The sequence below is a fragment of the Oncorhynchus mykiss genome, chromosome 3 (assembly GCF_013265735.2).
Source record: "Oncorhynchus mykiss isolate Arlee chromosome 3, USDA_OmykA_1.1, whole genome shotgun sequence".
In the NCBI taxonomy this organism is placed as follows: domain Eukaryota; kingdom Metazoa; phylum Chordata; class Actinopteri; order Salmoniformes; family Salmonidae; genus Oncorhynchus; species Oncorhynchus mykiss.
The window spans coordinates 21365681-21437769 of NC_048567.1; the positions used below are offsets into that span (position 1 = coordinate 21365681).

The 72089-nt window shown below is 42.0% G+C and overlaps 1 protein-coding gene, 1 long non-coding RNA gene and 1 pseudogene across 5 annotated transcripts; 1 reads left to right on the plus strand and 2 right to left on the minus strand.

Moving 5' to 3' along the window:
• Positions 1–10143: 10143 nt before the first annotated feature.
• Positions 10144–23125, minus strand: LOC110513307 (annotated as a pseudogene).
• Positions 23126–24736: 1611 nt separating this feature from the next.
• LOC110513285 (ankyrin repeat domain-containing protein 34A-like) lies at positions 24737–41517 on the plus strand. Of its 2 annotated transcripts, XM_021593210.2 has the most exons (3): positions 24737–25043; positions 26079–26154; positions 38174–41517. In XM_021593210.2, the coding sequence occupies exon 3, from the start codon at positions 38267–38269 to the stop codon at positions 39863–39865; it is 1599 nt and encodes a 532-aa protein (XP_021448885.1). In that variant the 5' UTR covers positions 24737–25043; positions 26079–26154; positions 38174–38266; the 3' UTR covers positions 39866–41517. The 2 variants fall into 2 exon arrangements, with proteins under 2 accessions (XP_021448885.1, XP_021448890.1); XM_021593215.2 differs by lacking the exon at positions 26079–26154.
• A 9013-nt stretch (positions 41518–50530) lies between these two features.
• On the minus strand, positions 50531–54598 carry LOC118946634. Of its 3 annotated transcripts, XR_005041510.1 has the most exons (4): positions 54176–54598; positions 53651–53854; positions 52349–52452; positions 50531–51094 (listed from the first exon to the last, which is right to left on the minus strand). It is a non-coding gene; the product is annotated as an uncharacterized LOC118946634 (long non-coding RNA). The 3 variants fall into 3 exon arrangements; XR_005041504.1 differs by lacking the exon at positions 52349–52452 and having other exon boundaries at positions 54176–54591; XR_005041498.1 differs by lacking the exon at positions 50531–51094 and having other exon boundaries at positions 51104–52452; positions 54176–54592.
• Between the last annotated feature and the right edge of the window lie 17491 nt (positions 54599–72089).

Consider the following 72089-nt stretch of genomic DNA (forward strand, 5'->3'; position numbering starts at 1 on the left):
TTGAACTTTCCTCGAGATTGTGACTGACGTCTCCCGTCGCGTACATGTTGCCCATTTGAACCACTGCTGAATCATAGCTGTACTGTGCAACACAATGAAAATCAGTTGCTCTGACAAAGAGAGTTTGTTGAAACGCTTTCATTTATGTCCTTTTAATCTCACATATACAGTATATTGTATCATTGTCCTTCAGTACTGTTGCAGTCTATATGGCCGGTTATCAACCGTACGTCCATTTTGTATTTTAAGTGGGATTGATTTATTCACTCACACTTCACACTTAGCATCTGCCCTCTATGATTTAAAGGTTTTGACTTGTTACAGTTATAGGACAGTGTGCATGCATTCTATCATACTTCTGTTTCAGCTACTGTTATAAAGAAGGTAACACATACACCCATCTATGCTCCTCACCTAAATGTGCTGGCCTAAAAGGGTAACCCATAGGTAACCCACCCCAAGATGTCCCAATAGCTACCTTGAAAGCAAATCCTGCAGCAAAGGAAATTAAGATAAGAAAGAGATGGTCAACAAACCCGCTAAATATGGGCTAATTGCCACAACTTCTTCCAAAGGTTAAACATGAACTTCGGGGAAAAAGAAACAGCTCTTCAAAGGCCCACCATTTCATTCAGGGTCCCTTTGCGAGAGTTGGGTTGATTTTGCTTTGACCTGACTTTGCTTTCGTACAATGCCCCTCACCCTCTTTTCAAGCACACGATTTACCCCTCACCCATGATATCACCTTTCTGTAATAATGAGCCATCCTCACTACCCTATTGGCCAATAGTGCCAGTCACGTAGTCTGTGGTTGGTGGATGTCTAATTTACATGAATTCAGTGTGTGATGATGATGACATGCCACGTGATTTAGAGATCAGGGCTTTTACTATTTTTTTTATTTTATCGATTTGGTACTATTTTCACAAGCATGTGGTAAAATTTCACAACTCTTAGTTGCATCCCGGAATCGCCTCTTCTCTGTTAACGTTGAGACTGGTGTTTTGCGGGTACTATTTAATGAAGCTGCCAGTTGAGGACATGTGAGGCGTCTGTTTGAGACACTAATGTACTTGTCCTCTTGCTCAGTTGTGCACCGCAGCCTCCCACTCCTCTTTCTATTCTGGTTAGAGACAGTTTGCTCTGTTCTGTGAAGGAAGTAGTACACAGCGTTGTACGAGAACTTCAGTTTCTTGGCAATTTCTCGCATGGAATAGCCTTCATTTCTCAGAACAAGAATAGACTGACGAGTTTCAGGAGAAAGGTCTTTGTTTCTGTCCGTTATGAGCCTGTAATCGATGCTCCAGATACTCAACTAGTCTAAAGAAGGACAGTTTTATTGCTTCTTTAATCAGAACAACAGTTTTCAGCTGTGCTACCATAATTGCAAAAGGGTTTTCTAATGATCAATTAGCCTTTTAAAATGATAAACTTGGCTTAGCTAACACAGCTAACACAGGAGTGATGGTTGCTGATGATGGTTCTCTGTACACCTACAGTACGTAGATATTCCATTCAAAATCAGACATTTCCAGCTACAATAGTCATTTACAACATTAACAATGTCTACACTGTATGTCTGATCAATTTACATTGTAGAATAATAGTGAAGACATCAAAACTATGAAATAACACACATGGAATCATGTACTAACCAAAAAAGTGTTCAACAAATCCAAATGTTTTTTAGATTTTAGATTATTCAAAATAGCCACCCTTTGCCTTGACAGCTTTGCACAATAGTACAAATAATATTAAAAATATTTTCTCTTAGAAAATTTGACATCTGAGTAATTTAGCAGAATGGACTGTGAAGCAACCACTTACCACAATCATTACAAGTCACAACATAATCAATGGAGCTATATACTGTAGATGAATAAAAGATACTGTCAACTATAATAGATTTGCAATATCACTTATAATGAAGTGATGCAATCCTCCCTGAATGACATATTACCGAATTGCAAAGCACATCTGTATTTGGTTGGTGATACATTACATTGTTCAGCTATGACATAATCCTCATTTAGTCATTTAGGACAAAAGGTTACACAAAGGTTGTTTCTCATAGCCATCCAGTTAGCGACTGATTGATGTAGTTGTTTGTTTAAAGTCACTAATATCTTGGGCTGGTAACATTTGAGAGTGACTATCTACCTATCCATGTTGGGGGTTGCCGACTATCCTGCACCAACCAGTCCTTCCTGAGCCCAGATTTACTCAGCTCTAATTCAACACCAGGGGAAAAACAGGTCGTATGATGAATGGTGGTACATCAGAATGGCTATGACCTAGGTGATATTTGTGAACAGCACTGAAAGATTTCATAATTCTGAGTTTAGTAAAGCAATAACTACAATGCAGTAATAGTGATATAAAGGATACAAAGCTCAACTGGGGATAAACACCCCCCGCCCCCCCTCTCCTGTCTTCGAGTTGGCACACTTTTCATTTTCACCCATGAACTGAACATGCACTCATCTCATGTTTTCAGGAATATTACAACCACTCACAGCCAATATTCTTCAAAAGTTGACCTCTAATGCCATTGGATGTGGCATAGTGAGAGTGTTCATGAGTACAGTCACTAGGACGTGTTCATTTTTGTGTGGGTGAGGGTGTATTCCCCACATCCTGGCTACTCTTCACACTGCTGCTGCATGCTGTACACATTTGGCAGTGACAGATGGCAGTGACCCTGTCGATGTTGCATACTCCTTTTATAACATCATTTTATGAGACAAAGTTTATAACTAACTCACCCCCCACAACATGATGTCCTCATAAAATTAGTCAAGTTTAATTCACAATAAAACCTATTTGTTAAACATACTCTTCAGCTTACCCTGTTGTACATGGTCTTTCTATTATCGGGATAATGTCAACAGGGTTATTATATCAACAGCAGTTGTGCTGATAGTGGTGAAATGATATTGTTTGTCCTTTGTGGGGTTGATGAGAAGTGATTGCCTGGAAAACCCAAACGGTGAAAACAATACTTATACTAACCTTATATGAGTGTTTTGGTTTTTCGATTCTGTGACCTTGTGTATGAGAACATTCAAATAGCTCAAATCAACTTCATAAGAACCACCACAGGCTGACAGGGTTTGCCGTGACGTACCAACCTGTGGGTGTTGGCATAAACATCTACAAATACTGCCATAGCTTGCCAGGGTCTACTCTAAATGTATTGTAGTTGATCATCAGATGCCTGTGAATTTTCTTTATTTCTTGACAAGGACAATCTCACTCTACTCAAGCAAGCAAGAACTGCATGCTGAGGAGATTGAATAACCGTACCTATCATTCGAATGTTATGAGCGGAATACTTTATTTGTCACTATCATTCTGTACCAATGTTGTGTTGTAATTACTGAACTACAGCATTTGGGGCAGGGTCATGACCCCAAGCAGTGAAACTGAGACACTCAGTATATATGCCATATTTAACAGGTCAGTGAAGTCCCAATGTACTAGTCATGAGCTCATATAACACACAGTTTGGGCCATGGAACTGTGGCTCTAGCGTCTGTCTCATATGGGCAACACATTCTTTACACGGCACATTCACCATCCCCACTAAGGATTTAAAGAATATGTTGAATGTACAACAGACAAGTGGGGTGTTTGATAATAGCACTGGAGGCGATGGCTGCCGTTTTACGGTCCGCTATCCAATTGTGCTATTGTGTGTGTTTTTCTCGTGTTATTTGTAACTTATTTTGTACATAATGTTTCTGCCACCGTCTCTAATGATGTAAAAGAGCTTCTAGATATCAGGAAAGTGATTACTCACCCCGTACCGGAAGAATATTTTTTGTTTAACGAGTCGGACGCAAAGGATTTACTTCAGACACCCGACAAGGCCCTCATCCCAATCATTCGGCAGGAGAAAGAGACAGAGATATCGGGGACGTAGGTCTGGGTGCCTTGTAATGATCCGACCTCGAGTGGGTAATCTGCCTTTACCATCGGTCCTATTAGCCAATGTACAATCATTGGATAATAAAATAGACGAACTACAAGCACGTACAGTACTGTGCAAAAGTTTTAGGCCGATGTGAAAAAATGCTGTAAAGTAAGAACGCTTTTAAACAAAATAGACATATTAATAGATCATATTTATCAACGAATGAAATGCAAAGTGAGTGAACAGAAGAAATATCTAAATCAAATCCATATTTGGTGTGACCACCCATTGCTTTCAAAACAGCATAAATTCTTCTAGGTACACTTGCACAAGGTCAGGGATTTTGTAGGTATATAGTCAGGTGTATGATTAAACAATTATACCAAACAGGTGCTAATGATCATCAATTCAATATATAGGTTGAAACACAATCATTAACTGAAATGGAAACAGCTTTGTAGGAGGAAAAAAATTGAGTGAGGAACAAACTCAGCTCACAAGGTTGCTGAAGACAGTTTACTGTCAAAAGTCATACACCCTGGCAAGACTGAGCACAGCAACAAGACACAAGGTTGTTATACTGCATCAGCAAGGTCTCTCCCAGACAGAAATGTCAAGGCAGACAGGGGTTTCCAGATGTGCTGTCCAAACTCTTTTGAAGAAGCACAAAGAAATGGGCAATGTTGAGGACCGTAGATGCAGTGGTCGGCCAAGGAAATTTACTGCAGCAGATGAGAGACACATCATGCTTACTTCCCTTCGCAATCGGAAGAAGTCCAGCAGTGCCATCAGCTCAGAATTATCAGAAAACAGTGGGACCCTGGTACACCCATCTATTGTCCGGAGAAGTCTGGTCAGAAGTTGCCTTCATGGAAGACTTGCGCCCAAAAAGCCATACCTCCGACGTGAAACAAGGCCAAGCGACTCAACTATGTACGAAAACAGGTGCAGAAAAATGACAGCAGGTGCTCTGGACTGATGAGTCAAAATTTGAATTATTTGGCTGTAGCAGAAGGCAGTTTGTTCACCGAAGGGCTGGAGAGCGGTACACGATTGAGCGTCTGCAGGCAACAGTGAACCATAGTGAAGGTTCCTTGCAAGTTTGGGGCTGCATTTCAGGAAATGGAGTTGGGGTGACGGTATGGCCCCCACATCTGATCTCAACATCATTGAGTCTGTCTGGGATTACATGAAGCGAGAGAAGCACCTGAGGTTCCTAAATCCACAGAAGAACTGTGGTTAGTTCTCCAAGATGTTTGGGCCAACCTACCTGCCGAGTTCCTTCAAAAACCGAGTTGTGGCTGAACAACGACATGAATAACATACAGCTGGCGGGTTTTACAATTTTTGGGAAGGATAGAACAGCTGCCTCTGGTAAAACAAGGGGTGGTGGTATTTATAAACAACAGCTAGTGCACGAAATCTAAGGAAGTCTCGAGGTTTTGCTCTCCTGAGGTAGAGTATCTCATGATAAGCTGTAGACCACACTATTTACCACCACAAACTGATGCTGGCACTAAGACCGCACTCAATGAGCTGCATATGGCCATAAGCTGTGAGACCCCTAAGACAACGCTACAGGGAGACAGGACGGACAGCTGATCGTCCTCACAGTGGCAGACCACGTGTAACAACACCTGTACAGGATCGGTACATCCGAACAGCACACCTGTGGGACAGGTACAGGATGGCAACAACAACTGCCCGAGTTACACCAGGAACACACAATCCCTCCATCATTATTCAGACTGTCCGCAATAGGCTGAGAGAGACTGGACTGAGGGCTTGTAGGCCTGTTGTAAGGCAGGTCCTCACCAGACATCACCGGCAACAACGTTGCCTATGGGCACAAACCCACCGTCGCTGGACCAGACAGGACTGGCAAAAAGTGCTCTTCACTGACGAGTCGTAGTTTTGTCTCACCAGGGTTGATGGTCGGATTCGCGTTTATTGTCGAGGCCTGTACTCTGGAGTGGGATCGATTTGGAGGTGGAGGTTCCGTCATGGTCTGGGGCAGTGTGTCACAGCATCATCGGACTGAGCTTGTTGTCATTGCAGGCAATCTCAACGCTGTGCGTTACGGGGAAGACATCCTCCTCCGTCATGTGGTACCGTTCCTGCAGGCTCATCCTGACATGACCCTCCAGCATGACAATGCCACCAGCCATACAGGAATATCAGTGTTCTGCCAGCAAAGAGCCCGCATTTCAATCCCATTGAGCACGCCTGGGACCTGTTGGATCGGAGGGTGAGGACTGGGGCCATTCCTCACAGAAATGTCTCGGAACTTGCAGGTTCCTTGATGGAAGAGTGGGGTAACATCTCACAGCAAGTACTGGCAAATCTGGTGCAGTCCATGAGGAGATGCACTGCAGTACTTAATGATTTTGACCCCCCCTCCCCCTTTGTTCAAGGACACAATATTCAATTTCTGTTAGTCACGTCTGTGGAACTTGTTCAGTTTATGTCTCAGTTGTTGAATCTTATGTTCATGCAAATTTTTACACATGTTAAGTTTGCTGAAAATAAACGCAGTTGACAGTGAGAGGACGTTTCTTTTTTAGCTGAGTTTATGTTAAATGGACTAGGCATCACCTATCATCTAGTTTGACTTGACTCATGATGATACTATGGTCAGGTAAAAAAAAAATCTGGGAATGATTGAGTAAAATCCAGGAAGAGCCACAGAGAACCTTTGAAATGGCTTCTGGAAAGTCCTGATAAGTGTCTAAAAGTCAAGGGTACTGTCAATCACCCCAGATGCATTTATACTGTAACCTTTTTATCCCCCCTCTTCCCTGGACTCTCCTTTTCATCAGCTCTGGTTTCAGCCCATGTTCAGTGGCAGTGAGTAATCTGCCACAGTACTTAGCCTCAGCTCGGTTTCTTGGAATGAATTGCGCAGACTATCTATTCCAGGCAGACCTCTCAGAAATAAGTAGCTTTGACAAGAGGGTTTTCTGTAACCATCATTTGGGAGGTTTTACTTCACACTCCTCCTGCTCTCCATTTCTGTTGACCTACTTGGAACTTGTTTTTTGTAAGGGTCCTCAAATCGCCCTCCCTCAGGCGTTAGTGATGTAAACCAATTCAAGCCATAACTTGATCTGAACACCCCCGTCTGAATGGCATTGTGCTGTCACAATAGCGCTTTCATCAGAAGCACCCTTCAGCCTTCACATCAAAGCAGCAGTCCTTTCTCAGAACCCACTCCTATGGCAGAGTGATCGCACAGTTGCTGCCGAGTGCTGACTCCTTGAGCCCAGTCAAGTAGGTTACAACATGTATCAAACTCCTTTGACGAAGCAGTCTGCAGGACAAAGGCCTCTTTGAGTAGGGTATCATGACTGTCATTTACCAAGTAGCTCCCGTCAGATTTCAAGAACGTGAATCATAAAAGCATGCTAAAGGCCAAATGGCACGACCCAAAACTCAAACGGGTCGTTAGATAAAGAGACTGATTACATACCCTTTGCTCAGATGGGAATCAACCAACACAACTCTCAATTATATTTAATTGGATAGACAGCTTGTCTCAGTCACAAAATCATATGGATTTGTGCTTCTGAATGAGTACTCCTGTAGAGAAGGATTATATTAGTCCCAGCTCCTTGGAGGACAGGCAGCACAGTCGCCACACATCACTTATCATTTTACCCCTCTATGGGATAGGCAGGATTTGGTGAGTGAGACGTTCAACAGCAGATCACATAACACCTTGCCTGGGCTCAACATTCTAGAGTTGCACCCTAGACACAAAACATTTGACTTGAATAATCATAATACATCAAACTTGATAAGTAAATTATGCCACTGTAATGTCATGCAAATGCCATTGGAATACCTTTCTTATTTCAATGCCTTGGTATTGGCACTGAGCAGGAGACAGGGGACCTAAGCTTCTGTGTAACAAACTTGATATGAACATTATCGGTTGTGAAATGAACACAGAAAGAAGGCCTGTACCGTGATGCACACTATTCATAGAGGAGTACCTGAAATTACTATAAAATAGCATATGCCATGAGAGAGGCATGTGGCATTGATAGAGACAATGCAGATGTTGGTTGAGGACAGTGGCAGGAAGCTACTGGAAGAGCCCACCACCTGGTCCTGCCGTGTAACAGTAAAGGTCAAATAGGGAGACGAGGCCCTGCCTTAACCACTGCCACACGGATGATGTCCAGGGTCCAGTAGATTTACAGTGAAGGCATAAAACCTCAAATGTTATTATGATGACTAATTGGGAGTCATGAAAGAAGAAGAATACTCTTACTGCACATTGAGCCTCTGTTCTGGCATAGTGAAGCAAGTTCATGACTGTCCAAAGCTTAGTTTAAGCTTAGCACTTAATAGTGCAGTAACCAGTCTGAAAACAGACATTTGACTTTTAGAAAGCTGAGCACAGTACACAGAATCATAGTGTGTGTGTGTGTGTGTGAGAGAGAAATTTACTGCACAGAGACGACAACGTGCTTCAGGCTTCTCTACAGCAGGGAGACTCCATACTAAGTATTTACACAACAAAAACTCACATATGCCATCATCAGAAGCATAACATTTCCATGCCCCCCTAGAAATGATATACAACCCAACTAACAGTAGCACAGCAAAGAAGTATCTACCCCAAACTCCAAGTATAGCGACCCAGATCAACAAAGTTTAAAATAGACTTACATGCAGATGCTAAGTTATACACTCACCGGACAGTTTATTAGGGTGACCACCCCGTTCACGAAAATGGATCGCTCCTACAGACAGTGAGATAAGTGGCCGTGGCCTGTCATATAAAGCAGGCATCAAGGCATTCAGTTACTGTTCGAACGTTAGAATGGGCAAAAAGAGTTACCTATGTGACTTTCAACGTGGAATGATCGTCGGTGGCAGGCAGGCGCGCCGAGCCCAGTATCTATGAAAACGGCCACCCTCCTGGGCTTTTCACGCATGACAATGTCTAGGGTTTACCGAGAATGGTACGACAAACAAAAAAACATCCAGTCAGCAGCAGTCCTGTGGGTGAAAACAGCTTGTTGATGAGAGAGGTCGGAGGAGAATGGCAAGAATCATGCAAGCTAACAGGCGGGCCAGACAAATAACGGCACAGTACAACAGTGGTGTGCAGAACGGCATCTCGGAACTCACAACTCGTCGATCCTCGTCATGGACGGGCTATTGCAGCAGACGACCACACCGGGTTCCACAGCTAAAATCAAGAAGAAGCGGTTCCAGTGGGCACGCAATCACCAACGCTGGACAATTGAGGAGTGGTAAAACAACAGTTTACTTGAGTGGCCTGCACAGTCCCCATTGTCAATCCAATAGAGCATCTTTGGGACGAGATGGAATGGACTTGTTGCCAGCATGAATGTACCGCAGTCCAAACTGTAGCAACTGTGTGAAGCCATTGCATCAGATTGGACCAACATCCCTGTGGAACGTTTCCGACACCTTGTAGAATTCCCCAAAGAATTCAGTCTGTTTTGGAGGCGAAGAGGGGTCCGACCCAGTACTAGATGGGTGTACCTAATAAACAGTGAGTGTATAACTACAGTACGCTTACAGTAAGGATAGCTGTAGCTATAAAGTGAAACCCTTAGAAACTGCTGGGTCAGTGCAAACCTTAGCAAGGTGTGTGTGTGTGTCCTCTTCACTTCCACGTCTTCTAAATGACTTGTATTGAATTAATAAACTGCACAATTTTTTGAGCATTTACAGCCTACTGCTTCTACCTTTTAGTGCATCACCCTGCACAGTGATACATGAAAATGTGTCTGAACATATCAGATTAGCAAGGTGCTCTCTTGAAGCAGACACTGCTGCATTAATTTGTCTGTGTTTCCAAGTCTGCTGACATGAAATCCAAAGCTTTCACATACCATAACAATCCATCACATGCACCTGTCTCTGCCCACCTGCCATTCCTGAATAAAAGAATGCTGCATATCTGTTGGAACACCAAGGTGGGGGAATGTACAGTATATATTTTGTGTACTATAAGTATATATATCAAAACTCAGGAGAGAATCTGCTCACTGTACATATACAAGCTTTGATTCTTGTCAGCAAATAGCATTCAGAAAATTGAAAATTAAGGTCAGAAAATATCAGTTGTTATGTAAATATGTGTATTGACTGAGCATGGCATATTGCTGATCATTTTGTGTGTGCTGCTTCAACTTTCAGCACTACACCACCTATTGGTGTGAAATAAGTATTATCATGCGGCATTTGGTGAACCAGTACAGCTTCTAGTTGGAAAACAGTTTGTGCAGCATAGAAAATAATACTGCCTGGTTTACAAATTAGCTGCCATTTATTCTTTCAGAATTTCAAGTGAAGTAAAATCCACTTTCATAACAAACAACATTGGGATTTTACATGGATATAAAAGTTTTACAAAGCACAACTTTTTAAAACTACATATAAACTACATAAAACAACATAACATTAAAATTGGTGTTAAACACCTTCCTTTTATATCTTCAAAGTTCTTTAACATTTCTATAATTGGATAAAAACCTAAGAAATTATACAATAATTGGTGAAACGGAGAAAAGATGTCTGCTTATGAAGAATGACGTACTTCTCTCTCCACAACACCACCACACTTAAGAGCCATTTAAAACTATTGCAGGTTTGAACTGTGCAACCTGCTTCTTCTGCTGAAATTATTTTTTAAGCCAGGAACTGACTGAATCCTGGGTTATTTTGAAGATTCATGTGTCGAGTTCAGATCATTTCAGGCCATGTATACAAGATGGACCTAAGAACAACAGCACATTCTCTCAGCTTTGGAGTGTCTCTCAGTTCTGGAGTGTCACATATATTTTCCCAGGACTCTTGGGTCCTGGGCATGCTCAATTCTCTGTCGTTGTTGTTTTTCAAAGTATCAGTAAACGGCCTCATCCATGTTGTCATCACTGTCCCCTCCAAACTCCTCTCCATTGTCAAAGTACGACATGATATAGTCGGTCTCCTGAGGGAACACAATCAGAGTGGGAAAAAAATGCTACGTATGAGCTCATTCCGACCTTGTGAAATGTGTTTGCAACGCTGACTTTCTGTTAAATCATGCATTAGTGTCACTGGAAAATGTATCAGGGAAATTGTCTTTAGTAAGGATATTCTCTCACTGAGGTTGTGGGGGCAGGGGACCATATTAAAAAAGTAAGAAAGAGCTTGGATATATAACAGTTTTGCATCCGTCCCTCTCCTTGCTCTAACCTGGGACCATCTGAATGAAGCGACAACGGTCACCCAGAAAGCATTGTTACCTGTCACTGCGGAGCAATGGAAACAACTACTTCAGGTCTCAGAGTGGGTGACGTCACCGATTGAACGCTACTAGCGCACAACGCTTACTAGCGAGCCATTTAACATTGGCTACAGATGCTTACCTCTTCAAACTCTTCTTCATCATATTCCTCCTCCCCATCTTGCTGCCCTTCCTCCTGCTTCTTCTTCTCCCCTTCCTCTTCATCTGAGGTCACTTCCTCCTCTAATGTCTAAAATATGACACAAATTAATACAAAATAAACTAAAAGAAAAGGAACATTGATAGTAAAATAACACACCAGGCTTACATTACGTTTGAGGTTTAACAGCAAGAAACATTTCCCTTCATCTAGTGTGCTGAGATTGAGTTGTGTTACATGCCTATAGATGTGGTGAAGAGGTCAATAGAATCCAGACTTTGGAGTTAATGTCTGATGTACTGGCTGAGTACCTACTATTCCCACCTCTAGTTTATGGATGATCTCCTCTTTGTCCACCCGGGTCTTTTTTCTGGGTTTGGGGTCCACAGTTGTCTCCACACTAAGAGAGGTGTCTGTAACAGACAAAAAGGGACAAAAGCCAATCATTAGTGAAAACCAACTCCCTCTATCTATTTCCCCCTCCTCTCCTTTCATTTAAAAGGCCATTCAACCAAAAGCTATATTTATCCCATAATAGAAAAGGGCAGATCATTTATGTATGTCAGGCAGTATTGTCATTGTCAGTAACCAGCAGTGACTTTATCTTATCCTTCTGTTCAAAAGATTGGCAAATTGATGCATTCATGTCTCTAGGGAGACACAAGCAGTCAGACACAGGGTTCTTCAGAAGACACCTCTGTCTTCAGCACTCCGCCCAGCCAGTAGGAAGGAGAAAAATAATGTGGGAGCAATATGCTATGAAAGAGACTGGTGATTCGCCAGCAATGTACATGTCAACAAGTCCTGCAGGAAGCAAACTAAACAGAACTCCAAAACGAATGGATTTGTTTTAAAAAATGTATTACAATAGTCTTCTGTGATTACATGGTGGGTGGGTTTTCATAGTGAATTACTCACAAAAATGTCCAGTCAGTCAATGTGAGGTATAAAACAACACTGTATCATCCACTTACTCTCTTTTAGGGCCTTCTTGACACGAATTCAAAGCTATTTTGGTAGCCTTTTCCTGTCTGTGGTTAAAAAACAAAAATAAAATAAAATCAATCAGTAGACACACAGGTGCTACAATACTGTTTTTACACAGCAATTACCTTGTCAAAATGAAGGAATGTTGGTTCACATCCGGTTTTCCCAATCAGCCTCTATTCAGCAGACTAATTGTGAGCGACAGCTCAATTTCTCCCATTTGACACACTTTGGGTCACCAGACAGTTTCAATCAGGACCATTCACACTCCATTGTGGCTGACTTCTCTGGGGTGGCGTAGCGAGTGATTTCATATTGCTTCAGGATTAGATCCTTGATTATATTAATCCCTGTTCAACAGTGTTATGCTGGTAATCAGATCGTACAATGCAATCCTTCTAATACATGTTCCGTAGTTTCTATCACCTTTCAGTTACATTTTTTGAACAGGAGGTATGATGCAGCTGACCCACCTGGATTCCACTCAATGGTGTTGTCAGACGGCTCACTGTTCTGATATTTATCAGAATACCGCTCCACATCTGGAAGTCAGACAAGAAGCTCATTCATTTCTTAAACATGGTACAAGAACAAACATGTTTTTGAAAAGAAAGCCTCTGTGTTACGGTGAGTGAATGAGGACCCAAAAGCGAACTAACTTAAACAGAGCTTCTTTAATAACCAAACATAGGTAGGCTCAGATAGACCGGCCGATTCCGACAGGACAGGACAAGGTTACAGCAAACATGACGATAGTCTGGCTCAGGCATGAAACACAACAAACAAGAATCCGACAAGGACAGGAACAAAAACAGAGAGAGATATAGGGGACTAATCAGAGGGAAAAAGGGAACAGGTGGGAAACGGGGTGACGAGGTAGTCAGGAGGAGACAAGGAACAGCTGGGGGAAAGCGGGGGAGAAAAGGTAACCAAATACGACCAGCAGAGGGAGACAGGGTGAAAGGAAAGGACAGAAAGACACAACATGACAATACATGACAGTACCCCCCCACTCACCGAGCGCCTCCTGGCGCACTCGAGGAGGAAACCTGGCGGCAACGGAGGAAATCCTCGATCAGCGCACGGTCCAGCACGTCCCGAGAGGGAACCCAACTCCTCTCCTCAGGACCGTACCCCTCCCAATCAACGAGGTACTGGTGACCACGGCCCCGAGGACGCATGTCCAAAATCCTGCGGACCCTGTAGATGGGTGCGCCCTCGACAAGGATGGGGGGGGGGGGGGGAAGACGAGCGGGGGCGCGAAGAACGGGCTTAATACAAGAGACATGGAAGACCGGGTGGACGCGACGAAGGTATCGCGGAAGAAGAAGTCGAACTGCGACAGGATTAATGACCCGAGAAATACGGAACGGACCAATGAACCGCGGGGTCAACTTGCGAGAAACCGTCTTAAGGGGAAGGTTCTGAGTGGAGAGCCAAACTCTCTGACCGCGACAATATCTAGGACTCTTAGTTCTACGCTTATTAGCAGCCCTCACAGTCTGCGTCCTATAACGGCAAAGTGCAGACCTGACCCTCTTCCAGGTGCGCTCGCAACGTTGGACAAAAGCCTGAGCGGAGGGGACGCTGGACTCGGCGAACTGAGATGAGAACAGCGGAGGCTGGTACCCGAGGCTACTCTGAAAAGGAGATAGCCCGGTCGCAGACGAAGGAAGCGAGTTGTGGGCGTATTCTGCCCAGGGGAGCTGTTCTGACCAAGACGCAGGGTTGCGAAAAGAAAGACTGCGTAAGATGCGACCAATAGTCTGATTGGCCCGTTCTGCTTGACCGTTAGACTGGGGGTGAAAGCCGGAAGAGAGACTGACGGAAGCCCCAATCAAACGGCAAAACTCCCTCCAAAATTGAGACGTAAATTGCGGACCTCTGTCCGAAACGACGTCTGACGGAAGGCCATGAATTCTGAAAACATTCTCGATGATGATTTGTGCCGTCTCTTTAGCAGAAGGAAGCTTAGCAAGGGGAATGAAATGAGCCGCCTTAGAGAACCTATCGACAACCGTAAGAATAACAGTCTTCCCCGCTGACGAAGGCAGTCCGGTGACAAAATCTAAGGCGATGTGAGACCACGGTCGAGAGGGAATGGGAAGCGGCCTGAGACGGCCGGCAGGAGGGGAGTTACCGGACTTAGTCTGCGCGCAGACCGAACAAGCAGCCACGAAACGACGCGTGTCATGCTCCCGGGTGGGCCACCAAAAACGCTGGCGAATGGAAGCAAGCGTACCCCGAACGCCAGGGTGGCCGGCTAACTTGGCAGAGTGAGCCCACTGAAGAACGGCCAGACGAGTAGGAACGGGAACGAAAAGAAGGTTCCTAGGACAAGCGCGCGGCGACGGAGTGTGAGTGAGCGCTTGCTTTACCTGCCTCTCAATTCCCCAGACAGTCAACCCGACAACACGCCCCTCAGGGAGAATCCCCTCGGGGTCAGTGGAGGCTACTGAAGAACTGAAGAGACGAGATAAAGCATCAGGCTTGGTGTTCTTAGAGCCCGGACGATAAGAAATCACGAACTCGAAACGAGCGAAAAACAGCGCCCAACGCGCCTGACGCGCATTAAGTCGTTTGGCAGAACGGATGTACTCAAGGTTCCTATGGTCAGTCCAAACGACAAAAGGAACGGTCGCCCCCTCCAACCACTGTCGCCATTCGCCTAGGGCTAACCGGATGGCGAGCAGTTCGCGGTTTCCCACATCATAGTTACGTTCCGACGGGGACAGGCGATGAGAAAAATACGCGCATGGGTGGACCTTGTCGTCAGAGAGGGAGCGCTGAGAAAGAATGGCTCCCACGCCCACCTCTGACGCGTCAACCTCGACAACGAACTGTCTAGAGACGTCAGGTGTAACAAGGATAGGAGCGGATGTAAAACGATTCTTGAGGAGATCAAAAGCTCCCTGGGCGGAAACGGACCACTTAAAGCACGTCTTGACAGAAGTAAGGGCTGTGAGAGGGGCTGCCACCTGACCGAAATTACGGATGAAACGACGATAGAAGTTCGCGAAGCCGAGAAAGCGCTGCAGCTCGACGCGTGACTTAGGGGCGGGCCAATCAATGACAGCTTGGACCTTAGCGGGATCCATCTTAATGCCTTCAGCGGAAATAACAGAACCGAGAAATGTGACGGAGGAGGCATGAAAAGTGCACTTCTCAGCCTTCACAAAAAGACAATTCTCTAAAAGGCGCTGGAGGACACGTCGAACGTGCTGAAGATGAATCTGGAGTGACGGTGAAAAAATCAGGATATCGTCAAGGTAAACGAAAACAAAGATGTTCAGCATGTCTCTCAGGACATCATTGACTAATGCCTGAAAGACAGCTGGAGCGTTAGCGAGGCCGAAAGGAAGAACCCGGTATTCAAAGTGCCCTAACGGAGTGTTAAACGCCGTCTTCCACTCGTCCCCCTCCCTGATGCGCACGAGATGGTAAGCGTTACGAAGGTCCAGCTTAGTGAAAAACCTGGCTCCCTGCAGGATCTCGAAGGCTGAAGACATAAGAGGAAGCGGATAACGATTCTTAACTGTTATGTCATTCAGCCCTCGATAATCTATGCAGGGGCGCAGAGACCCGTCCTTCTTCTTGACAAAAAAAAACCCCGCTCCGGCGGGAGAGGAGGAGGGGACTATGGTACCGGCGTCAAGAGCTACAGACAAATAATCCTCGAGAGCCTTACGTTCGGGAGCCGACAGAGAGTATAGTCTACCCCGGGGGGGAGTGGTTCCCGGAAGGAGATCAATACTACAATCATACGACCGGTGTGGAGGAAGAGAGGTGGCCCTGGACCGACAGAACACCGTGCGCAGATCGTGATATTCCTCCGGCACCCCTGTCAAATCACCAGGCTCCTCCTGTGAAGAAGAGACAGAGGAAACAGGAGGGATAGCAGACATTAAACATTTCACATGACAAGAGACGTTCCAGGAGAGGATAGAATTACTAGACCAATTAATGGAAGGATTATGACAAACTAGCCAGGGATGGCCCAAAACAACAGGTGTAAAAGGTGAACGAAAAATCAAAAAAGAAATGGTTTCGCTATGATTACCAGAAACAGTGAGGGTTAAAGGTAGCGTCTCACGCTGAATCCTGGGGAGAGGACTACCATCCAGGGCGAACAAGGCCGTGGACTCCCTTAACTGTCTGAGAGGAATGTCATGTTCCCGAGCCCAGGTCTCGTCCATGAAACAGCCCTCCGCCCCAGAGTCTATTAAGGCACTGCAGGAAGCTGACGAACCGGTCCAGCGTAGATGGACCGACAAGGTAGTGCAGGATCTTGAAGGAGAGACAGGAGTAGTAGCGCTCACCAGTAGCCCTCCGCTTACTGATGAGCTCTGGCTTTTACTGGACATGAAGTGACAAAATGACCAGCAGAACCGCAATAGAGACAGAGGCGGTTGGTGATTCTCCGTTCCCTCTCCTTAGTCGAGATGCGGATACCTCCCAGCTGCATAGGCTCAGCTCCCGAGCCGGCAGAGGAAGATGGTAGTGATGCGGAGAGGGGGGCAACGGAGAACGCGAGCTCCTTTCCACGAGCTCGGTGACGAAGATCAACCCGTCGCTCAATGCGAATAGCGAGTTCAATCAAGGAATCCACGCTGGAAGGAACCTCCCGGGAGAGAATCTCATCCTTTACCTCTGCGCGGAGACCCTCCAGAAGACGAGCGAGCAAAGCCGGCTCGTTCCAGCCACTGGAGGCAGCAAGAGTGCGAAACTCAATAGAGTAGTCTGTTATGGATCGATTGCCTTGACATAGGGAAGACAGGGCCCTGGAAGCCTCCTCCCCAAAAACAGATCGATCAAAAACCCGTATCATCTCCTCCTTAAAGTCCTGATACTGGTTAGTACACTCAGCCCTTGCCTCCCAGATTGCCGTGCCCCACTCACGAGCCCGTCCAGTAAGGAGAGATATGACGTAGGCGACACGAGCAGTGCTCCTGGCGTAAGTGTTGGGCTGGAGAGAAAACACAATATCACACTGGGTGAGGAACGAGCGGCATTCAGTGGGCTCCCCAGAGTAACACGGCGGGTTATTGATTCTGGGCTCCGGAGATTCGAAAGCCCTGGAAGTGGCCGGTGGATCGAGGCGGAGATGGTGAACCTGTTCTGTGAGGTTGGAGACTTGGGTGGCCAGGGTCTCAACGGCATGTCGAGCAGCAGACAATTCCTGCTCGTGTCTGCCTAGCATCGCTCCCTGGATCTCGACGGCTGAGTGGAGAGGATCCGAAGTCGCTGGGTCCATTCTTGGTCGGATTCTTCTGTTACGGTGAGTGAATGAGGACCCAAAAGCGAACTAACTTAAACAGAGCTTCTTTAATAACCAAACATAGGTAGGCTCAGATAGACCGGCCGATTCCGACAGGACAGGACAAGGTTACAGCAAACATGACAATAGTCTGGCTCAGGCATGAAACACAACAAACAAGAATCCGACAAGGACAGGAACAAAAACAGAGAGAGATATAGGGGACTAATCAGAGGGAAAAAGGGAACAGGTGGGAAACGGGGTGACGAGGTAGTCAGGAGGAGACAAGGAACAGCTGGGGGAAAGCGGGGGAGAAAAGGTAACCAAATACGACCAGCAGAGGGAGACAGGGTGAAAGGAAAGGACAGAAAGACACAACATGACAATACATGACACTCTGTGTATTATCACATCTGCCTCGTTTGCTGCTCCCAAATGTTCTTATCGAAGCATAATTGAATGCTTGATTGAATAATTGAACAATATTTCCACCCCTGATTTAGGTAATGTCAGCCAAACCTTGTATCACCTAAAACCTTGTATCATTTGAATAAAATAGCACCATTGGGAGCTGCTGACAGTGACAAGACATTGACTGTCTAATTTGTGCTACGTTTGGATGTCTGTAATTACTATTTTCATCGCTAACACACAGAAATGGTGTGTTCCCAGGCTTAGGTACCTGTCTTGGAGACAGCTGGACGGACATAAAATGGTAGGTTCTTCATGTTTCCCCTGAACTCCTGCTTCAGTGCCAACATCTACTCTGCTTCAGTGCCAACATGTACTCTGCTTCCTCTCCCATCACCAAAGGGACAGGCTTGTGTTCCACGGGCTACATGTGCACAAAAAACATCATACATATTAGTCCTTAAAACAACAACAAAAGGCTTCTTTGCTCCCAACCAAACACATATCTTACGGCCTCAATACATTTAAACATACAAATGTGTAGGCCCTGGATGTTGCTTAGACAAATAGAAAAATCTGAAAAAAAGACTATGAATAGCCTCTAAACAAAGCCAATATTTGACAACAATGAGATGCATCCAAAATGAAGAGAGACAGTTACAGGGTCAGTCACATCGCCTCATACTCACAGGGAACAGAGGTGTAGGCTGGAGAATTGAAGGGGGCAGGTTCTCCCCTTTCCCAATCCCAACTGCCTCGATACTGAAGCTCATGTACCCCTTGCCGCGACCTTGGCCGTGGCCCAGACCAGCCATGGAGTGAGCACACAGTGGGGGGGTTCACAGGTAAATCTGTCAAGGGAGAAAGAATGCAATGGGCAATGAGTAATAGCACTTCTATTTTCCCAAACTATTTGTGTAAAGCTATATAAGCCTACTTTTACTCCTGGCCCATATATTATCACCTATATGATTGCTGTTCACTGTAATTTGACAATAACCCTAACCCTATTAGCTCTAGCTAACGAGCAGTGAATAACAAAGGTCACATAGCCAGGGCTAAACAAGAACGGGTATAGCTACAACACAACAAGAGGACAAAAACGTTGTAAAGGGGAGCAATGGCTAACGCGTTAGGGAAAGAGGATACCTAGTCAGTTGCACAACTGAATGCATTCAACTGGAATGTGTCTTCCACATTTAACCCAACCTCCCTGAATCAGAGAGGTGTGAGGGGAGTTAAAGAGACAATCTGTGATTGCTACATCCATTTCAGACTGTTAAATTAGTGATATACACTACCGTTCAAAAGTTCGGGGTCACTTAGAAATGTCCTTGTTTTTGAAAGAAATGCAATACTTACAGTGCCTTGCGAAAGTATTCGGCCCCTTTGAACTTTGCGACCTTTTGCCACATTTCAGGCTTCAAACATAAAGATATAAAACTGTTTTTTTTGTGAAGAATCAACAACAAGTGGGACACAATCATGAAGTGGAACGACATTTATTGGATATTTCAAACTTTTTTAACAAATCAAAAACTGAAAAATTGGGCGTGCAAAATTATTCAGCCCCTTTACTTTCAGTGCAGCAAACTCTCTCCAGAAGTTCAGTGAGGATCTCTGAATGATCCAATGTTGACCTAAATGACTAATGATGATAAATACAATCCACCTGTGTGTAATCAAGTCTCCGTATAAATGCACCTGCACTGTGATAGTCTCAGAGGTCCGTCAAAAGCGCAGAGAGCATCATGAAGAACAAGGAACACACCAGGCAGGTCCGAGATACTGTTGTGAAGAAGTTTAAAGCCGGATTTGGATACAAAAAGATTTCCCAAGCTTTAAACATCCCAAGGAGCACTGTGCAAGCGATAATATTGAAATGGAAGGAGTATCAGACCACTGCAAATCTACCAAGACCTGGCCGTCCCTCTAAACTTTCAGCTCATACAAGGAGAAGACTGATCAGAGATGCAGCCAAGAGGCCCATGATCACTGGATGAACTGCAGAGATCTACAGCTGAGGTGGGAGACTCTGTCCATAGGACAACAATCAGTCGTATATTGCACAAATCTGGCCTTTATGGAAGAGTGGCAAGAAGAAAGCCATTTCTTAAAGATATCCATAAAAAGTGTTGTTTAAAGTTTGCCACAAGCCACCTGGGAGACACACCAAACATGTGGAAGAAGGTGCTCTGGTCAGATGAAACCAAAATTGAACTTTTTGGCAACAATGCAAAACGTTATGTTTGGCGTAAAAGCAACACACCATCCCCACTGTCAAACATGGTGGTGGCAGCATCATGGTTTGGGCCTGCTTTTCTTCAGCAGGGACAGTTGATTGTTAAAATTGATGGGAAGATGGATGGAGCCAAATACAGGACCATTCTGGAAGAAAACCTGATGGAGTCTGCAAAAGACCTGAGACTGGGACGGAGATTTGTCTTCCAACAAGACAATGATCCAAAACATAAAGCAAAATCTACATTGGAATGGTTCAAAAATAAACATATCCAGGTGTTAGAATGGCCAAGTCAAAGTCCAGACCTGAATCCAATCGAGAATCTGTGGAAAGAACTGAAAACTGCTGTTCACAAATGCTCTCCATCCAACCTCACTGAGCTCGAGCTGTTTTGCAAGGAGGAATGGGAAAAAATGTCAGTCTCTCGATGTGCAAAACTGATAGAGACATACCCCAAGCGACTTACAGCTGTAATCGCAGCAAAAGGTGGCGCTACAAAGTATTAACTTAAGGGGGCTGAATAATTTTGCACGCCCAATTTTTCAGTTTTTGATTTGTTAAAAAAGTTTGAAATATCCAATAAATGTCGTTCCACTTCATGATTGTGTCCCACTTGTTGTTGATTCTTCACAAAAAAAATACAGTTTTATATCTTTATGTTTGAAGCCTGAAATGTGGCAAAAGGTCGCAAAGTTCAAGGGGGCCGAATACTTTCGCAAGGCACTGTACATAGGTGTACAGAGGCCCATTATCAGCAACTATCACTCATGTGTTCCAATGGCACGTTGTGTTAGCGAATCCATGTTTATCATTTTAAAAGGCCAATTGATCATTAGAAAACCCTTTTGCAATTATGTTAGCACAGCTAAAAACTGTAGTTCTGATTAAATAAGCAACACAACTGGCCTTCCTTAGACTGATGAGTATTTGTAGCATCAGCATTTGTGGGTTCGATTACAGGCTCAAAATGCCCAGAAACAAAGTACTTTCTTCTGAAACTCATCAGTCTATTCTTGTTCCCGAGAAAAATTGCCAAGAAACTGAAGATCTCACACAACGCTGTGTACTACTCCGTTCACAGAACAGCACAAACTGTCCCTAACCAGAATAGAAAGAGGATTGGGAGGCCCTGGTGCACGACTGAGCAAGAGGACAAGTACATTAGAGTGTCTAGTTTGAGAAACAGAGGCCTCACAAGTCCTCAACACGCAGCTTCATTAAATAGTACCCGCAAAACACCAGTCTCAACGTCAACAGTGAAGAGGCAACTCCGGAATGCTGGCCTTCTAGGCAGAGTTCCTCTGTCCAGTGTCTGTGTTCTTTTGCCCATCTTAATCCTACATTTGTATTGGCCAGTCTGAGATATAGCTTTTTCTTTGCAACTCTGCCTAGAAGGCCAGCATCCCGGAGTTGCCTCTTCACTGTTGATGAATGTTATTTTAATGGACAAAAAATGTGCTTTTCTTTAAAAAAAACAGGGACATTTCTAAGTGACCCCAAACTTTTGAACGGTAGTGTATACCCACTGATTCTTGAAGAATGTAAGTATAAACGCCTCTTGAGCTAAGTTCAACTGTCATACCCCATCACAATCCAAATCATACACTTTTTTACTCCATTGTTTGTAAACAATGTAATAGTTGTCTACAGAGTGGAACTGTGGGCTGTCAACTACAGCCTATTCCTCTCTTCGGATTTGGTGGATACATCTTGTTATTTGAATAATTTTTAAAATATATTTGATGAAGGGTGTTGACCTCAACCACCTATATTCAATGGAGCGTGAGATGCTATGCTAGCTTTATGAATATGCATAGACCATCTCGAATTTCAACAGGGATGTGCATCACACTTTTATCAGTACACTCCTAACAACCTAAGCATTACAAAACTTATATTAGATTAAACAAGCCTCACGTATCAAAATATCAATTCATATTTATCTTGACTAAATTCAATATCTCATTTCCCCCCATTCAAAAACTCCTCACCTGCTTAATAATTAAGGATATGCTTAAGTGGACAGATTTTGAGCAGAAATAGGGCTCTCTGGTAACCAGGCTACCATTCGTACCAAATCAACGCCAGATGTTGCAGGAAGGCCAAGATCATCAGGGACCCCGTAGCCACGCCATGTTCTCCTTGCTTCAATCACTCAGACTCGGGCAGTACAGGAGCATCATGGCAAGAACTGGATGACTGGCCAATAGTTTCTACCCTCAGGCTGCTGAATAGCCACTACTAGTCAGCTACCTGCTATTTCAGCACTAGTCAGCTATATATTTCTATTAATATTTTTGTTTTTTAATTTCAATGTTATTGTTTTATTTCACTTTCCTGTATGTTGGAGCTCAGAGCCTAAGATTTTCACTGTAGCCTGCAATCACACCTGCAACCCTGCACATGTGACAATTAAACATCTCTGGATGGCGGGGACTCCGCTTTGTTGTTGTTTGAATCGCAGATTGCCCCTTTAACAGCTACCAGCAAGTTACCTATCTAGTTGTGTGCGGCTTACAAAGACTTGTTCCATCTTCTAGTGACGTCAGTGATATTAACTTGCTTGCACAGTAGCTACATGACAGCTGTAGCTAGTAAGAACTTGCTAGAAAACGACTAGCGCCTAACGTTACACTAGCTAGATAACGACGTTAGCTAGAGCTGTCAGATTTATCATGACAAAATATCGTTCACCCAGACAACGTGCTTACTAACTAACCATATCAACTTATTCATGACCTCCCACCTTCTGAGCCATAGCTAGCTACTAATCTTCAAGTATAAAATAAAATATAAAAACATGATCAAGCTAGCTGGTTTACAAATCCGCGGGCGACGTTATAGTTTACCAAACACTACGTTGTTTACATCTTACAGAACTCCGGCGACTTGGGGTCGACTACCCTAGGCTACACTGCCCCCTGCTGTATTGGAGTTGAATACATTCCAGAACCTCGAAAAAGAGATGCAGTATCTCCCCGAAAATTATGGTCACATACTTTTGTTTGCCATCTGAGAGATCAATATCTGTGTGTGCGTGTGTGTGTGCTGTACTATACTTTCATTTCGATGAGATGAATGTCATGGCTAAATTTCCTGGCTAAAATGTTATAATCCAATTAACATTATGGTTTGAGCCGCCAAGTAGGAACCTCCAAGGGGAGTGAGTGTGATACAACATAAAGTAGCCACATTTGTTCCCTGGTGTGGGAGCTGGTTTAGCATGCATTAGCTCAAAATACTTAATTTTGCTGACATTGTAAAGGTGGTTTATCTTGGTTTGCCTAGTGGTGTTTATTATTAATCATTGTTCTTGTTTCTATCTATTTAAGGAGGACAAATAAGCTTTTGACCAAGTCACACGAAGCCAACTACAATCTCAAAGCACTTGGTGATGTTTCCCCTCCCATTTGGGGGATCAGTGGATAGGAGCAACATCACTCTGATAGAACCTTACAGCTTTGTGTGTGTGTGTGTGTGTGTGTGTGTGTGTGTGTGTGTGTGTGTGTGTGTGTGCGCGTCTGTCTGTCTGTCTGTCTGTCTGTGTGTGCCTGTGTGCATGCAGCGTGTGTCTGTGAATTTGCCTGCAAGGATGTGTGCGTGCCTGCCTCCGTGAGTGTGTCACCGTGGGAACGTTTCTGTAGGAATCCAGCAAATCAGTTGCCATAGCAACTGCGTTCCATAATAGCAACAGTCGCTGAATAAGTATTTTATGCACTCAGGGAGTACACGTATTTCTTCTTCTCCATCTTTAATAATGCAAGATTCTTATTTATTTTGAGCTTTAAAGATGTCCTACCCTTATCTTTTTCAGATAAACCTTAATGTGTGTTTCAGTTTAATATACTATTTATAACACCAAGTGGGTGTTTGCATTGACTTTGCATTAAAACAATATCTAATCTATATTGCAGGTCACTAATTATGGGCTACCACCAAGGATAGGTGGGCTTCTTCCTTCCTCTGCAAATGTGCAATGACTGAACTCTTATGACCTTATTAAAGAACCAGGAACTCATATGGCAACAAGATGGGGCCCTGGTGCAGATTAGTTTTAGCTGTGATCACAAGTGGAAATAATCGATGTGCTTACTGCAGAGGTGCAAAATCCCTTACTACAGAAGTGTGAAAAGACATTGAGTTCTACAGAATTAGTCTATATAAATCTAAATTAAATCACATTTTATTGGTCACATACATATATTTAGCAGATGTTATTGCGGGTGTAGCGAAATCTATGCCAACCAAGCCATTGAGCATTGTATAAATTCTTTATTTTCCCTTGAGGTTACAGGACAGGAATAGTGTCAGAAGCACAAAACAGACAATATTGAGTCCATACTTACAGCGCAATCAGGTTTAAATATAGTCTATCCTTTGTTGATATTTCTTATAACAGGCTGTGTGGAAACTTGTAGGCCTATCAAGACACCAACGACATTGTATAGGCTACTGTTTGAGTGAACAACAGTCATATCGTTCCTGCACATGATGTCTATATACAGCAGCTCTCCCTCTCTCGTGTTTCTTTACCTGTCTGTCAAGCGCAGGGATCATCATAGCGCATCGTTTGGGCGCAACATATCCACAGCGTTCCTATTCACTCCCACCACGCGACCCACTCCCCACCCCTGCTGCGACGCTCCGCGTCTTCTAAACTAGTGGTCGCGGGAGAGATACAGGGGAAGAGGGGGAGGGGGAGAGAGGCTCGACGTTAACACAATATCTGGGGGATATTACAGAGACTAAAGTCTGGCTTTTATATCAGAAAAAACATATGCTAAATGGATCTGAATTAAACGCGTTTCATCCATGGTAAGGATTTATGTTTCCTCCTTAAATCGTGTTTGCAGCGCATGGTGATAGAAGGCTACATTTGCATATTGTAGATTACATAAATATTTGTTTCCATTAAATCATTTCCTATGAGTGGTTAATGCAATGACCAAATGGCTTGACAAAGCAATATCGACATTAACTGAGAACAGTGTTTAGTTAGTCCATGTGAAAAAAATAAACAAGTTGAATTTGATGAAAGACCAACAATAAAAAAAAAATGCAATTTAACTGAACTTATTCAGATTTTCCAGTTCATTGTTTCTTACCATATTTGAGTAAGAGGTAAGAGATGCTCTATAGCCTAAAATCCCGCAAAGCAACGAACACGATTCGTTTGGCAGTTGTAATCAGATGTGTTGAGCCTCACCATATGCAAAGACTAATCAATAAACTGCTACAAAAAGCAAATAGATTCAGCTGATTCAGAATTGCTGTCACTATTCTTTCCATATTATAAGCAGCACATTTATTGCCTGAGAGGCAACCCCTGTAACCTAAATCATGAACCAATCTGCATTGTCATGAAATTCTGTCACTTGGCTTATTGCGGTCCTATAAGATCAGCCGTATGATGGAATGTGGCAAAAAGAGAAGCAGACAGTCAGTTACATTTTATGTGTGTGAGAAAGGCAATAGATGCAGCAATGTAACTTAGGTCGTATTTTATTATCTCTGCTAATGCATAGGCAAGGCTACATTCAGTGTGGAGAAACATGTTTTATATCAACCGACTGTTGAAACGGCTGTTTCTTTTTACTGGCGCAGTTACTGTTTTTGGCCAATTGCCTGGAATAGTATAACTTCCCTGCTGGTTTAATATTAGAAGCAATACGTCAGAAAACCAATTGACGTAGTGATTGGTCACCGAAACAGGTTTTGAATTAGATTTTCTTGGAGCCGATATGATAACATAGGATGCTGTCTCGGTTTCATTCAATATTACCAACAACATCACTAACTTGAATTCAACAACATCACTAAGCATGAATTCATTTACATTACTTTTCTCAGTTCTAGGAAGGTTGGCGTCCGGCAGAACGACTGAATCAGCACCATGGACAGCGACCGTAGTTTGGAAAGGATTTAAGTCAGTTTCATGCAACATTTCACCGAAGAGTTTCGCTGAATCTTTTGCTATTAGGCTTGTATGATATTGTAGAATTGTATACATATACACTTGATTAAGGTTCTTGGAAACAATAATATGAAACGTTTGGAAACGATGTTTGCTTGTATTACGAATTTACATTCTATGCAGAAACTTCCCTTGTAATTCATGTTCCAGAGAATAATCATTATACTGCTGAATTATATATATATCTTTAAATGCATTTCACATAGAGATATTGATTAATAGCATATTACTGTAGCAATTACATGTATAGCTACTGAACTATGGGTTTTGTAAATGTTACAGAGAGCACTGCAGTATCTACTCAGAAACAGTAGGTTCACTAAGGGACAAGGGCATTAGACAACTATGACACGATGATGGCTTCTTACAGGCGTCCTATGGAGGAAAGGTTAGGTGTAGGTCACATCCACCCCCACAAACCTGGAATTATGAATAATCTGTCTAGAAGGCCAATTGAGGGCATTGCCAGTGCTGTATGCCATCACATCCATGTTTCTAACAGGAAGTGTGGCACATTCTGACATGTACAACTCACCCGAGATGGGATACCAGGATGGCAGATCAGGGGGTACAATGGTGCCAATTATAATAATGGGTGTTGGGGTGATGTCAGTTCTTGACATGGTGCAGATGCACACCAGGGGACAGACATGTCATAGGAGGAATATTCTATTCTACTCTAGAGTAATCAGTCTTGACAGTCTCCGCCATGAGACTGTGTGTCTTTTGAGAGCAGATGGAAATGCATGACTAGCTGATAATGAGTCAGTGAGCTGATAGTGAAGGAGAGAAAGAAAGAGAGAGAAAGAGAGCGAGAGAGACAGAGAAAGAGAAAGAGAGAGAACGAGAGAGAGTGTGTGAGAAAGAGGTCTGAGGATGAACGACAAGCTCTGGGATGGGGTGGGGGGGATTTTAATAATGTTGCCCACCTACATGTACAAATACACACACACACACACACACACACACACACACACACACACACACACACACACACACACACACACACACACACACACACACATACAGATTGATGTACATATACTCACACATAAGCTTTTACACACAAACTAAGACACGCATACAGTGCCTTTGGAAAGTATTCAGACCCCTTGACTTTTTCCACATTTTGTTATGTTACAGCCTTATTCTAAAATGGATGGAAAAACAAAATTTTCAGCAATCTACACACAGTACCCCATAATTACAAAGCGAAAACAGGTTGTTAGAAATCTGAAATACCTTATTTACATAAGTATTCAGACCCTTTGCTATGAGACTCGAAGTTGAGCTCAGGTGCATCCTGTTTCCATTGATCATCCTTGAGATGTTTCTACAACTTGATTGGAGTCCACCTGTGGTAAAGACAATTGATTGGACATGATTTGGAAAGGAAAACATCTGTTTATATAAGGTCCCACAGTTGACAGTGCATGTCAGATAAGAAACCAAGGCATGAGGTCGAAGGAATTGTCCGGAAAAGCTCAGACACAGGATTGTGTCGAGGCACAAATCTGGGGAAGGGTACGACAACATTTCTGCAGCATTGAAGGTCCCCAAGAACACAGTGTCCTCCATCATTCTTAAATGGAAGAAGTTGGCCGCCCGTCCAAACTGAGCAATCGGAGGAGAAAGGCCTTGGTCAGGGAGGTGACCAAGAACCTGATGGTCACTCTGACAGTGCTCTAGAGTTCCCCTGTGGAGATGGGAGAACCTTCAAGAAGGACAAACATCTCTGCTGCACTCCACCAATCAGGCCTTCATGGTAGAGTGGCCAGACGGAAGCCACTCTTCAGTAAAAGGCACATGACAGCCCACTTGGAGTTTGCCAAAAGGCACTTAAAGACTGCCAGACCATGAGAACCAAGATTCTCTTGTCTGCTGAAACCAAGATTGAACTCTTTGGCCTGAATGCCAAGCGTCACACCTGGAGGAAACCTAGCACCATCCCTCCGGGGAAGCATGGTGGTGGCAGCATCATGCTATGGGGTTGTTTTTCAGCGGCAGGGACTGGGAGACTAGTCAGGATCGAGGGAATGATGAACAGAGCGAAGTGCAGAGAGAGATCCTTGATGGAAACCTGCTCCAGAGCGCTCAGGACCTCAGACTGGGGCGAAGGTTCACTTCCCAACAGGACAACGACCCTAAGCACACATCCAAGACAACGCAAGAGTGGCTTCGGGGCAAGTCTTTGAATGTCCTTGAGTGGCACCACCAGAGCCCGGACTTGAACACAATCAAACATCTCTGGAGAGACCTGGAAATAGCTGTGCAGCGACGCTCCCCATCCAACCTAACAGAAATTGAGAGAATCTGCAGAGAAGAATGTGAGAAACTCCCCAAATACAGGTGTGGCAAGCTTGTAGCGTCATACCCAAGAAGAATCAAGGCTGTAATCACTGCCAAAGGTGATTCAACAAAGTACTGAGTAAAGGGTCTGAATACTTATGTAAATTGTTTTTGCTTTGTCATTATGGAGTATTGCATGTAGATTGATGAGGGGGAAAAACTATTTAATACATTTTAGAATAAGGCTGTAACATGACAAAACGTGGAAAAAGTCAAATGGTCTGAATACTTTCCAAAGGCACTGCATGCAGTCAGATGCACACTCTGTTTTAGAAACCCAGACAGAACCAGCCTTGAGAAGTTACATTTGCTCCAGAGTCACACAGATAAATGTGTGTAAACCAAACAACAGAGAGGATATAAACTGAAGGTCAGAGAGGAAGAGCAATAATGAAGAGACCTGTTGAGAGATGGGGAAAGAAATGGGTATGGAAAGCACATACTGATATATTAGGGACTAAAGACTAGTCCTTGGATAAAAAGGATAGCAATCTACTCAACAGACTGAGTAGCCTGAAGTATGTTTTAAGAGGGATATCAATAAATAGTTACTGCAGACCTATTGTAGGTACTCAACAGAACAACAGTATGAAATAAAAAATAAATCAACTGCTTATCAATTACCTTTTGCTCTTGTGCTGTGCATGAAAGATGCTGTTTATGCCAATAGATTATCAAGATGTAATGCGCAAACAATAGAAGGTTTTAGTGGATTAGTGGATGCGCTATCTACCTAGATTAAGGCAATACGTCAGTTGAAGCTGCAGTGATAGATAGCAGCTAGGATGATAAATGTCATTCTATAGCTGAAACTACCCAGCCAGAAATAGCTTCTACTGCCTGCCTCCCTTATCAGAGTGGGAGTGCGAAGTGAGGAGTCTGGTTGGCAAATTGCGGGTGGATCGATGTCAACCCCCCTGTCGCTCCTCTCCTTTCCACAGCCCAGAGCTAGGGGTCAAACTGGGACGCTCGGAGGGGGCGACAATCATGACAGCACTGTGTGAGTTGGCGTGTGTATGTGTTTGCAGCTGCAGCAGGTTCTACCTGAATATTTTTTTACAACCAAATCTCAATTTTTTATGTTAATGGCATGTTATAGAAGGGTCCATGCAATTTATTTTTTTGATTTCACATGTTTTAGAGGAATTTACCCCAAACTGCAAATCACTTCCTCACCCTCGTGTATTATGGGAGCCCTGAAAAATTATCAAAACACCCAAATACATAATTTTAGAAACAGCAAAGCTCTCAGCATGTATGTATTTAGATGTTGTACACCTGAAGTTGTGTCATTCTGAAATGTATCCGCAATGTTATATTCCCTTTTTTGCGACTCAAGCCTTCTCAAGCCGTTCCAATAAATACTGTACCAACATATAGTGTCTTAATAGGGTTTTGGGCGACAACACCATGCTTTCAATATACATTGTATCCCTAATTTACTCAAGTGTTTACTTTATTTAGGCAGTTAGGCCTATCTGTAAATGGACTTTGGAGGTATCGTTCGAGTCGCAACAAAATGGAGTAACCCCTAGCCTAACGTTGTGGATGAAGTTCAAAATTACACAATTTCATGTGTAAGACATCTGAAGACCTGCGTCACTAGACTGATCGCTTTGCAGTTTCTAAATTACGTATTTGGGTGTTTTTGGAGCGTTCATGTCTTTTTTCGGGGCCCAAAACTACACATCAAGGATGAGGAAGTGATTTGCTGTTTGGGGTAAGTTTCTCTAAAACGTGAAATCACAAAAAAATTGTCTGGACCCTACCATTTACATATTTTTTTGTAGATTTGGTTTTAAATAATTCAAACTTCTCATTTGACATGCCTAGATAAACACAGTATGATAGGGAAAGAAAACAGAAAATAGCTATCTTTTCAAGACAACATTTGGTGTGAATCATTGAGAGATCTCAGGGAAGGAATCTGTGTCGGGGACTCGTATGCTGCAACTATATTGGATTAGCAGCTCCATGAAACCCACTGAGCATCGTTATCTGACTGGAGCGCTCACGCTGTGCCTGTTTTCCTGGTCCATCTTGGCAGAAATGACTAGTGCCTCTGAGCTGGAGTCCATAGATCTTAGACAAGACAGCTCTCTCTTCCTCGTCTACTGTGGGAAAAAAACCTGCCCAGACCCACACAATACACCTGTGGCCGGTTTACCGACAGCGATGGCATTTAGGTTTACGAGTGTTTTAATGATGCAGCCGAATATGTAACACGCGTTCCCCAAAACACCAAGCAGAGTTCGTCGTTGGAGCATGTGTCGATACTGATTGGATCGAAAGAAAGGGAACTCTACTCTCGAGTCAGCTTTCTCTATTAAGCTCTTACCTTAATAACATTATAATTATTTCACAATACCGACGACGGATCAGCTATTATAAAGATACCACCTATGACTGCAAATATTGAGGCGGCTTATTCTAATGCCTACCCAATAAAAATGCACTAAATCACCAATTTGGCACATCATTGCGCACATGTTAGACTACACATCATGAAATATATTGAGATACATTACAGATGGTAGCCTACAAGTAACAAAATATGATTCAATTGATTGAACATGACATTTATTTGAAAATTATTGACTACTCCCTTCACAGAACAGCGCAAACTGGCTCTAACCAGAATAGAAAGAGGAGTGGGAGGCCCCGGTGCACAACTGAGCAAGAGGACAAGTGCATTAGAGTGTCTAGTTTGAGAAACAGACGCCTCACAAGTCCTCAACTGGCAGCTTCATTAAATAGTACCCACAAAAAATACCAGTCTCAACGTCAAGAGTGAAGAGGCGACTCTGGGATGCTGGCCTTCTCGGCAGAGTTGTAAAGAAAAAGCCATATCTCAGACTGGGCAATACAAATAAAATATTAAGATGGAAAAATAACACAGACACTGGACAGAGGAACTCTGCCTAGATGGCCAGCCTCCTGGAGTTGCCTCTTCACTGTTAACGTTGAGACTGGTGTTTTGTGGGTTCGATTGCAAGCTGTATCACATCCAGCTGTGATTGGGAGTCCCATAGGGCGATGCAGAATTGGCCCAGCATTGTCCAGGTTTGAATGGAGTAGGCTGTCTTTGTAAATAAGAATTTGCTCTTAACTGACTTGCCTACTTAAATAAAGGTTAAATTAATAATAAAATAACCCTAAGCCATAATACTCCTGAACAGCTAATCAAATGTCTACCCAGACTATTTGCATTGTCCACCCCCCACCCCCTCTTTTACACTACTGCTATTCTATGTGAATTATCTTTGCATAGTCACTTTAACTCTACCTACATGCACATATTACCTCAATTACCTCAACCAACCTGTGACCCCCGCACATTGACTCTGTACCGGTACCCCCTGTACATAGCCTCGCTACTGTTGTTTTACTGCTGCTCTTTCATTATTTGTTATTTTTATTTATTACTTATCTATTTTTTACTTAACAGTTATTTTCCTAAAACTGAATTGTTGGTTAAGGGCTTGTAAGTAAGCATTTCACTGTAAGGTGAAATGTTGGAAAAATGACTTGTGTCATTTGTGTCACCTGTTGTATTCGGCTTGTGACAAATAACATTTTATTTTATTTGAAATCAATGATAGAGCAAAATAACAATATTAAAATGTACAGTTGAAGTCGGAAGTTTACATGCACTTAGGTTGGAGTCATTAAAACTAGTTTTTTAACCCCTCCACAAATTGCTTGTTAACAAACTATAGTGTGGCAAGTCGGTTAGGACATCTACTTTCTGCATGACACAAGTCATTTTTCCAACAATTGTTTACAGACAGATTATTTCACTTATAATTCACTGTATCACAATTCCAGTGGGTCAAAAGTTTACATACACTAAGTTGACTGTGCCTTTAAACAGCTTGGAAAATTCCAGAAAATTATGTCATGGCTTTAGAAGCATCTGATAGGCTAATTGACATCATTTGAGTCAATTGGAGGTGTACCTGTGGATGTATTTCAAGGCCTACCTTCAAACTCAGTGCCTCTTTGCTTGACATCGTGGGAAAATAAAAATAAATCAGCCAAGACCTCAAGTCTGGTTCATCCTTGGGAGCAATTTCCAAACGCCTGAAGGTACCACGTTCATCTGTACAAACAAGTACGCAAGTATAAACACCATGGGACCACACAGCCGTCATACCGCTCAGGAAGGAGATGTGTTCTGTCTCCTAGAGATGAACGTACTTTGGTGTGAAAAGTGCAAATCAATCCCAGAACAACAGCAGGACGTTGTCAAGATGCTGGAGGAAACAGGTACAAAAGTATCTATATCTACAGTAAAACTAGTCCTATATCGACATAACCTGAAAGGCTGCTCAGCAAGGAAGAAGCCACTGCTCCAAAACCACCATACAAAAGTCAGACTACGGTTTACAACTGCACATGGGGACAAATATCGTACTTTTTGGATAAATGTCCTCTAGTCTGATGAAACAAAAATAGAACTGTTTGGCCATTGTTATGTTTGGAGGGAAAAGGGTGAGGCTTGCATGCCGAAGAACACCATCCCCACCGTGAAGCACAGGGATGGCAGCATCATGTTGTGGGGGTGCTTTGCTGCACGAGGGACTGGTGCACATCACAAAATAGATGGCATCATGAGGGAGGAAAATTATGTGGATATATTGAAGCAACATCTCAAGACATCAGTCAGGAAGTGAAAGCTTGGTCGCAAATGGATCTTCCAAATGGACATTGACCCCAAGCATACTTCCAAAGTTGTGGTAAAATGGCTTAAGGACAACAAAGTCAAGATATTGGAGTGGCCATCACAAAGCCCAGACCTCAGTCCTATAGAAAACTTGTGGGCAGAACTGAAAAAGCGTGTGCGAGCAAGGAGGCTTACAAACCTGACTCAGTTACACCAGCTCTGTCAGGAGGAATGGGCCAAAATTCACCCAACTTATTGTGGGAATCTTGTGGAAGGCTACCCAAAATGTTTGACCCATGTTAATAAATTTAAAGGCATTGCTGCCAAATACTAATTGAGTGTATGTAAACTTCTGACCCACTGGGATTGTGATGAAATAAATAAAATCTGAAATAAATCATTCTCTCTACTATTATTCTGACATTTCACATTGTTAAAATAAAGTGGTGATCCTAACTGACCTAAGATAGGGAAAGTTTACTAGGATTAAATTTCAGGAATTGTGAAAAACTGAGTTTAAATGTATTTGGCTAAGGTTTATGTAAACCTCCGACTTCAACTACATGTTTGTGTAGAGTGCATGTGTTAGCATGTGTTTGTGAATGCTGTGTGTGTGTCTCTGCACAGTCCACACTGTTCCATAAGGTGTAGTTGTATCTGTTTTTTAAATCTGATTTTACTGCTTGATTGAGTTACATGATGTGGAATAGAGTTTAATGTAGTAATGGCTCTATGTAGTACTGCACATTTCCTGTAGTCTGTTCTGGACTTGGGGACAGTGAAGTGACCTCTGGTGGCATATCTTGTGGGGTATGCATAGGTGTCTGAGCTGTGCGTTAGTTTCTTAAACAGACAGCTGGGTGATTTCAACATGTCAATACCTCTCACAAAGACAAGCAGTGATGCCTTCAATCTATCCTCCACCCTGAGCTAGGAGAGATTGACATGATGGCCCTCCGTGTGCATCTAAGAGTCAGCTGTGCTGCTCCGTTCTGGGCGATTTGTAATTTTCCTATGTCCCTGTTTGTGGCACTTGACCATATGACTGGACAGTAGTCCAGGTGCGACAACACTAGGGCCTGTAGTAGATGTTTTGTTGATAGCGATGTCAAGAAAGCGTAGTAGTGCTTTATTACGGACACCTCTTCCCATCTTAGCTACCCTTGCATCAATACGTTTTGACCATGACAGTTTACAATCCATGGTCACACCAAGCATTTTAGTCTCCTTAACTTGCTCATTTTCCACATTATTCATTACAAGATTTAGTTGAGGTTTAGGATTTAGTGAATGATTTGTCCTAAATACAATGCTTTTAGGACCAGATTATTTCTTGCCACCATTCTGAAACTGACTGCAGCTCTTTGTTAAGCGTTGCAGGGATTTCACCTGCTGTGGTAGCTGACATGTTCAATGTTGATTCATCAGCATACATAGACACACAGGCTTTACTCAGTGCCAGTGGCAGGACATTAGTAAAGATTGAAAAAAGTAAAGGGCCTAGACAGCTGCTCTGGGGAATGCCTGACTCTACCTGGATTATGTTGCAGAGGCTTCCATTAAAGAACACCCTCTGTGTTCTGTTAGACAGGTAACTCTCGATCCACAATATAGCAGGGGATGTAAAGCCATAACACATTGTTTTTCCAGCAGCAGATTCTTATGAACAATTTCTCTCAGCCAATCATCAGTCATTTGTGTAAGTGCCATCCGTATATGTTGAATGTCCTTCCTTTTAAGTGTGCTTAAAGTCCGTTGTTAATTTGTTTACTGTGAAATAATATTGTATCTGGTCAAACACATTTTTTCCCCAAAAGTTTTACTGTAGGTTGGTAACAGACTTACTCTGGTCGGCTGTTTGAGCCAGTAAATGGTGCTTTGCGCTTCTTAGGTAGTGGAATGAATTTTGCTTCCCTCCAGGTCTGAGTGCACATACTTTCCTGTAGGCTTAGATTGAAGAGATGGCAAATAGGAGTGGCAATATGGGATGTTTAAAACTTGGGAAATCTTTTTGTATCCAAATCCGGCTTTAAACTTCTTCACAACAGTATCTCGGACCTGCCTGTTGTGTTCCTTGTTCTTCATGATGCTCTCTGCGCTTTTGACGGACCTCTGAGACTATCACAGTGCAGGTGCATTTATACGGAGACTTGATTACACACAGGTGGATTGTATTTATCATCATTAGTCATTTAGGTCAACATTGGATCATTCAGAGATCCTCACTGAACTTCTGGAGAGAGTTTGCTGCACTGAAAGTAAAGGGGCTGAATAATTTTGCACGCCCAATTTTTCAGTTTTTGATTTGTTAAAAAAGTTTGAAATATCCAATAAATGTCGTTCCACTTCATGATTGTGTCTCACTTGTTGTTGATTCTTCACAAAAAAATACAGTTGTATATCTTTATGTTTGAAGCCTGAAATGTGGCAAAAGGTCGCAAAGTTCAAGGGGGCCGAATACTTTCGCAAGGCACTGTATGTGATAGACTAACTATTTATCAGTATTGTGGCTAGGGGGTTGAAGCTGTTCAGGGTCCTGTTGGTTCCAGACTTGGTGCATCGGTACCACTTGCTGTGCAGTAGCAGAGAGAACAGTCTATGACCTGGGTGGTTGGAGTCTACAACAATGTTTTATTTAGTATTGTAGAGGAACAATAGATAGAGAAAGGAGAGTCTCTCTCTTTCTGTAATTCTGGAACGCTAAAGATCTATAATGGTGGTCAATCCAGTAACCGTAATAATACTTTACTACATTGTTTCAAAGGCATCAATCCCCTTTATGCAGATCATTGTGGATCGTCATCCACTTTGATGCAGATCATTGTGGATTGTCAAGTTGCCTTCAGCCTCAGTCAACAGATTGGGTCTTTAGCATGGGCAGACTAGTGTCAGACCCATAGATGCCCACGCACGCACGCACGCACGCACGCGCACACACACACACACACACACACACACACACACACACACACACACACACACACACACACACACACACACACACCACACACACACACACATACACACACATACACACACACACACACACACACACACAAAGAGCTGCAGGTGGCAGCCTCGTAGCCACATTCTCAGGATAGAGAGCCTCTCCCTCAGCCCATCTCAACTCAGTACCTGTCAACTGCTTCCCACTCCACCCACGGAGTCCCCTGGCAGCGAGCCAGTAATGACAAAGTAACAACTGTTATTAAACTGCCATTGATTCCCAACAGAATTATTTAGGCAGATAGGCCATAATAAAAAGGGGTGGATGGATGAAATGTAATTGAATATCTTGAGCACAGTCTGAATGAAAGAAAGACAGAGCCCTAGCCATTGTAAGGACTGACTCCGACTCACTCAAATTAAGCTGTGTTTGTGAATGCTGCACTGTTAAAAATAAGTGCTTTGTAACACCAAAACTAGTGGCAACTGAGCTGCCACCAACTTGAAGGAGACAGAACCTTAACTTTTCAGGAGTATTGAAACACATCATCCTGAGATGTTTTGAAACAAAGCATGGTGTGTTGTAACACCACTTAATCAAGTGTTGTGCAACACCTTGCCAGGGACTGTGAGCCCTAACAGAAAATATTGAAACACTATTTTGTTGTATCGAGTCCTGTTTAGTGCAGAACCTTCTCTTTTGGTATTTTTACAGTGTGTATTATAATGCGTGCTTAGGGATGGTTAGTTAGACGTCTCAATATGTGTTTCAACACAGCCAAAGAAAGACTCTGGCTTATAATAATGCTGCAACAGAAGTCACGAGTCTCTCAAGGTATTTCATGTGAGGTTGTTGGTTATATTGCTACACTCAGGGGGAATGAAGAACAGAAATAAACCAATAATATCTTCGCTCTTCATTCTGGCTCCCCCCACTCCCTTCCCCACAACCACCACTAACTACTTCTCTATTTTGCCCAGATGATTACACTCTGTGTTTCGGTTTGTATAGCCACTGTCTGTCCCTGTGCTCGCTGTTCATCTGGATTATGAAATAGAGTTGTTTATTAACATGAACAGGGCATGTTGAATCACCTTGGAATAGAACTACATATCCCAGCTGACATACGGGGGGACGCTCATTCATAGCTAGGCAGCTGTCTATTTCTCTCTACACAAGATGCATCTCCTTCTCTCCATCCAAATAGATCACTAGATCCCAAATGGTGGGTCGGGACTCACTGGTGAGCCATTGGCAGCCAGTCCCTCATCATTGGGTCACAGTGAAAGCTGTGGCTGGATTTTTTGTTGTTGTCCATTTGGTGGATAATAATCGATCGTTTGAGATCATTCAAATAGATTACTTAGAGGAAGGTTTGGTATAATTAATATTCCAAGAACATCATTATGTTGATTTTCAGTCACAGAAAATACATTTTTTTTTAAATTAAATCAGTATTAGTAGTCATGTAAAAGTCTGGGGGAAGTTGCTCGTTTGCTGATGGGAAGGCAAAAAGTCCAAGTCATGCATAGTTAATTCTCTGCAAAGTCAAACTTTATTCAACTCTGCATAGTTATAGTTTAGGAATACCAGGAAAGTTAGTAAAATAAGCCAATCTTAACACAGTGCAGTCAAGGACCAGTATCATGCATACACCCATCATGGCAGAAATGTTGTCAATCTTAAAGGAGAAAAAGTGCTTTCCCTTTGAAAAAGACTGTCTAAAATGTTTTTGTTACACCAGATGTGTGCTGCATCTTTTTGTCATTTCAACTCATGAGATCCAGACACTCCCTGTCTTGCTCTTACAGACAGACACGTGTCATATCAAAAGCTTCAATTGCAGTCACTCTGAGATTGTATTGGTAATGCAGTATAACTGTTGTACCGCTGCATACTAGACATTAGGTAGATTCGCACACCAACCAAACTAACCACCTTAACCACCTTTCAGCCTGTCTGTATTGTACTTTTAGTCTTCTATGACAACTCTTTGTTTTTTGTCACAGGTTCACCAGCTCCCTCTTCAGGATGGCCAGTCAGCGCGAAGCTAAGTAGTCGGTGTAGCAGGCTTGACTGGAGGAAGAGGTGCCAGAGGCACTATGGGAGATGGAGGAGCCCTCCATACGGAGGGGAACGCCCTTCTCAAAGCCGTCTTCCAGGGCAAGCTGCGACTGACCCGGCTCCTCCTGGAAGGGGGAGCCTACATCAACGAAGGCAACGAGCGGGGTGAGACCCCCATCTCTGCTGCCTGCTTGGCTGGCTACGAGGACCCCCAGAGCCGCCAGAGGATGGTGCGCTACCTCCTGGAGAAAGGAGCCGATCCCAACATCCCAGACAAGTCTGGGCGGACCGCCCTGATGCATGCCTGTGTCGAGCAGGCGGGCAAAGAGGTGGTGTCCCTGCTCCTAGAGAATGGAGCTGACCCCAGCCTCAAGGACTACACAGGCTCCTCCGCCCTGGTCCATGCCATCAACAGAGGTGACCGAGACACCCTCCAGGTCCTGCTGGACGCCTGTAAGGCAAAGGGCAAGGAGGTGATCATCATCACCACCGACACGTCACCCTCGGGCACCAAGAAGACCAAGCAGTACCTCAACTCCCCCCCATCACCAGGGGTGGTGGACACGCTCTCGCCCATGGCCTGCATGTCGCCCTCAGAGGTGGCAATCCAGACCTCCAATTCCCCAGCAGCAGAGAAGGCTGAGGAGGAGGACAGTATCTTCAGCTTTGCGTTGACATCAGCTTTACCCCTACCCTCCAATAGAACCCTAGGGGAGAAAAGGCCGCCCCCCCGCAAACTCCTGAAGAGGCTCAACTCGGAGCCTTGGGGGCTGGTAGCACCCTCAGTGCTCAGCAGGGTCCCACAGGAGGAGGTTGATGGTGGACTGGAGGAGGAAGGTGGGGGTAGGATCATCACTGAGATGAATGGTCTGTCAATCTCGGGTCCTGGCAGGCCTCTCCTGTCTCGTCGGCACAGCATCGAAACACACGACCCCTGCTCACCCAAACTCATTGACCGATCCTGCTCAGAGGACTGTGCAGCGCTTTGTAGCTCCTCCTGGGCCGACAAGGTCCAACAGCACCAGATCCTGTACCGCAGGAACACCGCGCCTGAGTCTCAGGAAAATACAGGCGGACCAGGGGCGGTGGCTTTACGCGCCCTGGCTCACCCCAAACTTACCCGTATGGAGCACTATGAGTCAGACACACACCTGTGTCCTGAGTCCATCCCTGGATCTCCAGACTCAGGGCGCGTGTCGGTGGAGCGGAGGAAGTACAACGCCTCGCCCCTCTCTCTGCTCACCACCTCCTCCCGGGAGTCCCTTGAGAGCATCCCCAATTCTGTCTCTCCCATCACCATGCGCAGACGGCCCCCCGGCCTCCTAGAGCGCAGAGGCTCAGGCACCCTCCTCTTGGACCACATCTCCCACACCCGCCCCGGGTTCTTGCCCCCACTCAATGTCAACCCCCACCGGCCCATCCCAGACATCCGGGCCAATGGCAAGCCCACTTCCCCCATCCACTCTGGTCCCAAGATCCTGGTTCCAGTTGCCCCTGCCTCACCCAAGAGAGGCCCAGACTTCAAGATGAAGAAGAAACTGATGAGGAGGCACTCCATGCAGACGGAACAGATGAAGCAGCTCTCCACTTTCCAGGAGATCCTGACAGAGAAGGTCATTGAGTCCAACGGGGACTGAGACTTAAAAGGACATGTGAGGGCAAGTTGGGGGGTACAATGGTGGATCTATCTAGTTAGTCCACCATTTTCCTCAACCAGTGCTTAAACCAGGACTACTAACATGAATTTGGCTCATTCAGAGTGAGGCCTCAGTCCCATCTTTGTTCTGTGTCAAGTGCAGATAGTTATTTTTATTTTTAGGTGACCTATTTTATTTAGTTGTGTTTCCTTTCTGTGCTGTCACAGAAAGCTGGTTGATTGAGTAATACGGTTTACAGAAGATGTTCTTCTCATTTCTCCTCAAATTATTTATTAATATACCCATTTACAGTCAACAGAAATAGAAACATATTTCTGTGTTTTTAGATGTTTACACACTGCAAAATGTGTACCAATGTCTTGCCTAGTGTTCCGTGTGCTGAAGACATTTTCATCCCCTCTGAAATCAGTCACCTTATCTATCTATGACACTTTAGGTCGAAAGAACAGATCATCAATAGAGATGCTAGCAACAGCTTACCTTGAATTGTTATTCTGAATGTGCTGTCTTCCCGATTTTCAATTATTGCATTAGCTGTTTTAAAACATCAAACTTCAACCCTAAAATACTCTTATGTTGATGGGTATGTTTTGGGGAGAATGATGCTGCATTCCATGAAATAGTTTTCAAGACATATTGCCTGAAGATTTCACTGTCATTGTATTGTTGCTGTTATCTACTTTCACTGTATTTATTTGCCTTCACCTTTTCATCCCCTGATATTTTGTGTTTTAGAGAGCAATTTTGGCTATATGGTCGAACCACACGCCTGACTTACCCTGACGACTACAGTGGGATCAACATGTGGGACCCTTTATGAGTATCACACTGTAATAATGTTTTTTTTTTAAGTCAATTGAATGGCAATTTCATACAAAATTCCAAAGAAATCCCATGAATGCATGTTTGTTTACATTGGAGTGTGTGAATACTGTAAGATGGCTTTTAGAATAATTAACCTCAAATAATTGCACATTGGTGATATGCGTTTCCATATGGAAAGAGCTCCTAGCACATATTAACTGTAAATAATGTAAAGATAAGACAAACCTAATTTGGTTATGAAATATGTCCATGTGCAATATGCTGTACTGTAATGTCAATGGATTTCCTTCATCTATGGTGGATGTGAAGTTGTCTTTACAAATTTACATTGAAAGCAATCTGAAGCCCTTCTTAACATTTACTGTACACAGTTTTGCCAAAAGGGAGAGTGTGAGGCTCACAGAACTAACATTTACAGTTACTTACACATTTAGATTGTCACTTTTAAATAATTCAATTTGTATAGGGTGAGATTTAAGAGAAAAAAGTTTGAAAATGTTTCCCAAGCTTACAATGTGACTGCTTGTCCCGCTTCCATTGGAAATATTTGTCTTTAATGAAATAATGTTTATATGCTACAAGGTTTAGTATTGACCTCCTGTTGATTGAACTGTATGTTGGTTACTTGAAGTTTAAGAGAAATACAAACAAAAAATGCATATTTTTGTATGCCTGTTAGGAAATAGAAAAGTAAATTCTAATATGTAATCTATTTTCACGTTTGAACTTGATTGTAATTTGATTGTGGAATAAATATTTGTTAAATGTTCATAAGTTAATTAAAACAACCTTTAGTTGTCATGTCTCTTTAATATGAGATTTGTCATGTCAATTTGATATAAGAAATGTATTCATAAAATTAATAATACTGTACTTTCAGTATCAAGAATCTACCAATCTCCATTCATTTGGATATTTCTTCAAAAAAAATGATGTGGTTCATTTTCTGTTATGGCAAGAATCACAGGGTGCAAAATATTTTCCATACTAGTCTTAGGTATTGGGTATTCAGTACCGGTTTGAGCCAGCATGAATGACTCTGCTGCACATGGCGGGAAGGCAAAGTATTTATTTTAGCCAGAAGTGACCTCCACACATCCATCTGTTAAACAAGATGCACTCCAGCACAGGTGGAAGTTGTCTTCTTTGGCAAAGGCCTGGAGGAGGGACTTTAGATAGATGAGATAACGTACACTAACACTGCAATGGATAAAGAAGGAGTCATTTGGTGAGGTAGACTTCCTCTCCATAAAAGCATAACTTTGGACATGGTTAATAAATTAATAAAGTAGGTTTTGTGAAAGTGACAAACTTTCTAATACAGTGGGGTTCAAAGTCAATGGATCCCTTGATAAAGATGGGCAAAAAAATAAAATAATAATAATAAATATACTGAGTTATATTGTATGCTCAAATTATAGGAAAAAGTATTTCCTAATACAATTGCTCAGAGAAAGAAAGTGATTTTGTTTAACAAGTAACAACAAAAATCTAAAAAGATAGTGGTCAACATTTTTGGATCCCCTGTTTTGGCCACCTCTGTCTCTGGACAGAGATGGCCAAATATCCAGTGGTTTGAATTGAAAAGGTTAGTCCATATGTGCAGACAAGGGATAACAAGTATCGGGAAGGATTGTGTATGGAGGAATGGTCTAAGATCCCTCCCAATGTGTTCACAAAGACTTATATGCTAATCTTTATCAAGGGATCCAAATATTTTGGACACCCCAGTATATGGCTAGACTAGCCCACATAGATCAGGGATGTGAGTTTGATATAAATAACCATTTTTGGGGGACTTATTCAAACAATATCACTATTTATCCGGTTGCATCTTTAAGGACATGGCCGGATTAAGAAATCATAGTTTATTTGGCGCACATGCTGCCCAAATTGCAGCCTTCCCGACTGTAGGAAACCAGTAACTGGTTGCAGTTGAGTAAATGAGGGGTACAACGTTGATGTTAAGGTGTGGGGTGCATTTTCCTGGCATGGTTTAGGTCCACTTGTAGAATCTATGCCAAGACACATTGTTCTGGCAGCTCGTGGTGGCCCATCGCCCTATTAAGACTTAAGACACTTCATGTTGGTGTTTAATTAATTTTGGAAGTTACCTGTATGGCTTGTGATAAAAAAAATGTTTTTTTACTATTGATCCTTTGTGGTTAATTATGCTCTCTGGTGTATTTTGAACACTGAGAGTGGGCTCCTGTGGTAGGATTTATTTTATTTTATAAAATGCAAAAAATGAATTGTTTATTTTATTTTATTATTTAATTGTGTGACTCAGGGGCCCAGCCCACAATTGACCGGCCACATGTATTAATTATGCAGTTTATTTTATTACTCAGTTATCCAATCCCTACCTCCTCTCCTCCCCCCATCTGATGATTAGCAGAGCGGCAGCAGGCTGTCTACACTCATTGAGCGTGGGCTCCTGAATCCTCCTGTGGTTTGCGATTGCAGTAAAACAATTAAAAAAACATGAAATACATATTTAATATACAGTTGCAAGAGAAAATATGTGAACCCTTTGGAATTACCTGGATTTCTGCATAAATGGCCATAAAATTTGATCTGATCTTCATCTAAGTCACAACAGTAGACAAACAGTCTACTTAATCTAATAATACACAAACAATTACACGTTTTTATGTCTTTATTGAACACACCATGTAAACATTCACAATGCAGGATGGGAAAAGTATGTGAACCCTTGGATTTAATAACTGGTTGACCCTCCTTTGGCGGCAGCAACAACCTCAACCAAACATTTTCTGTAGTTGCGGATCAGACCTGTACAGCGGTCAGGAGGAATTGTAGGCCATTCCTCTTTACAAAAAAGTTTCAGTTCAGCAATATTCGTGGGATGTCTGGTGGGAACCGTTCTCGAGGTCATGCCACAGCATCCCAATCAGGTTGAGGTCAGGACTCTGACTGAGCCACTCCAGAAGGTGTATTTTCTTTTGTTGAAGCCATTCTGCTGTTGATTTACTACTGTGTTTTGAGCTTCAATTGGCGGACAGATAGCCTTACATTCTCCTGCAAAATGTCTTGATAAACATCGGAATTAAATTTTCCGTCGATGATAGCAAGCTGTCCAGGCCCTGAGGCAGCAAAGCAGCCCAAACCATGATTCTCCCTCCACCATACTTTACAGTTGGGATGAGGTTTTGATGTTGGTGTGCTGTGCCTTTTTTTCTCCACACATGGTGTTGTGTGTTCCTTCCAAACAACTCAACTGTAGTTAATCTGTCCACAGAATAGGTGCACTTTTGTGAACTTTAGACAGTGCAGCAATGTTTTTTTGGACAGCAGTGGCTTCTTCCGTGGTGTCCTCCCATGAACACCATTGTTGTTACGTATCGTAGACTCATCAATAGAGATGTTAGCATGTTTCAGAGCTTTAGCTGACACTCTAGGATTCTTTAGCTGACACTCTAGGATTCTTCTTAACCTCATTGAGCATTCTGCGCTGTGCTCTTAGTCATCTTAGCAGGACGGCCACTCCTAGGGAGAGTAGCAACGGTGCTGAACTTTCTCCATTCATAGACAATTTGTCTTACCGTGGAATGATGAACATCAAGGATTTTAGAGATACTTTCGTAACCCTTTCCAGCTTTATGCAAGTCAACAATTCTTAATCTTAGGTCTTCTGAGATCTATTTTATTCGAGGCATGGTTCACATCAGGCAATGCTTCTTGTGAATAGCAAACTCATATTTTGTGAATGTTTTTTATATTGCAGGGCAGCTCTAACTAACATATCCAATCTTGTCTCATTGATTGTACTCCAGGTTAGCTGACTCCTGACTCCAATTATCTTTTTGGAGAAGTCATTAGCCTAGGGGGTTCACATACTTTTTCCAACCTACACTGTGAATGTTTAAATGATCTATTCAATACAGACAAGAGAAATACAATAATATGTGTGTTATTAGTTTAAGCACACTGTGTTTGTCTATTGTTGTGACTTAGAGGAAGATCAGATCACATTTGTTGACCAATTGTAGAAATCCAGGTAATTCCAAAGGGTTCACATACTTTTTCTTGCAACTGTATATTTGATATGTTTTATTATGCAGCCCCTGTAAGCCCCCGCCCTGTTTAAGGATCTGCTGTTTATATGCCTATATAGCCAACGTGAAAGTATGTATCCCATCATGGTAGTATAAGTGTTCCCTGGCATTGCAGTGTAACACTCATTTACACTCTACTCCATGCGTTGCCTTTGGGACTGAGAATACTCCCTGCAGCCCTGATGAATAAGTGGTATGATGAAAATCAATTGGCCAACAATTTGTACTGTGACACCACAGAATGCAATAATCTGCCAAAGGAGACAGACGAGGGAATAGGACTTTCCTGTTGGTTATTATTTCCAGATTTGCACTGACAGTGCAAAGCTGCAATGCTTTTTTGAATCATGATTTTTGTTACAAACCTCTATGTATGTAAATCAGGGTGACATAAACCGCCTTTCTGTTGTTTTTAGTGGCATTCAAACAACAAAGACAGAAATTGTAGTCATTTAAGTTTTTACACTGTACAACTGACCATGTGGCATGTGTCCATGGACTGCATTCCTCTCAGGAAAATCCCATTAGGAATTCTATCAGTGTCGAGGCCAGCTCATCCCAGTTTCATTTGAAACCAGACGGTGTGACCCCTGCATTTATTTGATTGTGGCGTGAGCTCCAGGGAGCGACCTGACTGCTGAATGCTGATACAAATGGGCCGTGTGCTGCAGCCAAAGTACATTTACTGCTTTTGTATACAGAAAATACTATAGCAAGCTGAGGCTCCCATAGGGCTGTTCAATAGTTGTGGATCTCACCTAATACGGTTTGTAGTCTATTTGACTTTGCACATTTGCACTTCTTGTTGTGTGTCACAGAGGACATACAGAACAGGCCTTTGCCATATTGATATTAAAAACAAAAAACTGTGTTTTAAGTCAGAAGTAGGCATTGGTCTGAAGCCCCAAAAAATAAAGGACATTTACATGAGCACCACAGTGCATACTTTACCCATGCTCTACCAAGGTTTTCCAGCGCACAGCTTTGATCTACTACAACATCTATGTTGGTTTATTGTACCTACAACAATGTCTATGGCAGGATGCTTAGGATTCAAACACAGGAGGTTGGTGGCACCTTCATTGGGGAGGATGAGTTCGTGGTAATGGCTGAAGCCGAATCAGTGGAATGGTATCAAATACATCAAACACATGGTTTCCATTTGCTTCGTTCCAGCCATTATTATAAGCCGTCCTAACCACAGCAGCCTGCACTGGATTCAAACTATCACAAGCAGCCTAATTCATACTCTTAGAGGAGGTGCTCCCACAATAATGTGATTTGTACCGCATACAAGGCAATGTATTGCATTCTTCCCACCCCACACTAAGACATTACCGCATTCCAATACTGCTTCAAGCTTTACTTTTATTATATGAAAGCAAGCTTTTCTTTTATACTTACAACACAATTAGGCTTGATTGAGTGAGCTGTTTTGTCTTGTAGTAATGTGCCGCCTGCCTGTATTTCCTTAAACTACACATGTCATTGAAAAATCTATATATTTCTGAACATATTTTTTGTTGAGTAGATACCAACATAACAGGAGGTGGTGTGTTCGACTCAGTCACTCATATACAGTGGCAAGAAAAAGTATGTGAACCTTTTAGGAATACCTGGATTTCTGCATAAATTGGACATAAAATTTAGTCACAACAATAGACAAGCACAGTCTGCTTAAACTAATCACACAAGCAATTATACGTTTTCATGTCTTTATTGAACACACTGTGTAAACATTCACAGTGCAGGGTGGAAAAAGTATGTGAACCCTTGGATTTAATAACTGGTTGATCCTCCTTTGGCAGCAATAACCTTAATCAAACGTTTTCTGTAGTTGCGGATCAGACCTGCACAACGGTCAGGAGGAATTTTGGACCATTCCTCTTTACAAAACGGTTTCAGTTCAGCAATATTATTGGGATATCTGGTGTGCACTGCTCTCTTGAGGTCATACCACAGCATCTCAATTGGGTTGAGGTCAGGACTCTGACTGGGCCACTCCAGAAGGTGTATTTTCTTCTGTTGAAGCCATTCTGTTGTTGATTTACTTCTGTGTTTTGGGTCGTTGTCCTGTTGCATTATCCAACTTCTGTTGAGCTTCAATTGGCGGACAGATAGCTTAACATGTCTTGATAATGTCATAACTCTCCTGTGACGATCTGAAGAATCAGTTTACAGTGGGACCGATCTACAGCATGCTCTCTCTCGTAGAGGGGGAGAGCGGGAAGTCTGCTATTTTATGGTCGGTCATAAAATATACTGCCCCTATGCTCTGTAGTGTTCGAGTTGGAATGTAAACTGTGGAACACAGAGAGACCATTGGACATCAAAAGTTTGGATAATTAAACAATATTTCTATTTTTGAGAATGTGGGAGTGGTCCGTGGACACTTAAGGGACAGTCACAATGAGTGTGTTTCATTTGGTGATCTCATGAAGGACAGGAAACACACATAACTGTATCTCTCAAAGTGTACATTTCCCAGCTGACAGGTTTGGATAAAATTAATGACTAAATATAAAACTATTTGTGAGAAGATGTAATGTGATGTTGGCATTCTAAACAAAATACTTGTTAAGATGTAAAGTTTTAACTAGTCAGTGGCCACGCCCCCGTGAGGCCAGACATTATATCAGGCGTCATGGAATCGCCCCCTATTTCCACAGAGTATAAAACCCACTTCCTACAAAATGTACATTAAGTCATGGAATGCCGGGACGAAGTCCCCACGTTGGAATGGCTACAATTCTATAGGCCATTAGACCAGAAAATGTTGAAATGGTTAAGAACTACAACTCTACCAAAGGACAAGACCATACAGCGTGGAGCATTGGCAACACAGCTGGAAATGGAAAACTCTGAGACTATCGATTCACTACAGAAGTAAGAAATCCTAGGCCGTCGAACTACCAGTCTGCAGCCAGAAATGTACGAAGCCTAGGACAATAATACCGACAACCGCTGAAACATCTATTCTATGCGACAACCATGGGTACGCCTGATGTATTCATTAGGAACATAACCAGAGACTTCCTGTCGATTTACTCTCCAGTAGACGGACCGGCTATCACAGAGAGAGACAACAAGACATGCACTCCTAAATATGTATATTGCAATTTATTTTTTTAATGAACGGTCGATCATGTAGAGTATTAGCAATTTCTATGAATGTAGTTATCAGCTATGAGTTTCCCGCTCTTGAGCAGTCCTCACCCCATTTCCTTTGTCTACTAAGCCGTCATACCAGTTTAGCCCACTAGGGACTTATCAATGTATTGTGTTAGTAACCAACATTACTGTTTATTTGTTATGTATTTCTGTGATTATTTAGTTAGTTAGTAAATAAATAATTAAGCCAATTTGTATATCGTTGATTCATCATTCAGGCTAGGGTTTGTGCAGATATCCAACGATTTGCAGTGTTCAGTAATAAGAACTGATGGGGTAATAATGATACATTAATAGAAGACTAATCGATAAGAGTTGATTCGGGAAATAGAGACTCTATAAACATTTTTGCATGATGCCCCAACTTCCTAGTTAATTAAAGTTGACATGTTTTGTTTAATAACGTAATAATAACTACACAGAGTATTGATTTGATAAAATAAGTCTTCACATTTAATGATAGTCCAGACACAACAATAAACTCGGGAATACATTTTTCCGTCAATGATAGCAAGCTGTCCAGGCCCTGAGGCAGCCCCAAACCATGATGCTCCCTCTACCATACTTTACAGTTGGGATTAGGTTTTAATGCTGGTGTGCTGTGCCTTTTTTTCTCCATACACAGTGGTGTGTGTTCCTTCCAAACAACTCAACTGTAGTTTCATCTGTCCACAGAATATTTTTCCAGTAGCGCTGTGGAACATCCAGGTGCACTTTTGCAAACTTCAGACGTGCAGCAATGTTTTTTTGGACAGCAGTGGCTTCTTCCGTAGTGTCCTCCCATGAACACCATTCTTGTTTAGTGTTTTACGTATCATAGACTCGTCAACAGAGATGTTAGCATGTTCCAGAGATTTCTCTAAGATTTAGCTGACACTAGGATTCTTCTTAACCTCATTAAGAATTCTGAGCTGTGCTTTTGCAGTCAACTTTGCAGGACGGCCACTCCTAAGGAGAGTAGCAACAGTGCTGAACTTATAGACAATTTGTCTTACCGGGGACTGATGAACATCGAAGCTTTTAGAGATATTTTTGTAACCCTTTCCAGCTTTATGCAAGTCAACAATTCTTAATCTTAGGTCTTCTGAGATCTCTTTTGTTCGAGGCATAGTTCACATCAGGCAATGCTTCTTGTGAATAGCAAACTCAATTTTTGAGTGTTTTTTATAGGGCAGGGCAGCTCTAACCAACATCTCCAATCTCATCTCATTGATTGGACTCCAGGTTAGCTTACTCCTGATTCCAAATAGGAGTCTAGGGGTTCACATACATTTTCCAACCTACACTGTGAATGTTTAAATGATGTATTCAATATAGACACGAAAAATACAATAATTTGTGTGTTTGTAGTTGGCGCATGCTATGTTTGTCTATTTTTGTGACTTAGATGAAGATTAGATCAAATTTGCTGACCAATTTATGCTGAAATCCAGGTAATTCCAAAGGGTTCACATAATTTTCCTTGCCACTCTAGTAGATATAGAGGTATATTGAGCTTGTCTGCATTCCTGATTTCTATAACCGTTAGCTTGCCTGTGTAATATTGACATAAGTTCAGAAACACTTGTTTTTCAGACATGTTCCTGTTTTATATATTTCTGTGCTGAATAATGTACAGTTCATTACCTCTGTCAAATTACTATGTAGTTTAAAGTTGAGTTTATTTGTATTCGTTTTTGCAATAAAGATGATGCTACAATAATACACATTTACAATATGTCTATATCTAAAAATGTTCTTGGTAAAACTGTACACAGCTGTCCATAAATGGCGGTATACATTTTAAAACAGGAGGGAGTAGAGTTTGAGAGCTGGTCTCTCCACCGTTCTCTCTTCCGTAGTATCAAGACACGTGTACTAGTAGACGTCACACTCCCTGTACCTTGCCACTCAATGATGCCCAATGGCTCTTTTAAGAGACACTTAATTAATGAAAAATAAGCAAACACTGTGCGTGTGTGTCGGTGTGTGTGTCAGGAAAGGGAGGGGGATGTTAAAAACTGGTCAAAATATCCCCTCTGATACGCGAACCAAGGACCTTCAAATGCCAGAGCAGTGACGCTAGAAACCCTGCTATATACAGTGGGGCAAAAAAGTATTTAGTCAGCCACCAATTGTGCAAGTTCTCGGTGTGTCACAGCATCATCGGACTGAACTTGTTGTCATTGCAGGCAATCTCAACGCTGTGCGTTACAGGGAAGACATCTTCCTCCCTCATGTGGTACCATTCCCGCAGGCTCCTGACATGACCCTCCAGCACGACAATGCCACCAGCCATACTGCTCGTTCTGTGCGTGATTTCCTGCAAGACAGGAATGTCAGTGTTCTGCCATGGTCCGCGAAGAGCCCGGATCTCAATCCCATTGAGCACGTCTGGGACCTATTGGATAGGAGGGTGAGGGCTAGGACCATTCCCCCCAGAAATGTCCAGGAATTTGCAGGTGCCTTGGTGGAAGAGTGGGGTAACATCTCACAGCAAGAACTGGCAAATCTGGTGCAGTCCATGAGGAGTAGATGCACTGCAGCACTTAATGCAGCTGGTGGCCACACCAGATACTGACTGTTACTTTTGATTTTTGTTGGGAGTAGGTATTGTGTGTGAAGGTTAGTATGCATGATCTTTAACACAAGGGTGAAGAGTGGATGTAGTACCTTGTCAGAGTGTGTATTCATGGGGACAAAGTAGTAAAATGTTGCCTAATCACTGACTAGTGTATGTCCTACAGACTAATCCTGGTGCTGCTGCTTTAGAAGTACAGATCCTGTAGACCCATTGGATGAAATCTTTAATCCGGGAAAAAACTCAAGCTCAACATCATGACTCGGAAGAGGAAAAGACTGCATGGGGCTGGCCAGAGCCGAAATCTATGAGTCTATGGTCATGGAGCTCATGAACTTCTGCCAGACCAGCTGCCATTGCACAACACAAGACAAGGTTCACCAGCAGAAGAACATTCTGGAGTGTGCCTGGAACATTCAGCCAACACAACATCCACATTCAGTTAGACCAGTGCTTGACTTGGACTGAAGTAGGCGCCGGAAATGTTTTCAGGGAATTCAGTGTTCTGTGCCTAGCTTCTCCACACCGATAACCATCTCCAAATATAATCTGTAGGTCACCAAGCAGTATTGTCTGTAAGAGAATGACAAAACGCTATTAGACTTTAATGGCCAATCATTGTGTACTGTCTGTATTCCTACAGTAGCAGCATGATGCAGAATATTACAAATCTCACAGACACACAGGTAGACCAATATGAGTCATAAAGCCAAAGTCATTTCTTTACTCTTCGTCATCATCATCAAAACATTTATCCATTTTTGCTACTAATAAGATGCACTGAGGCTAGCTATGATAGCTAGCTTACAATAGCTAGGTAACGATAACATTAGGCTACGGGACATTTTGGGTATAGCAAACAAAGCTAGCTAGTTCAACTTGTAGTGGTACTAGCAAGCCCCGTTATGGCCGAATCAATCACAAAATTATACTGTACTGAACAACACTGCCTCATGTGAAAAGAGAGCTTATATTACTAGCTAGCTAGTAGCTACCAACAGCAAAACAACGTACTACCCCGCTGGTCTAGGCTGCCGCCGCCATTTGATCTTGGAGGTTCTGAAAAATGTCTCCAGCACACTTCTATCCATATGTGCGTCAAAACTTTGATGGTCTGTATCAGACACACAATCCATGGGGTCTGCAGTGACCATCTCCAGTATGAACCGTCCACAATCTAATTAGTTGCAGCACAGACATTTCTCTTCTGTCGGCGTGGCTGGACAGCACCCACATAGGCACCACTAGTCAAAGTCTGCCCGTGGCTCCCCATCGCTGCTTGCTGGCCTCGCAATTCTTGTCCTCGCTGTCTCAACTCCTCTTCACTGTATTCCGGCTCAAATTAATAGGGCAGTATGTCCCTATGTTAGTATGTAAAAGAACATAAAAAAAGCCAGAGAACATGAGTCAACCTAGATATCCTGCAATGTTGTGTCAGATAGGAACATCGTTGGGACAAGGCCAATGGCTCTATTGAACAAGGACAACCATATCTACTCACTGCTAGTGTGATTGTACAATCGGCGTAACACAAAGGCCACAATAATTGCTACAAAGCATGACTCTGTAAATTTTGGGATCAGACAGCAGGCTCAATCAAACAATGACGTCATTGGTTGACCTCTACCGTTGCGAATATTCAAAAATACCTCTATGCTGCATAATTATGTCAGGAACACCCTCTCATCACTTAAAATGATGTAGGGAGATAGTGGCTAGCAGTGAAGTTTCCCTTTAATTGAGGACCCAGGTGTGGAGGGACACAATCTTGTTGGATTGAGGTTCATGTTGTGTGTGTTCTTGCTGCCCATCCTGTACTGATCGTACATTAAGTAATTCCATGAGCACTCCAGGTTCATCAGCTTGTGGTGGCCCTTCAACAGCTCGGCTTGCTCTATCATTAATGGAGTGTCCTGCCACCAACTCAGGCACTGCACAGGAATGTAGGAGAAATATTACTACACAAATACTGTAGTGTCACATCAAATGCAATGCAAACCAACAGTAATAGTTCCCAATCACATGTAATGTTACAGCTGAATATACCTGAAAATATATTCTTCAGGTTCTCCACAGCTGAGGCTAGCTGACTGTGTTCAGTGGCGGTAGGTGCCGTTTTTTTTATGAGCATTGGCTTTACTTCTATTACAGAATATTGGATGACTGTTATTCATATTCCATTCACCCAGCTTAATGTAACATCGGTAGGTTTAGGCTACTATATGATACACAACTTTCCTTATACCCATCATAAGGTTGCTACAACCTACGAATTAAAGTTTACAACGTTGGTGCACAGGTCGAGAGAAACATTTGAGTAATCAAGGTTACAGACAGTGACACATTCAATACCGCCTTGCACACTGTTGTCTGCATCTGGTTACTCTAGGGTGTAATCATTAGTCCAAAACGAGAGTTTCTATTGGATAAATTTAGGTAGATCCATCCCTGTTGAGTTCCATTTGCTTCTGTTTAAGAAACAGCTGTCGGTGACCAGGCAAAAAAAAAACGTTCAAAGTCAAACCATGGAGCTGAAGGGTGGTACTAAAAATAACAAGAGAACTAATGTAAAATATACTGTGTCCGTAAAATATAACTTTTGTGAAACAGCACAGTTGAAAAATATTAGTATATTGATGTCATTGTATTCATGTTTATTATTATTTCCAGACCACATCTTGTATGGATAAAAGGACAGTTCATTGGATAATCACAGCTGAGTGACATGGCACAGAATTGCAAACATTGTTAATCTCCAATCAACATTAAATAACCCTAAACTGAGGAACTGTCTCTCTCACCATTTCTCTAATAAGAGCACAATCTCCATAACTTCACCTACTCAATCAGTGCATAAATTCCAGAGGCATCACCCTCTAATACAGTCATAATTACTCTAAGTCTATGGAAGGGGGTGACAACCATGAGCCTCTTAGGTTTTGTAATGAAGTTAATGTACACAGAGGAGGACGGAAACTATCTGTTCTCCAGCTACACCATTGTGCTACCCCAGAGAGTGCTGTTGAGGCTACTGTAGACCTTCATTGCAAAACAGTGTGTTTTAATTCATTATTTAGTGATGTGAATATATTTAGCATACATATATTCACTGAGGAGAATGGTCCTCACTTTCCTCCTCTGAGGAGCCACCGCTGATGTTGCGTCCCAGCATATTTTACATACTTCAGGTTCTCAATGGTGTTAATGTTTTGCCTCCAGTCATTGCTGACTTCTACCAGAAAGAAAGTTCTGGATGTCCATCACATCCCCCAGGGCATTTTGGAGCTGAAGGTGGCCTGACCGGACCCCGCTTAACTGGGAGTGGATTGCAGCCTGGAGTGGGGACAGACAATTGTAAATGATTTAGATATGGTTTTTAATTAATCAAAGAGCAGTACAGATTCACAGTTTGCAGCAAATGTCAAAGCTAAACAAATTATTTTCTAACTTCAGTCGTGTTTCTACTAAAACTCCAAATCTAACTGGGTGATCAATAAACCATGGGATTAATATCAGTTGCTAGGTCTTCGCAGGTGAATGATTAATATTCAAATGATTATGCTAGCTATCTATGGCTCCATACAGAATCAAGTTAGCTAGCTAGCTTAAAAATAGCTTGCAAAATAACTTTATCTAACTGATTTCGGGATCTACCATCATCCATCAATGAAAACCACACATTTTCATCTTGTTCTGTGGTTTGGTAACTTCCGGACTCTGGCTGGACTGAAGACAAGGCAAAGTTTGGAAAATGTCAAATTATGTCGCAACGGTGCCTTCAACCGCAAGTGGGGCGATGTAATTCCACTCCGTTGTGGACGTCCCCATTGAAATGCATGACATCCAGCACAGCGTAATGGAGTGCTTATGGGTAATGTGAACGAGGCTTAATGGTTACCTTATGGACGCTGTAGCCTCGTTTTACTCCAACGTGTAGAATTTGAGCTAGGTTTGGCCCAAAAATTGTCTGACAACCCTAAAGCCCCTCAAGTTTTCATTACCCATAAGCACTCTGTTACATTGCGCCAGATGTACTGCATTTCAATGGATGTCCACAACAGATTGGAAACACAACGCCCCCTTGCTGTTGACCGCTCCGTTGTTAGATGGACGCTGCATACTTAAAAAAAAAAAAAAAAAAACTTTGCATCGTCTTCAGAGGAAGATGAAAATATGTGGTTTTCGGTGGTGGCTTTATGGGATAGCTAGCAATTTATAAACAATAACCCATTCCTATAAGCGAGTACAATTTTAATAGTAATGTTAAATAATACACATTGACTGTTAAGCCAATTATATTATATTTGTTGCCTCCCGTTTAAGTTTATTGTGATGACGTTTGTTTTTGATGATAATTATTAGGTGGAGGTCACTAGCTACAATGGTATCTTCAACCTAGCCTAGCTTTTAGCTAGCTGCTCTGCAGTGCAATCTAGCTTGACTCGCTATAAAGTTAGAGAAACAAGTTGAATATTATTTTTTTTTTAAATAAACATATTTTATTATAACCAGAACCAATATATTTATCATGTCTTGAACGAAAAGGTAATATTTTACAATCTCCCAAAATAAATGTGATCAAGAGACAAGCTCTCCTCCATCTTGTGTTACAAACACTACACTTGTCCATTCAGTAGCGGGGCAAGAATTCATGAAGATCAGTTCGCGATGTAAATGGGGCATCATGCCAACACCTGTCAAAAATCCGGTATAGTAGCCTGTTTGATAGACTAGACGTAACATAGTAAACGCATATCCGGAACACTCAAATTAATATGATATACCTTTGGTTGGTTACATAAGACAGAAGGTTACTCAAGGTAAAAACCGAAGTAGGGTGGTTGGTCCAGTTGGATGGGTGGGCGTATAACGTTACATAGGAACATCTAGCAACCCCTAACCTAGCTAACATTAGCCACCCAGCTAACATTAGCCACAACAAATTGACATTCGTAACATATCATACGTTTAACAAATTCGTAACATTTTATACGAATTACAATTTGTAAAATATTGAACGAATTGCAATTCGTAATATATCATACAAAATGGATGATGGACATCCACAAATTCATACATACCATACAAAATGTAACATCATAAGTATCCTGGATTTACATTTTACTATGTTATGTCTACCCCAGAGACCGGGTTGACAAGAGGCAGGCAGTGGGTTGTGTACCTCCAATCAAGTTGATTTGCAAATTGCACGACTATAATACAGTCAGTGTTAAAAGACCAAAGCCCTTATTGCAAGGAATATGACCCTCTGACACTACCTTTACACTGGCGAAAAATCAACAAAATCCCTTTCACACCCCAGCTGTCAAGGTTCTTATATACAAGTGAATGCTATGAATTGTGTAGTGGCCCCAATTTGATGTGTGCTAAACAGTACTGTCCTCTAGTGCACATTTATATGAAGTACATGGATGACAAACCTGCCACTATAGAGTTGAGGGTGGGCAACATGTATTATATAGGCCATTACTGTCCTGATTCTCAACGTAATGACAACCATATAAACTTGTGAACAATTGGATATTTGTGCGTAGTCTGTTTCACTTCTGAGTAGATTGTTTGATGACGATATAAGCCACTGTAGCCAAAAGCATCAAGCTTGTTCAAACACTTTCATTCAGTTGTTGGATATGGTATTTGACGTTGCTGTAAAATTAACTTGGTGAAGTGAATGAATGTTCCAGTTACTGACCAGATATAGGCCAAAAAACAACAAAACAAACAGTATATTTCAGTTTCTTACTTCCTTCTTACTCAATTCAGAATGTTGCCTATACCAGATTTGTTTTGCTATACCACACCTTTATTATACCACACCTTTATTGTGCCACACCTTTATTATACAACATATTTATTATACAACATATTTATTAAGCCACACCTTTATTATATCACACCCTATGTGTGACGGTACACAGTTGGGATATGGGTTAGGTTGTACTCACAGTTGGGATATGGTTTGGGTTGTACTCACAGTTGGGAGATGGGTCAGGTTGTACTCACAGTTGGGATTTGGGTTGGGTTGTACTCACAGTTGGGATATGGGTTGGGTTGTACTCACAGTTGGGATATGGGTTAGGAGGGACTCACAGTTGGGAGATGGGTTGGGTTGTACTCACAGTTGGGATATGGGTTGGGTTGTACTCACAGTTGGGAGATGGGTTAGGAGGGACTCACAGTTGGGATATGGGTTGGGTTGTACTCGCAGTTGGGAAATGGGTTGGGTTGTACTCACAGTTGGGATATGGGTTGGGCTGTACTCACAGTTGGGATATGGGTTGGGTTGTACTCACAGTTGGGAGATGGGTTGGGTTGTACTCACAGTTGGGATATGGGTTGGGAGGGACTCAGTTGGGATATGTGTTGGGTTGTACTCACAGTTGGGATATGGGTTGGGAGGGACTCACAGTTGGGATATGTGTTGGGTTGTACTCGTAGTTGGGAGATGGGTTGGGTTGTGCTCACAGTTGGGATATGGGTTGGGCTGTACTCACAGTTGGGATATGTTACATCATATGAACCTTGATACACATGCGTTTTGAGATACATTTTTCCATCTCATGCATTTGCCCGTATAAGAAACTGATCACACAGTTGTTCATGGAAACCACAAGAGGAGATAAGACGAGACACAATAGTCTTGGGGGAATAAAATGGTAGAGAATGAATGAAGGACCGGAATGTACAGGTCACTCTGCCAAACCATGTCAGTTATTGGTTCCATCCATTACTAGCCTGCTGTTTTAAAGGCACAGTGCAGTCAAAAACATGATTTCCTATGTTTTATATACACTCAGTGGCCAGTTTATTAGGTACACCCATCTAGTACTGGGTCGGACCCCCTGTAGCCATGAAGGGATACACCTGGTCAGCAACAATGTTCAGATACGCTGTGGCGTTGAAACGTTGCTCAATTGGTATCAAGGGACCTAACGTGTGCCAGGAAAACATTCCCCACACCATTACACCACCACCACCAGCCTGTACCGTTGACACCAGGCAGGATGGACTCATGCTGCTTAGGCCAAATCCGGACTCTACCATCAGCATGACCCAACTGGAACCGGGATTCGTCGGACCAGGCAATGTTTTTACACTCCTCAGTTGTCCAGTGTCCGTGATTACATGCCCACTGCAGCCGCTTCTTCTTGTTTTCAGCTGATAGGAGTGGAACCTGGTGTGGTCTACTCCAATAACCCATCAGTGTCAAAGACCGACGAGTTGTGCTTTCCAAGGTGTCACTCAGCACACCACTGTTGTACGGAACTGTTATTTGCTTGTTTGTGGCCTGACTGTTAGCTTGCATGATTCTTGCCATTCAAATTCACCCTCTCTCATCAACACAAGCAGTTTTCACCCACAGGACTATGTTTGACTGGATATTTCTTGTTTGATATTGAGATAAAAAAAAAATATATAAATTACTTGTACCTACTTGGTAATACAGTACATATGGTTTGTATCTTAGCGATAACTCATGATGGAAAGTTATGAAAGTTATCATTGTAAGCGATGTAAACAATGTGCATGTAAAAACAATGTAAACATCTTCATAATTGAATCATGTAGTTTCGAATAGCAATGTATTACAATTGTTTTTTATGCAATTTTTTAATAATCTTTCATTTGATGTAATGCTTCATAATCTCTTAATTATCGAATGACTTATATATTATCTAATGACTAATATATACTGAATAAAGATATAAATGCAACATGTCAAGTGTTGGTCCCATGTTTCATGAACTGATATAAAAGACCCCAGACATTTTCCAAAGGCACAAAAAGCTTATTTCTCCAAAATGGTGCACACAAATTTGTTTACATCCCTGTTAGTGAGCATTTCTCATTTGCCAGATAATCCATCCACCTGACAGGTGTGACAAATCAAGAATCTGATTAAACAGCATAATCATTACACAGATTAAGGCCTAAGGAATGTATTTCAATTGACAGATTACCTTATATGAACTGTAACTCAGTAAACTCTGAAATTGTTGCATGCTGAATTTATATTTTGTTTTTTTTATTTATTTATTTTTATTTCACCTTTATTTAACCAGGTAGGCAAGTTGAGAACAAGTTCTCATTTACAATTGCGACCTGGCCAAGATAAAGCAAAGCAGTTCGACACATACAACGACACAGAGTTACACATGGAGTAAAACAGACATACAGTCAATAGTACAGTATAAACAAGTCTATATACAATCTGAGCAAATGAGGTGAAATAAGGGAGGTAAAGGCAAAAAAAGGCCATGGTGGCAAAGTAAATACAATATAGCAAGTAAAACACTGGAATGGTAGATTTGCAATGGAAGAATGTGCAAAGTAGAAATAAAAATAATGGGGTGCAAAGGAGCAAAATAAATAAATTAATTAAATACAGTAGGGAAAGAGGTAGTTGTTTGGGCTAAATTATAGGTGGGCTATGTACAGGTGCAGTAATCTGTGAGCTGCTCTGACAGTTGGTGCTTAAAGCTAGTGAGGGAGATAAGTGTTTCCAGTTTCAGAGATTTTTGTATTTGATTTTTGGTTCAGTGTATGTGTGCTTAGATAGGCCTATGCAATTTATATGCTCATGGATTCTAGTTTGCATTGACCTCTATGTTGGTGCAATTAAACATTCAAGGCTTCTTGTTTGTTGTTCTACACAATCTATACCCACCTTTAATTCATGTGTCTTCATCCACAAAGGAGAAAAGCATATGTACAATAAGTCATTATTATTACTACACCCAATACAGTTTGCATTGGCTTCTATGTGGGTGCAATTCAACTTGACCTTGAACTTTGGTCATACAGAAGAAATCTGAATTATATCTCTTCCTTGTACATCATTGCAGGCTCAGTCACGTTTTTTGCTGACAACAAACTGAACAAGTCAGTGTAAACTATTTTTCTCCCTCAATGAAGTTTAGGCTTCACTCAAGATGTAGGGTGTACATTTAAATTGTGATAACGATTGTCAACATACTGAATTCTATATTGCATTGTATTCTTCAGAAATGTTCATCCACAACCAATAGCCATTCCCAAGACCGCTCTCTGCTCTGTCTCCTCAGTTGAAAGGGTCACTGGGAATAGTCGCCACCATAACTGCTCTTACTGGCATTATTCTCCATTCTTTAGATGGTGCTTGGATCATGTTGAATTTCAACTGGGACTATCCATACTACTATGTCTATCAACAGGATTGGGTATGCCCAAATTATTATTCCTTTTGTACTTTTGTTGGTCAGGAGATGTTTGTAAATTGGTAAAGGGGTATTTATTACCTAGAATCTTGTTACTGTTGTAACATTTAATGTTTATTATAGAGGAGGTCACTGGAGTTTAAACTGTCATCTGTGTCTCATCGTTTGCCTGCAATGTTGTCTGCTGCTATTCCACCCCTGAGGTGAGTGTTACTATAATGTAAAACATCATAAACATTCAACTAAATTCGAGCATTTATCATATGTAATATTGCAACTGAGTGCACTGAGCATCCATGATACCTCAAATAGCAGGAGTACAATTGTGCTGTAGAAAAGATTACTTTAATCCATCCGTTTACACTTTCAGGAAGTCTTCTTCATTGGGAATCAAATACCTCATGGCAGCATTGTGATCCCAAGCAACGCACCTTTCCCTCCACAGAACAACTATGAGGTCAAATCAAATCTTATTGTCACATGCTTTATAAACAACAGGTATAGACTAACAGTGAAATGCCCTTTCCAACAATGCAGAGTTAAAGATCAAAATAAAATAAAATAAAAATCTAAGTAGTGACAAAAGGAATAAAACACAATGAATAACAAATAATAATGAGTAAAAATAACATGGCTATTTACAGGGAGTACCAGTACAGAATCGATGTGCTGTGCTACAAGGTAATTGAGGTAGCTATGTACAGTTGAAGTCGGAAGTTTACATGCACTTAGGTTGAAGTCATTAAAACTAGTTTTTCAACCACTCCACAAATTTCTTGTTAACAAACTATAGTTTTGGCAAGTTGGTTAGGACATCTACCTTGTACATGACATTTTTCCAACAATTGTTTACAGATAGATTATTTCACTTATAATTCACTGTATCACAATTCCAGTGGGTCAGAAGTTTAGATACACTAAGTTGACTGTGCCTTTTAACAGTTTGGAAAATTCCAGAAGATGTCATGGATTTTGAAGCTTCTGATAGGCTAATTGACATCATTTGAGTCAATTGGAGGTGTACCTGTGGATGTATTTCAAGACCTACTTTCAAACTCAGTGCCTCTTTGCTTGACATTGTGGGAAAATCAAAAGAAATCAGCCAAGACCTCAGAAAAAAATTGTAGACCCCGACAAGTCTGGTTCATCCTTGGGAACAATTTCCAAACGCCTGAAGGTACCACGTTCATCTGTACAAACAATAATACGCAAGTATAAACACCATGGGACCACGCAGCCGTTATACCACTCAGGAAGGAGATGCGTTCTGTCTCCTAGAGATGAAAGTACTTTGGTGCGAAAAGTGCAAATCAATCCCAGAACAACAGCAAAGGACATCAGACCTTGCTGGAGGAAAACAGGTACACAAGTATCCACATTCACAATAAAACGAGTCCTATATCGACATAAACTGGAAGGCCGCTCAGCAAGGAAGAAGCCACTGCTCCAAAACCGCCATAAACAAATATCGTACTTTTTGGAGAAATGTCCTCTGGTCTGATGAAACAAAAATAGAACTGTTTGGCCATAATGACCATCGTTATGTTTGGGGGTGGCAGCATGGGGGTGGCAGCATCATGTTGTGGGGGTGGCAGCATCATGTTGTGGGGGTGCTTTGTTGCAGGAGGGGCTGGTGCACTTCACAAAATAGATGGCATCATGAGGTAGGAAAATTCTGTGGATATATTGAAGCAACATCTCAAGACATCAGTCAGGAAGTTAAAGCTTGGTCGCAAATGGGTCTTCCAAATGGACAATGACCCCAAGCATACTTCCAAAGTTGTGACAAAATGGCTTAAAGACAACAAAGTCAAGGTATTGGAGTGGCCATCACAAAGCACTGACCTCAATCCTATAGAAAATGTGTGGGCGGAACTGAAAAAGCGTGTGCGAGCAAGGAGGCCTACAAACTTACTCAGTTACACCAGCTCTGTCAGGAGGAATGGGCCAGAATTCACCCAACTTATTGTGGGAAGCTTGTGGAGGGCACCCAAAACGTTTGACCCAAGTTAAACAATTTAAAGGCAATGCTACCAAATACTAATTGAGTGTATGTAAACTTTATTTTTTTTTTACATTTTACCCCCCTTTTCGTGGTATCCAATTGTTGGTAATTACTATCTTGTCTCTTTGTGGTATGAACTCATTGGTGAGACCCGGGTCCATGCAGATTCACAGGCTATACGACATTCAGAACGAGATTGGTAGAGGCAACTGGTTAATTAGCGGCTGTTGTAAAATCGATATTCTGATATTCTTTGAGTTAATTTGGGAAATAGAAACTCAATAAAAACAAGTTTTCCAATGGTGCCCCAGATTAATGAGTTAATAATTGCTTGATTCAGTTAATCACGCAATTAGAAACTTTAATCATTCGATGAACAACAGTCGTCACATTAACTAATACAACGTCACGACAACACCATATGTGAATTGATCGCCCCCATCCATCTTCAGAGTTCGTACTGTTAGGTGACCTAAACTTGGACTTGCTTAAAACCGCATAATGGGTCCACGGTCAAACGATCACCCCTCATCACTGTCAAACGCTCCCTTAAACACTTCAGCAAGCAAGCTTTTCTAACCGATCTGGCCCAGGTATCCTGGAAGGATATCGACCTCATCCCGTCAGTAGAGGATGCCTGGTTGCTTTTCAAAAGTGCTTTCCTCTCCATCTTAAATAAGCATGCCCCATTCAAAAAATGTAGAACTAAGAACAGATATAGCCCTTGGTTCACCCCAGACTTGACTGCCCTTGACCAGCACAAAAACATCCTGTGGTGTTCTGCATTAGCATCGAATAGCCCCTGTGATATGCAACTCTTCAGGGAAGTCAGGAACCAATATACTCAGTCAGTTAGGAAAGCTAAGGCTAACTTTTTCAAACAGAAATTTGCTTCTAATTTCAAAAAGTTTTGGGACACTGTAAAGTCCATGGAGAATATGAGCACCTCCTCCCAGCTGCCCACTGCACTGAGGAAAGGAAACACTGTCACCATCGATAAATCTACAATAATTGATCATTTCAATAAGCATTTTTCCTCAGCTGGCTACCCCTACCAACGCCTCAGCAACCCCTGCAGCAACTTGACCAATCCCCCCTGCTTCTCCTTCACCCAAATCCAAACCTGGTGTTCTGAAAGAGCGGCAAAATCTGGATCCATACAAATCAGCTGGACTAGACAATCTGGACCCTCTCTTTAGTATCTGCCAAAATTGTTGCAACTCCTATTACTAGCCTATTCAACCTCTCTTTCGTATTGTCTGAGATACCCAAAGATTGGAAAGCTGCCACAGTCATCCCCCTCTTCAAAGGGGGAGACAAATTAGACCCAAACTGTTATAGACCTATATATCATCCTGCCCTGCCTTTCTGCCCTGCCTTTCTAAAATCTTCGACAGCCAAGTTGATAAACAGATCACTGACCATTTCGAATCCCATCATACCTTCTCCACTATGCAATCTGGTTTCCGAGCTGGTCATGGGTGCACCTCAACCACGCTCAAGGTTCTAAACGATATCATAACCGCCATCGATAAAATACAGTACTGTGCAGCCGTCTTCATCGACCTGGCCAAGGCTTTCGACTCTGTCAGTCACCGCATTCTTATCGGCAGACTCAATAGCCTTGGCTTCTCAAATGACTGCCTCACCTGGTTCACCAACTACTTCTCAGATAGAGTTCCGTGTGTCATATCGAGGGCCTGTTGTCCGTACCTCTGGCAGTCTCTATGGGGGTGCCACAGGGTTCAATTCTCCGGCCGACTCTTTTCTCTGTATATATCAATGATGTCGCTCTTGCTGCAGGTGATTCTCTGATCCACCTCTACTCAGACGACACCATTCTGTATACATCTGGCCCTTCTTTGGACACTGTGTTAACAAACCTCCAAAAGAGCTTCAACGCCATACAACACTCCTTCCGTGGCCTCCAACTGCTTTCTAATGCTAGTAAAACTAAGTGCATGCTCTTCAACTGATTGCTGCCCGCACCCTCCCGCTCGACTAGCATCACTACTCTGGACGGTTCTGACCTAGAATATGTATACACTCATGCCGACAAACATACCCTCGTAAAACTGACTATCCTACAGATCCTTGACTTCAGCGATATCATTTTCAAAATAGTCCCCAACACTCTACTCAGCAAATTGGATGTAGTCTATCACAGTGCCATCTGTTTTATCACCAAAGCCCCAGATACTACCCACCACTGCGACCTCTATGCTCTCATTGGCTGGCCCTTTCTACATATCTGTCGCTAAACCCACTGGCTCCAGGTCATTGCTAGGTAAAGCCCCGCCTTATCTCAGCTCACTGGTCACCATAGCAACACCCACCTGTAGCACACGCTCCAGCAGGTATATTGCACTGGTCATCCCCAAAGCCAACACTTCCTTTGGCCGCCTTTCCTTACAGTTCTCTGCTACCAATGACTGGAACGAATTGCAAAAATCTCTGAAGCTGGAGTCGTATATCTCACTCTCTAACTTTAAGTATCAGCTGTCAGAGCAACTTACCGATCACTGTCCCTGTACACAGCCAATCTGTAAATAGCACACCCAACTTCCTCATCCCCATATTATTACTTACCCTCTTGCTCTTTTGCACCCCAGTATCTGTACTTGCACATCATCATCTGCACATCTATCACTCCAGTATTAATGCTAAATTGTAATGATTTTCGCCTCTATGGCTTATTCATTGCCTACCTCCCTACTCTTCTGCATTTGCACACAGACATTTATATTTTTATTTTCTTTTGTGTTATTGACTGTACGTTTGTTTATGTGTAACTCTGTGTTGTTGTTTTAATCGCACTGCTATGCTTTATCTTGGCCAGGTCGCAGTTGTAAATAAGAACTTGTTCTCAACTGCCCTTCCTGGTTAAATAAAGGTGAAATAAATAAAAACATCCCATGGAAACATGAACTCATTAATTTTCCCCAAGCTATTCTCTCTCGGAGTCGCACGATGCTAGGCTAACCTCAAGGCTGTCAAATACCTCTACGATGAGACGGTAGCTTCAGCCTTTACTAAGTCTTTCTTTACAAAATGATAACTCTCTTGTAAAATAAAATCGGTATTTCCCTTCAAAACTCAGTAGGTAAGGGTTTTGTTCTATTTTTATCATCTTTTTTTATCATTTTCCTTCACCAGTCATAATATAATGTCCATCCTTTTCCCAACATCTCTCTCCCTCTCTTTTTTCCCAGGCCTTCCGTTAACCAGGTCAACTTTCCCATTGGCCACAGCTTAACAAGCAACCTTATTGGTCAAAACTTAAACTTGAAAGTAAACCAACCTATTCACTTGTACATTACCAATGAATTATAACAAGTAAACTCAATACTTGGTTTTACCAAGGGTATTGCATCCTTTTTTTGTGTGATGTGGACACTGAGGAACTTGAAGCTCTCGACCCGCTCCACTACAGCCCCATCGATGTGGATGGTATGACATCTTTGGCAGTTGAATTTCAGGGTCAATGTGAAATTGGTTGAAAACAACTGTCTGAAACTAAGAGACTCTGCACTGATAAAAAAATATATATACTCTGCAATTTTGCCACGCCCTATAAACCCACTACTCCATTTTAATGGAATATCCCTCTAAATACTGTGGCTTGTATCTTTTGTTTGTTAACATGTACAGTGTATTCGGAAAGTATTCAGACCCCTTGACTTTTTCCACATTCTGTCACATTACAGCCTTATTCTAAAATGGATTAAATTAAAATTGTCCTCATCAATCTACACACAGTACCCCACAATGACAAAGCAAAAACTGGTTTTTCTAAGATTTTTGCTAATTTATAAAAAATAAAAAATAAACTGAAATACCTTATTTCCATAAGTATTCAGACACTTTCCTATGAGACTCGAAATTGAGCTCAGGTGCATCCTGTTTCCATTGATCATCCTTGAGATGTTTCTAAAACTTGATTGGGGTCCACGTGTGGTGATTTAGAAAGGCACACACCTGTCTATATAAGGTCCCACAGTTGACAGTGCATGTCAGAGAAAATCCAAGCCATGAGGTCAAAGGAATTGGCTGTAGAGCTCTGAGACAGGATTGAGTCGAGGCACAGATCTAGGGAAGGGTACTAAAACATTTCTGCAGCATTGAAGGTCTCCAAAAACACAGTGGCTTCCATCTTTCTTAAATGGAAGAGGTTTGGAACCATCAAGACTCTTCCTAGACCTGGCCGCCCATCAAACTGAGCAATCGGGGGAGAAGGGACTTAGTCAGGGAGGTGGCAGAGTTCCTCTGTGGAGATGGGAGAACCTTCCAGAAGGACAACCATCTCTGCAGCACTCCACCAATCAGGCCTTTATGGTAGAGTGGCCAGACGGAAGCCGCTCCTCAGTAAAAGGCACATGACAGCCCACATGACTCTCAGTCCATGAGAAACAAGATTCTCTGGTCTGATGAAACCAAGATTGAACTATTTGGCCTGAATGCCAACCATCACGTCTGAAGGAAACCTGGCACCATCCCTACGGTGAAGCATGGTAATGGCAGCATCATGTTGTGGGAATGTTTTTCAGCAGCAGGAACTGGGGGGACTAGTCAAGATCGAGGGAAAGATGAACGGAGAAAAGTACAGAGAGCTCCTTGATGAAAACCTGCTCCAGAGCACTCAGGACCACAGACTGGGGCGAGGGTTCACCTTCCAACAGGACAATGACTCTAAGCACACAGCCAAGACAATGCAGGAGAGGCTCCGAGACAAGTCTCAATGTTCTTGAGTGGCCCAGCCAGAGCCCGGACTTGAACCTGATCGAACGTCTCTGGAGAGACCTGAAAATAGCTGTGCAGCGACGCACCCCATCCAACCTGACAGAGTTTGAGGATCTGCAGAGAAGAATGGTGTGCCAAGCTTGTAGTCAAATACAGGTGTGCCAAGCTTGTAGCATCATACCCAAGAACACTCAAGTCTGTAATCGCTGCCAAAGGTGCTTCAGAAAAGTACTGAGTAAAGGGTCTGAATACTTACACTACCGTTCAAAAGTTTGGGGTCACTTAGAAATGTCCTTGTTTTCCATGAAAACATACATGACATGAGTTGCAAAATGAATAGGAAATATAGTCAAGACGTTGACAAGGTTATAAATAATGATTTCTTATTGAAATTACAATTGTGTCCTTCAAACTTTGCTTTTGTCAAATAATCCTCCTTTTGCAGCAATTACAGCCTTGCCGACCTTTGGCATTCTAGTTGTCAATTTGTTGAGGTAATCTGAAGAGATTTCACCCATGCTTCATGAAGCACCTCCCACAAACTGGATTGGCTTGGTGGGCACTTCTTAAGTACCATACGGTCAAGCTGCTCCCACAACAGCTCAATAGGGTTGAGATCCGGTGACTGTTCTGTCCACTCCATTATAGAACAGAATACCAGCTGACCACTTCTTCCCTAAATAGTTATTGCATAGTCTGGAGCTGTGCTTAGGGTCATTGTCCTGTTGTAGGAGGAAATTGGCTCCAATTAAGCGCCATCCACAGGGTATGGCATGACTTTGCAAAATGGAGTGATAGAATTCCTTCTTAAAGATCCCTTTTACCCTGAACAAATCTCCCACTTTACCACCATCAAAGCACCCCCAGACCATCACATTGCCTCCACCAGGCTTGACAGATGGCGTCAAGCACTCCTTCAGCATCTTTTTTATTTTTATCTGCTTCTCACAAATGTTCTTCTTTGTGATCCGAACACCTCAAACTTAGATTTGTCTGTCCATAACACTTCTTTCCAATCTTCCTCTCTCCAGTGTTTATGTTTTTTTGCCCATCTTAATCTTTTTTTTTTTATTGGCCAGTCTGATATTTTTCTTTGCAAATGTGCCTAGAAGGCCAGCCTCCCGGAGTCCTCTTTACTGTTGACGTTGAGACTGGTGTTTTGCGGGTAGTATTTAATGAAGCTGTCAGTTGAGGTCTTGTGAGGCATCTGTTTCTCAAACTAGATGCTAATGTCCTCTTGCTCAGTTGTGCACCGGAGCCTCCCACTCCTCTTTCTATTCTGGCTATAGACAGTTTGCGCTGTTCTGTGAAGGGAGTAGTACACAACGCTGTACGAGATCTTCAGTTTCTTGGCAATTTCTTACATGGAATCGCCTTTATTTCTCAGAACAATAGACTGACGAGTTTCGGAAGAAAGTACTTTGTTTCTGGCCATTATGAGCCTGTAATCGAACCCACAAATGCTGATGCTCCAGATACTCAACTAGTCTGAAAAAAAGCCAGTTTTTATTGCTTCTTTAATCAGTACAGCAGTTTTCAGCTGTGCTAACATAATTGCAAAAGAGTTTTCTAATGATCAATTAGCCTTTTAAAATGATAAACTTGGATTAGCTAACACAACGTGCCATTGGAACACAGGAGTGATGTATGGGCCTCTGTACGCCTATGTAGATTTTCCATAAATAATCTGCCGTTTCCAGCTACAATACATTCACAACATTAACAATGTCTACACTGTATTTCTGATCAATTTTATGTTATTTTAATGGACAAAAAATGTGCTTTTCTTTCATTAACAAGGACATTTCTAAGTGACCCCAAACTTTTGAACGATGGTGTACGTAATATTTCAATGTATTATTTTTTATTTATTTGCAAAAATGTCTAAAAACCTATTTTTGCTTTATCAGGTATTGTGGTAGATTGATGAGGGGGAAAAAACGATTTAATACATTGTAGAATAAGTCTGTAATGTAACAAAATGTGGAAAAAGTCAAGGGGTCTGAATACTTTCCCAAAGCACTGTATGTTCTAGTCAAAGTAATAAATCTCCTATGATGTCCTGTGTTGTTTCTGCAGACGGAACTACCCAAAGGGTCCAGAGGGAGCAGGTATGGGTACTGGGGTTCAACAGAAACACCTGCCCCTGCAATACACTGCAGTCATCCCCTGAAAAATGGACCTCCGTAAATTATTTTTCTTGTTGAAATGATTTTATCTATGTTTCCGTTGAAAGCCGGGGCAATTGGCTAGCACATCACTGTGACCACACAATTATATTGATAGTGTCTAGTATCGTCCACAGCTTCTCTAATTATGTTAACTAGAAATATGGTTAATAATATCATAGCATTATTTTTAAATGTATTTGTAATTGATTTATATTTGTTCTATAACTGTCAGAATTGTGTGAAAATATTACATTTATCAAAGAAAAGGAACCAGTTTAGTCATGTTAGTTTTGTCAATTATTGTTATAAGACTAAATACTTTGTTGAAAGTTGATTTGGCATCACTTTTTAGAATTGAATATTAAACCACAACACAAATGAATGTGGTTGAATGTCCTGAAAAGGAGCCTTACTTCAATGTCCACACAATAACATTTCCAGAGGAAATACTCAGGAGTTCTGGAGTCACTGAAGGGGCTGAAAACATTGTTATAAGGAGAGATCTTTGATGCAATTTCTCTTTAGGTTGAGAGGTGGATGGAATATATAGCAGCCTGTCCTGGAGAGTTTTATGATATCATTTGGGTTTTCTTTTACATTTCTTTTTAAGGTTTGTATAATTCTTGTTTACAGACAAGTGATGTAGATCATGTCGACCATAATGACGGGATGTGACTAGAAGGAGTACAGCTATGACCCGTAGTGACATTTTAATAGCAGGTTAGGAGAGCAAAAACCCTAACCCTTTTCCTAACCTTAACTTAAGTCTCCTAACCTGCCACAATCATTTTCCTAACCTGCTACTAAAGTCTCTTCTGGTCATAGATGTACTTCTTTTAGTCAGAACCATAATGACCCTGACACACAGGCAAGGGGAGGTGTGTCTGTGTCACACACGACCACAGCACAAAAAAACACTTTATTCCACTTATTTATTGAAATATCTATGAGTGTATTCTTTCAGATGTTTTATGTTTCCATTACATAAAAGGTCCACATAGACCATATCATCATTTGACCACATCAAATACTTGAAAACATCGCTTAAACTTTATTGACAGAATATGATGCAAGCCATTGGAGTCATATTGTGACAGTATTGCGTTGTGTTGTTGAGAGTATTCCAAGTTCTGTTTGACACAACATCTAGTACTCCTTCATCTTTTAAAACGTGTATTTGAAGACTCGCTTCATGACCATGGCTAGGTTAGCACATAGCTTATCCATTAGGACTGTATTTTAAACACACAGCGGGTAGTTCATCTCATGAGTCTCTTTCTTACTTATATGTGGACCATGCACTGCCTTTCCCTGGAAAATATATACTAGGAGAAAAAAAAAGATAATGAAATGTCCCATTCCAGTTGTCTGATCTACGCCAAGCCTTACAATAATTTTTACGAGGATACATTTTTAAAAGTGTACGATAATGATAATAATATGAACTAATCGCTAACTGAACATCAATGCTGCTGAAAGTAAAGCATGTAATAACAGCGGAGCACTTCATACAATGTATAGACAAAGTGGTCCTGGGATAGATCAAACAACTCTTCATAAAAGATGATCCTACTGCCTCTAAGTACTAGAAAACAAGATATAGAAAGTTGAGAATGCTTTTGATAGTAAATAGAAAAACCCCACACATTTTTGCACATTTGTGGCACAGGAATGATCAATAAACAAAATGACAAGCTTCACAATATCCATGGCTTTTTGTTAGTTTTTCTATACAATGTATACCCAACTTGAATTCAATGTGTCTTATTCCACAAAGGAGGAACGCTTATGTACAATAAATAGATCATTATTATAACTACAGCCGTTCGAGATAATATTACCTGACAATTTCAATTTCTTTAGTTAATTATATTTCTTGATTTTTCCTTTTCCCCATTTTTTTGTAAAAAATTGACAGAAATGAAATTGAAAGACAGATCAGCAAAGTGTAGTTTTTTTAAATGTTTGAAACCTTACAAAAATTACATTTGAAAATTATATTTTTCCTGTTTTTCTTTAGTTTCTTTAAAACAAACATTTTGAAATGGTGCATCTGGCATAGTTTGAGAAAGCGAGAAAGATTGATGATGAAGTCTATAACGCATACATACAACAAAAGAGGACAAAGAAAACTATCAAAAACAGTGAGTGTCACTATTGACACTATTGTTCATCCCAAACAATGATCTAGCTGTGGAGTGTTCTGTGTTATTGGACTACGGCAAACCCTGGGTCGTGTTCATTAGGCACAAACAGTAGGAAAGGTTTTCAAACAAACGGACAACAGAAATTAAATCCCCTATAGGACAAGTGCAGGTAGTACTACCTCCGTTTAAAATATTTGCTTCAGTTTGGTGCTTACTGAACACGGCCAATACAACATCTGTTCCATCTGGGTGCAACAGAAATAGTGCTTATACTACTGTATATGGGAGTAAGGCTACCTAACTGTAGTTGGGACGCTAAATGGATAAAATAGTAACATTCAGCACAAATACTCAAATTAACTTTATCTTCCCTGTGTCTCAAAATATTGCACCTGCTTTTGAAGTCTATCAAAAAGGGCAAGGAGTAATCCACTGCTCTCTGGCAATATGTCTAATGTTATGTTTTAAAACTGCAGGGTATAAGAGGCAATAACCAGGCAACTCCTGCTTGCAAGAAAAAAAAAATAATTAGAATTAATATTTCCTGCTGTTTTAAAATGGATGCACCAGTATTAGTTACTTCCAAATTTGATCCTGAAATAATTAAACATCATGCATTGCTGAAATAGAGCCACAATTATCATGAGATGGAACAATAATCAATTCAATAATAATCTATCAATTCATCCTGGATTCCTGGTGGACAGAAACAATATCCTTACTCTCTGTACCTAAGTGCTTATGTACAGTACCAGTCAAACGTTTGGACACACCTACTCATTCAAGGGTTTTTCTTTATTTTTACTATTTTCTACATTATAGAATAATAGTGAAGACATAAAAACTATGAAATCATGTAGTAACCAGTGTTAAACAAATCAAAATATATTTTATATTTGAGATTCTTCAAAGTAGCCACCGTTTGCCTTAATGATAGCTTTGCACACTCTTGGCATTCTCTCAAACAGCTTCATGAGGTAGTCACCTGGAATGCATTTCAATTAACAGGTGTGCCTTGTTAAGTTAATTTGTGGAATTTCTTTCCTTCTTAATGCGTTTGAGCTAATCAGTTGTATTGTGACAAGGTAGGGGTGGTATACATACAGAAGATGGTCTTTTACCAAATAGGGCTAAGTCCATATTATAGCAAGAACAGCTCAAATAAGCAAAGAGACACGACAGTCTATCATTACTTTAAGACGTGATGGTCAGTCAATACAGAACATTTCAAGAACTTTAAAGTTTCTTCAAGTGCAGTCGCAAAAACCATCAAGCGCTATGATGAAA

Coding starts and splice junctions, on each gene's coding strand:
- LOC110513285 (XM_021593210.2), top strand. CDS start 38,267: ATGGGAGATGGAGGAGCCCTCCATACGGAGGGGAACGCCCTTCTCAAA.